We start from the raw sequence: 70,855 nt of genomic DNA, 5'->3' as shown, positions 1-70,855 counted from the left end.
AGAGTTGGGCTTAGTTCATGTGAATGGAGATGTTGGATCAGAAGCAACGTTAATGCTATAATAAATCCAAAGGAAAGATGTGTCAAAAGTAAGTTACATAAAGTTTATAATGGTGCGCTTACCTATCATCATCTTGGTATGAACATAAATCATGAAGCGTCGGGCTTCCTGAGCTCTAATATAATCTGAATCTGGTTCTGGTCTCTCCGAGGGTTCATATTCTCCAGGCTTCTTCACCTCCCGGTTCCCAAGGCAGAAAAATGTCAAATAATTCCGAGGATCCTCCTCGATGCCTCTCTCTTTAAAACTGTTAAAAATATCAGAATACATCATATCCATAGTCCTCCTCTGCCAGTCTAATATTGCCTGAACAGATGCTGACTCTGGGATCCCCTCTGGCCACATTGGGACAACGACATAGACAGTAAACCTCTCTCCTTTTTGAATCTTGTCACAAATCTTAAGCGAAAGCTCCCTTGGAATTACATGCAAAGCGCCAATGTCCTCAGGCTTTATACCATCAGCTTCCCAGGCAAAAGAGCTACCAAGAAAGTACTGATTTTCAATATAAATGAAATTCTTTGCGCGTCGAATAGCATGGATATAAGCATCCTGAATGCTTCGGTCAATGATGTTATCCTTCCCACTAACAAGCCCAGCTCTGGCCGCATCTTCAGGTGTATCCGGGAAGCCAAAAGCAGCTCCTCCATCAATTGATCTGAATAACTGAACATTCCAAGTCTCATGGTCATCCGGATACATAACAGGAGAAGGGGGAATAATGACATTGTCTAGCTCTCTTAGCTGAACAAGTAGATCTTTACCACCTTGCTTTCTCCATCTCTGCTCGAAGTTAAACAAAACATCCCAAGCAATAGGCCCTTCTAGTCGAGAGTGAATATCATGCCAAGGTTCTCTCGGACCACCTTTTGTAATGGATGCACCAGTAAAATTTGGCTGATGGAAATCATCATGGTGTGCAGTATCCAATGTCCTGAAAATTGAATGGAAGGGGGTATCATATCTTCCATCACACAGATCAAGACCACCAACGAAACTCACAATTCTTCTCCTCTCTGATCCTCCATTTGGCATGTCATTGTCCACAACCACAATCTTCTGGTGATGAGTGAACATGGTAGAGATTTGTGCACCCTGAACAATGCTTCCACCACCATCAGGATTACGAGGGCATAAGACACAGTGCACGTCAGTATTCTGGAAGAATTGTGCAGTTTCTTCATCGTGGGTTGCCATGAGTCCATCTTTTTTTAATAAACCAACAGAGGTTCTGTCATCCCAAACAAGCACAAGAACCCTAACACCTTCACTTGCTTTCTTTTTAAGCAATTCACCGATGGTGATGTCACCACCAGGCTTTGGCCTCCTTGAGTCCCTTACCAAGGAAATTTCAGTATACACTGACCAGCCAGTAATGTAGATCAGGTGTTTTGCATTAGAAATTGCATCAAAGATATCTTCCCAGCATCTGTGGGGCTCATAAAACTTGCCTCCAGCAAGAGGAATTTTAGGAATAAATTTATCGGGGATATGAGCGTCTTGGTAAAGGTTAACCTTACATCCTTGTCTCTGTGAGAAAAAAGTAAATGGAACTCCAGGAAATTTAGGGCTCCTAATACCCAGACCCCAACTGCGGTCCTTTGTAACATGGAAAAATTGTAGCTTCACATGTATCTTAGGATTTCCATGAACGGGTCTTTTCTTTTCATCCAAAATCTCAGCCCACCTATCCACTTCTTCCCCCTCAACAAGATCGTCAACAGGTACATATGCTCTTCCAATTAATGACGCCCCAATAGGATTAGACTCTTTGACAGTAAATATAACATTTGCAGCAACGTGAGCACAGTAAATGTGGAAAGACTCATACCACCTAGGATTAGAGGGTTCTTTCTCTATAACTCTGGTTCTACCAACCCTAGCCCTTTCCAGATCAACGGTTGCATAAAGTCTACTAACTCCTTTGCCAATACCAACAGTCTCCTCAATTTTTCCAGTAATCTGCACGGTAAAATTTCATGAAAGAGATGTATGAAGGTTAGAACAAAAGATAAGCTATGTTTCTAATTTATCATGATCTTGTGACAAAGAACATCCTACAAGTAACTTCAAAAACTTCTACTGGAAAATGGACATCCTTCAAGTAACTTCAAAAGCATCAAGTGGTTAGAAAGTTTACCAAAAACAAAAGCAAAAAAAAGCAGAAAGACTGATAATAGTTTTGAGTTACTTATATAGGAGTATCTGCAACTCCCATGAAAAAAAATGATATCCAAACTGACCAGATTTGTTAAGCAACACGTGTAAAATCCATGGAACGAAACAGAAAAAATTGTCAACAACTATCATATGTGCCGCAAAGAATGTGGAAGGGGGTGAGCAAAAACATCTAGCCTTTGCCCCAGCCAGCTGCCCATCCCAATAGAATTCTAATTCACACTTTGCTGAAATGTATCATTCAAGTTACATCCAGAACCAAGCTTCTCAGGCAATTATTGTTTACACTCAGGTTCTTTGGTGTTTTATCTAATAATAAAAATAAAAACCTCTTCATTGACCTCAAAACTTCAATTATTTTTCCTTATTTTTATTTATTTATAAATTTTATCTCCATCTGTGTGATTACATGAACAATGCTACCATACAGTCAACAGAAATGCCTACTTAAACAATATCACAAATGTCCTGGACTTCTATTTTATATCTAAATCCAAATGGACTCGGTTTTCTCATTTTTTTTCAGGAACACCATAGACAAAAAACAAACTCTTTTTATATACTGAAATAAATTTAGTGAACCATTCCTGCAACTTGCATGCTCACTATACATTCCAATGACCAGAACATACACGCGAACACGCGCGCATACACAATTATATGGTCATAAAATTATACGATCACAGATTCACAAAAGATCTCAAATCACCAGTATCAGCTCGGATCTAAACGATAAACAACAAATAAAAAAATTAAAATCATATAGCATATACCTTACGGAGGAGATTTCCACTACTACTATGCAGCTTATCAACCTCATAGATCGTAGCGTGAAGCGTTCCATGAAGCCATTGCTCCTGGGGCTCCGCCATTTCTCACCTACAGTCAATGTTCAAACAAAAGAAACAAAACCCAATTCGTAATAAATCCCCAAACCACCAAATAACCATAAAAATGGAAACTTCACTCAAAACTAACCAGAAACCGATCAGATCACACAGAAAGAAATGTACCCAACAAATTCTTTTTGACTATATTGCAATCAGAACTAACGTTGATCCAAATGAATAGTGATTGAGAATTCAATTATTAATCAGAGTTGGATGAGTTGGGAAGAACTCACTTTTGGTTTCACAGAGAGAGAGAGAGATCTGAGAGAGTGAAAGCAGAGCAAAGAAGAACAGAGGTGTGATCCGGTATTGGCTCAACGTGTAGATATAAAAAAAAAAATTAGAAATTGATGCGCATTCTTCTTACACCCTCAGAATGTGAAAAAGGGAAGAAATGGAGATCCGCTAAATTTGCTTTTAAAGCAACCCGTGTAGAAAGATGAATGGTTCTTCTCTTTCCTTTCCATGTCTCCATGATTAGCTTTGTATGCAAGTCCCTTGTCATTTTTTATATTGCAGTCATGCCCATTCACTTTTTGGTTCTTTTTCTTTTTTCACTCCAATTTCAGACTGAAGTAAATGATTTTATGAAAATACTGAGTCTTATGATAAAGTTTGATAACCTCGATAGAATAGACCACTTTTTTTTATTTAAAATACAAGCGATAATTCAACCAAAAAAAATACAAGCGATAATCTATGAAATTCAAACTTTGGTGTAATGAGGCGAGCTCACAATTCTAGCCAACTCGCCTAACCCATGTATATCAATAAACTAATTTTTTTTCAAAGAAAAGAGAAAAACCAACGAAGCATATCAAAACAAATTTTTACAACTACAATAAAAGAAAAATTAGAAAACCAAACACCAATTTGTAAATAAATATATCTTATATTTGTTAAGAACTCTACAAAAATAAATTCTCTTAATCACTTTAGTTACAAGTTATTCTATGAGTGAGAAAAGTTAAAAGTTAAACTTTTTTAATTATTTGGAGAGTATTTCAAAATAATTTTAGTAATAAATTGCCGGCTTGGCCAATATTAGTTTATAATAAATTATTCCTGTTGATATTTTATAACGGGGTATTAAATTGCATCTATGACTTCATCACCGCCCCATTCTTGGCCACGTGCATTCAGACTAGAGCAATCTATATTAATATATAAAATATACAGGTGTCAGAGAATATGACACATTTGGGAATTGGGATCCCACCCCATAATTCCCAACTATTACAATCTAACCACAAAGTATTGGGAAAGTGTTGAGTTATTGGATAATATTAATATAGAGGCACAAGGAGGTGGAAATCCTTGAAGATGCAAGAAAGTTGCAACTCTGCTTAGTTTCTGGTGCACTCCATCTGTTCGACAAAAGGACTCAGCGAATTGACTCTGCCTTTGTTGTTGTGCGATGTGCGCTTCTCTTTTTGTTTTTCTTTTTTTAAAAAACCCTGGCCAAAACAACGTGGTTTTAGGCCAGGGGAAAAAATGATAGTGTCTTTATTATACACGGAGCAGAATAAACTACCTGCTACCATAGAGGTTAGTTTATGTCCACCAGAAAGGATGAAGTTGATGTCCTTATTGTACACCGAAGAGAGGAAAGTTAGGAAACTAAACCTCTCCTGCTGCTGTAAAAAGATCTTTTGAGAGAGTTTTTCGATCCCCACCACACACTAAGTCTTTTTTCTTTTTTAATTTTTTTTAATCTATATATATAAAGTAAAAGGCAGAGAATGTTGAAATATTCAAAATATCAGAAAATGCCCTTGGTTAATGCAAACATTAAGAATTGAAATTATTAATTAAATGAGGATAATATGGTAAATTCACAATTTTTCGTATTAAAAAAATTAAAATTAAAAGAAAATTCAGATAATGGGTTCTATTTTTATGGAACACAAATATCCATTATCTTTTTTAATTCTAAAATAAATTTAAATTTTTTATAAAAAAAAACCTCTCGCATGCGCGGAAGCGCGTGCAGAGAGGCTAGTACATTTTAAGAGAAAACTCCATCTAAATCTTTACAAAACATTTTAGCTAAATATAAAAAAAGTCTTTATAAAACATCATATTCATATCTTTTTTTATTATAGAGAATTCCAAGTCTTTATAAAAATTTGTTCATCAATCAAGTTTTGTGCCTTTAAAAATTGCATCTCCGTTGAAAAATTCATGGGTCTGCCAGCGTACGCACACTATCACGGTAACATAAAGATTCAAACATGAGATTATTTATCTACATATCAAAGTCATTTTCCACTAGGCTAGACCTCCTTAGTACCAACTTTTTCTTAGTCAAATGATATTGGGAGAAAATGTTGGAATTGGTTGAAAAAACATGTTGGGTGACATACTTTTATCTTTTTGTTTTGGGCCAGAGTATTAACCCTGGACTTCCTCTAAGATCATCTCCAGTGAGGGGTTGTATAATATGGTGTATGTTAAATATACACCTTTTGTGTTCGAAATCACCTACAATGGGGAGGTGTAAACCATTGTAAATTTGCATTACAAAAGTGAGATGCAAATTTAGATATACATGTACATCTTTTTTTACATCCCTTAGAACATCTACAGTGGGAGGGTGTATTTTCGGGGAGTATAAAGCCACTTTTACATCTCATTTACACATCTAGGGGTTGTAAATGTGATTTTTGCTCCAGTGAGGAAGATGTAAATCTAAATATGTATAATTGATTTCTTTCACTTTTTATGCTGTAAGTCCCACTTTTGTCCACTTTTTCTAATATTTTCTCATGTAGGTCCCACCTGCAAGAGATGTAAAAAAAGATGTATATGTGCATCTAAATTTGCATTTCATGGTGGTGATGCAAATTTACACTCGTTTATACCTCTCCATTGCAGGTGATTTCGATCACAAATAGTGTATATTTAACATACACCTCATTATACACCATCCCACATTGGATGCTCTTACAGGTGGGGCCTACATGGAAAAATATGAACAAAAGTGAGCAAAAAAGTTGCTGAATGAAACTCACTTGCCCAAGACGCCCCGCTACAATAGTTGCAAGACCAAAACTTCATATGTGGCCCCATGCCTATAGGATGTCATCTCCCCAACGACTACATTGCAAAATTAAATGACGTAATTCTTGTTTTTTTTTTTTCAAAAACAGCCAACAACCAACAACTTTAGCCAACAGCTTTAATTTTTTTCAAAATGAAATCAGGTCCAACAGTTCAGATTAAATGTACTTTACAATCCAACGGTTCTTTTTGGATGAAATCATATCTTCTCCAAATTTAAATATATTTAGGTCTATTTGTTTGAAAAAATAAAATGAACCTAACACACACAATATTCATTATATAAAGTTAACACAAAAACGAATTAAGACAAAAAAAAAAATCTATTATACATATTTAGATTTAAAACTTCCCCACTGGAGCAAAAACCACATTTACAACCCTCAGAAATGTAAAAGGGATGTAAAAGTGGCTTTACATCCCCGAAATTACATCCTTCATAATGCAAACTTACACAAAATTACACCACCACGATGCTGATAAAACCGTTTATTGCAAACATTATTTAGTTTGTTCTCACTTATTTATGGTGTTTGTGCTAAAATAGTCATTTTTCACAACTTTTATTCTATAATAGTCCATGTGTCATATAGTGTCTTTTTGTTGTTCCTATAGTGCCTCTTTAACGTAAAGGGACTATTTTAGAATAGAAGTTGTGAAACAGGGTGATTTTAGCCAATTTCACTTTATATTTTGTCTATAATTCATGAGAAAAAAATGTTGGCAATATCTCTTCATGGTCGCTCATTTGGTACATAATTTTATCATTTGGCCCAAATCTTAGCACATATTACACACCAGTTTTTTCCTCTTTTATTTATTCTTGCCAGAAATAGAGCTTGCAGACAGAGGAAAAAATGCTCGTCATAATGTAATTAGTGGGGAAGGTCTGATTGTGGGCCCTCTACATCATGCTATGTGTGGATAAGCATGGCCCACCTCGGAGTCCTATCTAAAGTGCCCTTGCCACGTTTCTGTCGCTCTCACTTTCACATCCGGTTTGAGTTTGACTACAGACTACGCGGCTATTACGCGCTCTGCAGTCCGCACATAATTTTTTGTAAATTTTTTAAATAGTAATATTTCTATTCCAATTTGAATATTTTTAAAAAAAAGTATTTCTAATCCTAAATCCTAACCATCTTTTTAAACATAATTAAAATTTCATCAAGTTTTTTTTGGGGTTAGTCTATGTAATGAGAAGGAAAATGGAAATGAGTTAAGATTAGAATAACATCATTGGTTGGATCTAAATAAAATTTAAAAAATGTTCATATTAAATGAAATATGTGAGTATAATTTTTCAGTTTTGTGAAGGGTCTAAATTTGAATTCCCGTCACAAAAACCGCACCAACAATTATTAAAGCATTGAAAAAGAAGATAATACAGTATATTAGAGAGTTGAATGAAAACTTGAAAAAATAAAAGTATTTAATTGTTGTTTGAATGACGTAATGATGTCATTGGAACAACATAACATTTTAATATAAACACGACCAAACTTCAGAATTATATATATTATTATTTTATTACTAGACTATGAATCTTGTCACAATTTAACCCTTTGATGCAATTAGATGTAAAACGTTAATGTTGATGTCATTTTCTTATTAAATGACATGACAATTACATGAAAATAAAAATAAAACCAAGAACTTGAGAAACAAGAGGAATCCGCTGTGGGTTCCTCCACCCTCCCAGTGTACATATATTACCACCGACCCATCCAACTACTCAATCATTGTTGCAGACAATGCGCTTAAATAATTTTCCTTGTATTTCAATGTTTAGCTTCTTATTTAGAGAATCAATGTTGACATTCATCTCTTTTAGCCATTTTTACATCAAATAAAATGTTTTACAATTTTGCTTAAACTCACAAATAGAGTGTACGAGGTTAAAAGACGTGTGTTAAAATCACTTGTAATATTTTATGATCGGAAATATAATCGTAAATTAAAGAGGGATGTGACACCATAATTGTATTCGTGAACCACTTTCTTACAATCAATTACACATTCTATGTGTCGTTTTTCATAAATAAAAGAAGAAACTGAAAGAACTTTTGATGACATTATTTTATATCTCATACATTTCAAATTTTGTGTGTGACAAATATGGACTTCAACTTGGCCCAAATTGAGCAGCTTTCAAAGGTTGAACTGCAAATTGGAGTATAATGAATTTATAACATGTTTATTTATCAAGAATGAATATTGAAATGATTCTAATTCCTGCTTTTTGTGTGCTTATAATATGAGTATTGGAATCATTACAATTCATGACTTCCACTGTGTTTACTAACACATAAGGAATAAAAGATTATGTGGATTCTACTTTAAATCTGTAATAGAATGTCCTCAAAATCGGTAACAGAATTAACTAGGGGAAGTAGTTGATATGATTCGAATACCTTGATTCCTTTATCTAAATTCCCCAATTCATCGCCACTTCCATTCTTGATATGTAAACATATGCTTAATAGAATCATTGTGCTTCATTTAAAAATTTTCATCACTGCGAAACGAAGAAGACTGTAATGTTGGTAACCCAAAAGAAAAAGTTTGGGTTACCATGGGGATAGGCAGTAAGATGTTATAGTAAACCCAACCAATCTTTTGCAAAGGGAAGCCCAAAACGATGGGTTGTCCGTGGCCCATATCAATCTTTTCCTTCTTGTACGAAGCTTGAGCAATCAAAATCTAGCACAAGCTTTGCTTGGGCCAACATGTTTCTTCTCATTCTCAATTATAAGCAAACAAGCCCTCAAAATTAGGCATTCTATAATTGACTTCATATGATGCGTCTAGTCGTAATTTTCCTAATAAGTAGATATGTTATAGATAGTGTGTATTGAAAACTAATTAAATCTCTAATTTGGTGTTTTCTTTTATGTTTAGCTTAAAAGATCAAGAAAATGGCAATTGGATAGCCTCACTCAACGTCATTTGTGTTGGCCGGTTGACATGGAAAAGGGTGTGAAGATATCCAAGTCATAAAATAACAAAGGGAGATAAAGGATGTGCATGGAATCCAAGAAACATAAAGGCGATGGGTACTAAACTAAGTCATAAACTCCCTCACGAACTTGTCATGATATTTTACATGAATATCTCTCTCCTATATAAGCTGGTACCACCCCTTCAACTCTTCTCTCTCTCTCTCTCTCTCTCTCTCTCTCTTTTCTACCGAAGCTGGTTTTCGGGTTCTCTTCCACATCACCACCACTCTCTGTAGGCTGAGTTATTGTTCATGGAGTGAGACCTGTGTAATAAGAAGTGGCGTAGGCAACTGAACCATGAGCTAATAGAATTGTGAGAGCGAGGATTCAAAGTATGAGAGTGAGGGATGTTGACACTTGACACTTCCTCAGTCTCATACTCTGAATTCAAACTCACAATTCTATTACCTCATGGTTCAGTTGTAGTTGATACAACGAATTTCTCTCCTATATAAGCTGGTACCACCCCTTCAACTCTTCTCTCTCTCTCTCTCTCTCTCTCTCTCTCTCTTCTACCGAAGCTGGTTTTCGGGTTCTCCTTAAGGCACGGCAGTGGCCAATATGACCCCCGGTTGCCAGGACATGCCCGTGCTCTTCCACATCACCACCACTCTCTGTAGGCTGAGAGTTATTGTTCTTGGAGTGAGACCAGCTGTAATAAGAAGTGGCGTAGGCATCCACCGTCAAAGTGCCAACGGCAGCAACCAAGCCCGGTGAAGGGAAAAAAAGAAGGTAAAAACACATTTCTCTGGTATGGAGTTGCAAAGAAACTACACCCAATTGAAGGTATTTCTTTTACACAAGATTCTTAGAATTAAGCTACATCATTTTATGCAAATTATAGAGAACGAAAACAAAAAAAATTCAGAAAAAGAACCAAACAAATGGCCCAAAAAAGGAAATAAAAATTATAAGCATTAGCCTGCCTTGCCTACGCCCATATGGCTAATAAAGACATGCGTCCAGCCCCAAGAAGAAGAGAGAATAAATTAGCCCCAAAGTGTTGTTGAAAATGATGAATGAAATCTTTTTTTTTCTTTTTCTTTTTCTTTTTTACAAAGAAAGTCTTCTGGTTCAAGTCCCATGCATTCAAAAATTGATGGCAGGCCAAGGCAGCTACTAAAGGTCTTATGGTGGCCAGACTTCCAGAAACACCTAAGGAAATTCCTGATAATGGAGTGGACAACAATCCCCAACTCCAAAACCTGCAACAAAATAAAAACAAAACAATAGTACTTCACCACTAATTAACTAGTACTTGTAAGTAAATAAAACATAATGGATTAATTAATATTACCTGAGAAATTACTTTATGCGTAAGAAGTTCAGTTGTAGTTGAAAAGTGTCAACTGCAACTGAACTATGAACATGAGCAAGAGTTGTGTGAGTATGGACAAGCTCTTGAAGTAGTGGTGATGTGGACGAGCATCAACTTCAAATGCTTCTCCATACTTAAGCAACTCATGTTCATGCTCATGGTTCAGTTGCAGTTTACACTTTCAACTACAATTGAACTTCTTAGACATAGAGTAATTTCCTAGGTAATATTAATTAAGCCATTATCTTTTGTTTACTAAGTACTAGTTAATTGGTGGTTAGGTACTGATCGTGTTGTTTTTATTTTGTTGCAAGTTTTGGGGTTGGAGATTGTTGTCCATTCTATTATTATAGGAATTTCTTCAGGTGTTTCTGAAAGTCCGGACATCATAAAGCCTTGTCCTTCAATCAGTTTTTTGAAGGCATAGAACTTGAACCAGAAGAGTTTATTTTTTAAAAAAAGAAAAAGAAAAAGGATTTTCATCATCATTTTCAACCAACACTTTGGGGCTGATTCTCTTCTTCTTGTGGCTAGCTGCATGTCTTTGTTACTGATATGGGCTTAGGCAAGGCACCCTAATGTTCATAATTTTTCTTTTCTTTTTAGGGGCCATTTGTTTGGTGTTCTTTTTTTGAAGTTTTATGGTTTCTTTCTCCATAATTTGCTCCCAGAATCTTGTGTTAAAGAAATACATTCGATTGATGGTGTGGTTTCTTTGCAACTCCATACCGGAGAAATGTGTGTTTTTTTCCTTCCTTTTTTTCCTTATATACAGTCCAACTTTTTCATCTGAACCATTAATCGAGTTGATTCCTCTCCCATGCATATGCATCAATGTCATGGTCCGCCAATTCTTTTCTATACAGAAATTATTCTAGTTGAGAAATGCTGACGAAGTTTCCCTTTGAGAAAGGATTTTTGGATCTTTCAGTTATGTCTTTTGATTTCCCTTGTTTCTCATATTTGATTATCACGTTAGGACAATCTCAAAATCATTAATAAGCTTGAAGGAGCACAACTCTTGATGAATAGTTGTGACTTACATGAAAGGCTACCTCTTAATGAAGAGATGCAACCAAAGGAAAGCGGTGATTTAAAGACTTTACATGCCAACTCCACTGCAACTAGAATAGATACTTTATAAATAGAGGTTGTACATATGCATGAAAACATAACCTATATATATAACAAGAAAATACTCTCTCTACCATACCTCCATTGTTTTCTAGAGAAACTCTTTTTTTTTGGGTCGAGTTTTCTAGAGAAACTAAACCACTAGAAACTAATTTTTGCAGTTTCAATTTCTAATTCATCATTAGTGTGTTTGGGTTTGCCTTTGCCTTTGAGTGTGCAAGTATTAGTCAAGGGTTTTTTTTTTTTGGGTCGAAAGTGTTAGTCAGGGCGTATATTTGCATATCTCCTAAAGGTTGTGGGGTATAAATAAAGTTTGAAAGACAGATACCTACGTGCCTTGTGCCTTGAAACAATATTTTATCCTACCATAACCCACAAGAACTATACAACAAAAGTCAGACCCATAACCCACATTAACATTGTAAGTTGTAACCAAAAGGGTTAATTGGTGATTTGGCCTGAATTTCTACTTAACTTTTGATTTACATCTTTTTTTTATTATAGAAAATTAAGGATATGAACTTCTTTTTTTCGCCAATTTCCCTATTACCGTCTAAATTTTCAACATTTCATCCAATTTGTCGTTAAATATGAGAGCAAATTGGTCATTTATATGTTAAAGTAAAATAAAATAATTTGAAATTTGAAATAACAATGATAACAATAAAGTTAAAAAAAAAAAAAAAAAAAAACCCACCCCCACCACTGTCACACCTCTCTCTCTCTCTCTCTCTCTCTCTACAAGCCCTTCTTCCCCAAATCTCAGCCTTCCATGTCCTCCTCACAAATCACACCACCTCCCATTCTCTCTCCCTTGACTTCTCTCTCTGCCCTCACTGCACCCAAAGCTCTAACACATCCCATACAACAACACCAAAACAACCACCATATATTTGAACAAAAAAAATCTAGATGCACATATTTGAACCAAAAAAAAAAAAATCTATTTTAGCAAAAACCGCACCAAGGGCGGGGGGTTGTGGTGAGGTATGTGACTAATGAGGAAAAAAGAGGGAGAGAGAATCGGGATTTGTGTTGTGAATCCTTTTTCAAATTTATTTATTTATTCTCACATAAAAGTTAACTAAAGTTAACAATATAACAGACGTCACTCTTTAAGAGTAGAGGTGAGAAAAATGCTCCCTTTTCTAAAGTAGTTTATCCTTTATTGCTACTGTATGGGTAAAATTGAAAAAGTGGAAATTCATTAAAATGATAGATATAGGCAGTAAGAAATTGAGTGCAAAATATCCCCACGCAATCGTATGATTTTAAAAAGGAAAAAAAAAGGTTTTGATTTGTCCCTAGGAATGCTAGTTTATAGTAGTAAAATCTAGTCGTTCTCTTTCTAGGTCGAAAGTAGTAAAATCTTACTTGAAAGGCCTGTTTTTGGTTTGAGTCTAGGTAAATTGCCCAAGGGTAAAAACCCCATTATGATCTGTGTACTGCGAATGCGATGCGATCAACTTAATTACACTTTTTGACTTGAAAGAAATTGGGTATGGCAAATTCTTTAACATTGGTTATGGGTTAAGCTACTTACCCAACGTTGCAGATCCTCCACCTTTCAACCTCAACCAACCCAAAAAGCATATTCTGGGCCATCGTCAACCTCTCATAACTGAAAATTTCTTCTTCTAGTTGTCAGGACCAGTAAAATCAGTGGTTGGCAAATTGGTGCATAGCCTAACTTAGTAGACATGTGCTTTCCCAATGACTAATTAAGCTTATGCATATTTTAGTGGTGCCTATGAACTTGCTTCAAAACGTCACTTTAATGCATATCACGAACTAGTGCCTCCGTTTGGGTTAGGGGAGGAGGTGGGGGGGTGGTGTTCCTCATTGATCTATAGCTGAGCTTTTATTTTTGCTTAATGTAATGTAATTATATATGTGTGCAATCAAATTCTTAATTACTACAACCACTACCTATATGTTTGGATTGGGAGTAATGTTAGGTTACAAGATAGTTTGTTATATATTGTATTGTCGGATTGCGACGCGATTCATTATTGTTTGTATGTATAAGACAATGTTTGACCTAGTATATTACTCCTAATACTGTATAGGTAGTGGTTGAATGTACTTGATTGCAATTACATTGTAGTTAGCATTCGAGGATGGGTAGCTTGGACCGGACTATTGGGATAGACATTATTTTATGTTGGGTTGAGTCGGATTTGGGTTTCAATAGTCCAAGCTCATCCACATGAGCCGAGCTTTTTCAAGCTATTAGGTTGGGTTGGGGCCGCTCATGAAAATATCTTTTTTTTTAATATATATATATATAGAAAATGAAAATATAGTCAACTATATTCAGGCTTAATTTATTAATATTCAATTATATTGGATATCACGGGTTTGGGTTGGTTCTTTTTGGCATACAGATTACGAGAAAATTTCAAAATACATAAGACATGTGAAATTATTCTTCAACTTACTGCATTACTTTTTATAACATGTGGCTAGCTACAGTGAAAATATTCTACATGTTCTACGTCTACTGGATTGTATATCAACCACATGGTATACCCGGAACAACCAATAATTACTCGCAAATCACGAGTTAAATAATGATCCCTAATTGAGTAGGATTTGAAAAGAATAACAATTTAGAGAGCATTGTGCATAATGAGTTAAAGAAAACATGTATTTTTCTCCCTAAATATCCCTCCAACCATGATGAAACCATAAAATCACCAATGTTGCTATGCAAAGGACGAAACTAAATTATTATTTTTCCATTCAATGCAACTAGCAATAGGTAGGTAATCTCAAATGACAAATAATTTAGCTTTCTTACCTATACTATATACTTCAACAAGTTTCAGAAGATAGATCCAAAAGTTGCCCGACTTTTTCCCTCAAGTGTAGAGTTGTTATAAGTTATGAACATAAAATTGATGGTTTACAATTAACTCATGACAATTATTAACTGCCCACTTTGGTGTAAAGTACAAAGCCTCTTTCAAAGGTATGTGGAGCTAACAGCTGCTTCTGTAGTCTTCATGTAATAAAAACTACAATATATGCTTGCAAAATCTCCTATAACCTAATAAAGTTGCAACTTATAATAGACTGATTCTTAGTTTTATTGCACGTTAGCAACAAAATCTGCGATCAACAATCAATTTCTTTCTTATTTTTGGTAAAAGTCGAGCTGTCCAAATGGGTCCCTCAAAAGCAAAAACTATGTCATATTTTTATAGAATTCACTCCTTTGGATAGGAGGACCATCCTTGTAAATTAAGAGCATGTTCAGAGCTGTCTGTGTAATAAGTACTTCTGTTTATAAGCGTTTTAATTAGAAACGTTACAACTTTTATTAAAAATTCTGTACTCTTTGAAAAACTACTTTAAAGTGTTTTGTGAAAAAGAGAAGGTGCTTTTATAACCTATAAACACTTTAATTAATTTTTTAGAAAATTTGACATAAATTCAAATTCTCATTTAAGAATTGAGTTTAATCTTCAGATTTTATGTTGTTGATCCAAATACTCTGACTTGAATGCCACATAAGATTACATTACTTTTTTTTAATTTTCTGCTGTAATCATATATATTTTTTCTTTTAAAATTTATGTTTCTATTCCAATTATGCCCCTATTATTTAAATCAGGAAAGACATATTTATATCATAATAATTAGCTAATTAATACATCTATTGACTCTTATTGCAATTCATAAAGGGGTAAGAAATTAATTTTTGGCCAATAATTTATATTTGACCCTTTAAATAATTATTATTTGAATTTATAAACTATTTGTATTTATTCTTACCTATTCATTTGAATTTTGAAAAGCCTATAAAAATAACAAACAAAAAAATTCCTATAAAGCTGCTCTTTGGTGTAATGTTGATGTCATTCTATGGGTTTTCTTTGTCTTTCTTATTCATCTTGTTAATCTTCTTCTTTCTTCTTACAATCCTGAGTGTTATTTCTTTGATGGGTGAAATTGAATAAGCCTCATACATGCTTTCATGACCTACAAATGAGGTAACTAAATCCAACCAAAGGCATACGATGTTTAATTACCTATGTTGTAGATACCTAAGTTTACCCTATTGTGTAGGTAAAGTAACGTATGTATGTTTTTATGCTCTCGACTTGGTGGATCGTAGGTGTTTTAGTTTATGTACATGAGTAGATAACAATTTTTACTTTTGTTTACTCTATGGTAGCGGTATATTATATGAGTAATACTACACTTATCACATTTTTATCCTACATTTCTATACCACATGATGTGACATGTCCATATCATATGCCACATCAATTAAATCAATTAAGTGTGTTTTAATAAAGATAGTTTAATTGACAATTTTTTTTGTGAAAAAGAGAAAGCGCTTTTATAACCTATAAACACTTTAATTAATTTTTTAGAAAATTTGACATAAATTCAAATTCTCATTTAAGAATTGGGTTTAATCTTCGGATTTTATGTTGTTGATACAAGTACTCTGACTTGAATGCCACATAAGATTACATTACATTTTTAATTTTCTGATGTAATCATATATATATTTTCTTTTAAATTTTATGTTTCTATTCCAATTATGCCCCTATGATTTAAATCTAGAAAGACTGATTTATATCATAATAATTAGCTAATTAATACATCTATTGACTCTTATTGCAATTCATAAAGGGGTAAGAAATTAATTTTTGGCCAATAATTATTATATTTGACCTTTTAAATAATTATGATTTGAATTTATAAAATATTTGTATTTATTCTTACCAATTCATTTGAACTTTGAAAAGCCTATAAAAATAACCACAAAAATTTTTTCCTATAAACGTGCCCTTTGGTGTAATGTTGATGTCATTCTATGGGTTTTCTTTGTCTTTCTTATTCATCTTGTTAATCTTCTTCTTTCTTATTACAATCCTGAGAGTTATTTCTTTGATGGGTGAAAGTGAATAAGCCTCATACATACTTTCATGACCCACAAATGAGGTAAATAAATCCAACCAAAGGCATATGCTCTCGACTTGGTGGATCGTAGGTGTTTTAGTTTATGTACATGAGTAGGTAACAATTTTTACTTTTGTTTATTCTATGGTAGAGGTATATTATATACTATTATAGATATATTATCCTATAGTGTGTGTATATTGTCTTATTGCCTATTGCATAGGTATATATGTGTTTTTTTTTCCTTCATATTTTCGACAATGTATAATAGTATTTTATGTACCTTTTTTTACAGGTAACATGCAATTTTATTTGTCTATTTTGTATCTGACTTATAGGTAATCTTTTATTTTATGTTCATAACTTATAGGTAGTCTTCTAATTTATGTTCCTGACTTATAGGTAACACGATTTATCACTAAGTTTTTTTCATTGCTAATAATAACATTATTTACCTGTATGTTAGGTACATAATTTCATGTGAGTGCTTGCCTTATTTTCATTGATTAAATTATATTTTATTCATATATTAGGTAAATATTATAAAGGAAAGAATTCAAAATTTAAATTCAGAAATTCAATTATAAGGAAAATAATGCATTAAATTTAGATTTCAATGTGTTTTCCTTATTTACCTCAAAAGGTAAAATCGACACAACAAAAAAAAGTAATAAAAATCAAAGGGCCTACGTCTAAAACAAAAAACGCGGGAGCTAAATCCAATGACAACTAATCATTTTGGACCTAAATCTAAGAATCTCTTTTACCAATCAATGTTAAAAAATGCTCTTGGTTGTTAAAGAAAGGTTTTTGACCCTTTAAAAAACAATGCTAAATAATCCCCAAATCTCATTCTTATAGTATAGTGTCAATATTAGTACTGAAACAAAGCCAGTGGAAGAAGCCAAATTTGGTTTGACTTTGTTTCGGTTGGGATTGTACTTACTCTTTTCAATTCGGCCTCACAAAACAAAAGCTAGAATCAACTAGCTTGTTTAGAGAAAAAGAAAAAGAAACAGAAAAAGAAGAATTAAAAGCAGATGTTACTGTCTAACTGTCCCGATGACGAGCTTATTATTTCATATTGAAAGCACAACTCCCACATTTTTTATGACACTGCTTCCATAAACTGCTCTCTCTCCCTCCCTCCCTCACTCCCTCCTCCCTCTGTTTCTCTCTATCTCTCTCTCTCTCTGACAAAAATGGTACAATCAAGGAAGTTTAGAGGGGTCAGGCAACGCCACTGGGGCTCCTGGGTTTCTGAGATTCGTCATCCATTACTGTATTCTCTGCTTCTCTTCTTCTCTTTTCCTACCAACCCCCCTCCATTAATTCCATTGCTGTTTTCTCAACAAACTATTCACCGTATACTTCCATTCTTTAAGAGCACAATTACATATATATATATATATATATATATATACTTTACATATATTTTTCTAGTTCTTGATTCTATGTGTTCTTCAATTGTAAAAAAAGAGTCCCATTATAGCATGGTGGTGGTGCCTTAATTACTTGTTTAGTGTATGGTCTTAATTTTGGGTTTTGGTTATAGGAAAAGACATAAGTACCAATTTAGTTTATAGATTTAGTATGCGTGACAAAGTTTGTTAGTTAATTATTATGGGGCAAACTATATCTCCACACAAACACACACGAGTAGGTGTTCTAATTAAGGGCCTAATTAGGAAATGTGAAAGAAGTGTCAATTCATTGATTTGATCCTTAGTTAGTATCATTAATTAAATTTTCTTTTATTTTCTTTTTAAAATTTTAAATTTATGCTAATGCAGGAAAAGAAGGGTATGGCTTGGGACATTTGAGACAGCTGAAGAGGCAGCAAGAGCTTATGATGAGGCAGCTATTTTGATGAGTGGTCGAAATGCCAAAACAAACTTTCCAGTCCTCACAAATGAAGTGTCCAATGATCATAACAACAACTCTTCATCATCTTCTTCCTCAGCACTTTCAGCAATCCTCAGTGCCAAACTTCGCAAGTGCTGCAAGTCCCCATCTCCTTCCCTCACTTGCCTGAGGCTTGATACTGAGAATTCTCACATTGGAGTCTGGCAAAAGGGTGCGGGGCCGCACTCTGATTCGAACTGGCTGATGATGGTTGAGCTGGGCCAGAAGAGTTTGCAACCACCCCAGCCAGAAACTAGCACCTCTGCTTTGGACACAGAGGAAATGGCAGCAGGGCAGGATGGTGGGGATGATAGTATGAATGACGAGGAAAGGGTTGCATTGCAGATGATAGAGGAACTTCTGAACAGAAATTGATAAAATTGGTACTTTGGTGTAATATGGTATAGTCCAATCAACATCACATGGAGGTTGATCACCAAAGTGTATTAGGAATTTCCATGTGCTTAGTCTTGTCAATTGATGCGTTGGTATTTATTTGGTTTGAAGTTAGGATTTGTTTCTTTCGTCAATAACGCCATGACACATGTGATAATACTTTTACGTGACATAATATTATTGATCGAAGATGATAAAACAGTGATATCCCCGTTGCAACTAAGTTTTTCTTTTGCAAGACCCTCCATATATATATATATATAGAGTATCACTTTAGAAACTATTTGGTTGGTGTTAGAAATAAGAAGAAGAAAAAATGAGAGATATAAAATTAGTGTTTTATGCAGTCGCAATATTTATTAAAATTAGGGTTTGCAAAGAGGATGTAATGATGTATGATAAATAAAAATTGATATTGATTGACTTGGTTTTGAGTTCTCCATCTCTGTGATCACTGATCAGCAAATATGTATTTGTTCTGTTGTGCGTATAGATCTTTGTGAGGTCACAAATGAATTGCAATCCACAAATTAACATGTGATTTTATTTATTTATTTATTAAAAAGCTCCAACATACATGGAAAGGTGATAAATGCTTGAAGCATATGCTAAAACTTCTTGTGGTTAATGTGGAAATAATATTATTAATGCTTGGCACGTGTTTAATTTAGAGCAACATCAACTACATAGTGATAGTTTGAGCTATAATTTTCCTTCTTAACAGTCTTATCTTTTGATGAAACGAAAGATAACATTTTTCTTTTCTTTTTTTATACAATGGAAAGGAATCGAATCTTAACTTTATTAGCATAAATTTGATGATAATTAAAATGAGTTATATGATGCATGTGGTAGGTTTTTTATATAAATTCATATCGGTGGCAGGTTGCAGGTGGCAAGTGGCAGTTGGCAGTTAGGTGCCACGCATAAGTCCTTCCGGTTCAAGATTGTGAGTCTGCCTTGGCGTTAGTGGTAAGAATAGCCAATTCCTCTCTAAACTTTTGTTCACCAAACCAAAAAAAAAAAAGGAGTTATATGATGCATGTGATTTACAACAGTCTAGCTTACTTACCATAAAGTCTTGTATCAGATGAGCACTAGTGTGTAGACTTTTCATGCTACAAAAAAAGAAAGAAACAAATTGCATCAAAAATAAATTTACCTATTTCGTAGGGCACGAATTAGAGGTGGGTTTTTTGGGATAATAAGAGGATGGATTTTCTTTTCGGCTGTCATGTGTATTTTCCACAAGATGTGAAAGGAGTACGGCTAATTCTATTAAAACTCAAAATAACATTTCTCTATAATAATGAATATTCTCATTAATCAACTAATAATGCTTTGGGTTGATAGCCATGGCCCACATGGTGTGCCATTGCAAATTGCAATACAATGGTCGCCAGGCAGAGAGGGGTAGAAGGAAGGGGAGGGAAGAAGAAGATCTTTATTTTTTCGAAGTTTTATGAATCGATCTTTCTTTTGTTTTTTTGTTTTTGTTTTTTATGAATCGATCTTGTCAAGCACGTTTATAAATTAAATGAAGTGCATGAGGAAGAATGGCCCTTATTTAGATATGCTGCAGTTAAAATTAGAGCAATATATGAAATGTATCCTCAATGTCATGTGTCCAGGTAAAGCTTAGAAAGAATTGTAAATGGCTATTCTAGTATTAGAAATGGGACCCATTATGTTCTTTTTTTTTTTAAATACTGACGATATTTGAATAATAGAGAATTGAACATAAAACATCCAGTGTAGAGGTACATTTGAACTATTAAAACTACAAGTTCCTTTATTATATAGTGTATGAGCAAGTTGATTTTTTATGTGAACATCGAAGAACAAACGTGTTACATTGACAAAGTATATCATATTGTTGGGAAAATAGGATCTAATGAATATATTTATCACATAAAATTTAGATATAATCATCATAATAATCAAATTGGTATATAATTTCGAATGTTGTATATTTTTAACAGGAATAATCATTGAAGGGTGATGTTGAAAATGGAGGGTTATAAAATTATGAGACCAAATTGCACTAAATATAATATCTCTTGTCAAGTTCTTTAAATCGTTTATTTTAATATATAAAATGTTTCATACTCTTATATCTTGCACTCTAAAATTAGACGTGTAAATATATTTAAAAGGATTAATAAAAAAAAGTGCGAGATCACAAATTAGGTGTGAAAATTTATTATTTTTTAGATATATAAATAATTATTTTTAACCATTTGAGCTATAATTCTATTGTGCATTGTCACATTCCTAAGGGATAATGATGTGAGTGTTGCACGTATATTTTCTCATATCAAATTAAAGTAATTAATGAAGCTCCAATCTTGTTGGCACTCTTCAAGGATACGTGTCTTTGAAGCTTTCAGCATTTCAATGGAATTTGCTGGTTTTTGGAGTATCAAAACCCATGTGGTGGAGGTCCATTAGGTTTTAGGACCATGAAAGGGCTTAACCCATTTGCATCTTTAAGAGGACCACGAAATTTAAAAACCAATTCATTAAGCCAGGAACAGCCAAACCAATCGCCAGCTGGTTGTTCATCGACCTTTCATCTACAGTTTGTAAGTACTGCCACTTGAATGTTGCTTAGCATCAGAGAGTGGAAGGCATTAGATTTTGAGTAAGAAGTGGGCTTTGTTAGGGTTTAGTTTGCCCTTTTTTTTTATACAAAAGATATTCTATTTTAATCTAATTTAAATTATGAGAAAGGGAATTTAAACTCGAGTGTAGAATGAAGAGCACACCCACTCTAGTCAACTTAGCTAAGCCCATGTATGCTTAATTTGTATTTAAGAGCATTTCCACCCATTTGCCATGGTAAAAGGCAAAGGGAGGCAAGAGCTGTTATTATTCACATGAATATTGTCTACCCTAGCAATTGTTTTGTTGGTTTTCCACCCATTGCCATGGCAACCTAAGGGCAACCACTATTCACATGAGACATGAGGAGATGAGAGGAATTTGTATAGAGTTTTGGTGTGGGTAGTGAAGAATATGACTAGGTATTTATAAATAAAAAATTCTGAAAATTTTTTCCTTTTTTTTTCTTCAATTTTTTGGTTATTTAAATTGGTTGCTGACGTCACAATGACGTCAGCATTAAGTCATCTTGCCTCGGCAGTAGCCCAGGCTGGTGGAGCCCAGCACTTTCCCTTGCAAGAATTGGGCGTTGGAAACGGGATTGGGAGCCTAGTAGGCCTCTTGCCCGGACTAGCCTCTCCCGTTGAAAATGCTCTAACAAGGGGAATTATATATAAAAAGCGGGAAAAAGCCAGAGTTCATAGTGGATCAATTAATTCCGTTTTTGAAAGGGCTAACTTCCAACTTTTTATTTAATTTTTTAGATGAACAACTAGCTAGAAATGGCAAAAGACCTAAAGCATAGTAGCTCAGTGGATCCAAATCCACAGAGAGAGTTCTTGCTTAGAGAAGAATAGAAGAAGTCAGTACATGAATATACTCTCAATACAAAATCTCAAGGACCTATGAAACCATTGTAGCAAATAGCAACCTAAACAAAGAGTAGGCGTTAAATTATAAGCATGAAGAAAGCAAGCATAGCATGAGGCAATTTTGGTGGGCACTTGGAGCATGCAATTTTTTCACTTATTTGCAAGATCCTTCATTGTTGCACTTGCAGTTATAATCATAGTCCCACATTATTCTGAAGCCTATCATGACGGTTGTGTGGGCTTTCTATACAATAATTTCTCGTTTATTATGACATTGGCTAGTGTTCACTCAAATCATTCTACAGGAACAATGATGTTGGACAAGAGGCTTAACGTACAAGGTTTTTAGGGTGCATTTTAGATGCTACATTATCTAAAGTCATTGATGGAGTTCTAGGGTGGCTACATACGAATAATTATTGATTAAAAAAAAAACCTTTGGGTTTTCAATAAGAAAGCTATTATTGGCACTCCAAAAAAAAAAAATCATCCAATCCTCCTAGATAACAAAATAAGGAGAAAATGCACCTAGAGGAGTACGTGATGACTTTTATGAAATGTCATTAACCTAGAGGTGTTGGTTAATAGGAAAAGGGGTTTGAGAATGCAAAATCAATTATTATTGTTATTGTTTTTCATGTTTGGTAAGTTCATATTTGGAAAAATTTATCTTGACTTACGAGACTGACTACTTAGGGAGAAAATGAAACCTCCATCGAGCTCGGGTTCCATTTTCAATTCCTATTGGAAATCGATGCAAACATTAGTTATATTTTAAGTTTTTATAATTACATATTGCTAATTTAGGGCTGTAATGTAAAGAGAATAAAGTGACATTCTATGGTTATTTTCTCAGCATGATCAAATACGGGAAAAAGAGTCTTGCAGCATGGTCCTATCTGAGAAAGATAGGAGAATGATTTTCCATAAATTTCTTTCTGGAACCAAATGCCTTGAAAATTCCATAATTGTTCTTTATGATATATAGAACTTTCTGGTTATTTTGTCTCTAAAATTTAATTATATAATATATTTAGGCCATACTTATAATCTACACAATTGTCGTTCAAGAAATCAGGCCATACTTAGCTTTCTATTATTATAAACTTATTCCTACTCAGTTTAGGCAAAAATAATGTGCTCAGGGCGTGGTCCAGTTGTAATTATATTTAAGATACTGACAAAGCCCATTCCAGGAAGGCAAGCTATCAGTAGGTTAGGCCCATAATGCCATCATTTGTGTTCATATTTTTACACTAGAATTCAACGTCCTTTTGTTTTTGTTGGATTATTTGTTTTTGTAATTGGAATGCTGCTCTTAATATCACATCCTATAATGCAAGTAATTTAGAGGGGAATTCACTATTATACCCAATATGGGGGCCCAAATTATAAAAATACCCTATATGAAATAGACTTTAGAACACACCTAAAGCCCATTTACAACATAACAAAAAAGCTTTTAACTTCTTATAAATTACAAAACTACCATCAATTTCTTAAAACAAGCCCAACCCCAAAATCTCATAAAAATACCCAAAACACTCAATAGGGCATCAAAGTAATTTAATAATCAATATTAAATTCAATAAGGCCAGCTATCATCTTTTGAATTTTTTTTGGGTTTGTTTATAGAAATTCAATTGTGTAGGGTTTATTTATAATATTAGTGCTAGAAATGGGTATATCACTAAATATCTCTAATTTAGATAGTTGATATCTTAAGGAGCTCGATATTTTTTGGGGAATTTTTGACATACTAAACCTTATGAATTGATATGTGTGTTTTTTTCTTTTCCGTTTTGTTATTATGAATCTATCATACCTCTACGGCAATTGATCTAAAACATGAACTGTTTATTCATCACGTAACGTAAGGTGGACCTCATTCTTCTTTTTAATAAGTAATATACTGAAATTTGTACTCCCATATCATTTAGTGAATACGTTATAGGGCACTTTTTATTTGGTATACAAAATCTTGTTCGGTTAAGTTTTAAAGGGTTGTTTTCATTTTCATAGAACAAAAACACGGCAAGAACCCGTTCGGCAGGCCAAAAACACTGAGAATGTTTTCATAAAATGAAAACAAGTTCACATGTACTTGTAGAGAATAGAAAAAATATGTTTTCATTCTCACGGGAAATGCTCAAAACAAGGGAGGTTGAAAAAGAACAGCTCCCGCTGCTCACTGTTGTCAATCTCTCTCTCAATCTTCTCTCCTTATCAGAACAAAAAATAAAAATCTTCTCTCCCCCTCGCTCGCCCTTTTCTTCTCTCTCCCTTTCTTGACCTAACAACCACTATCAGCCAATCGAACCACAATCACCATAACAGACCACCCACCTGCTAATCGCACCACCACCCAGTCGATCGACCCTACCATAAGAGGAAGGAAGAAAAAAAAAATCAAGGAACAGGCCTGGGAAGGAAGAAAAGAGAAAAGAGAGAAGAGGTAGAAAGAAAGGAGGAGGAGAAAAAATAAAAAGAACGGGACGGTGTCGGCTGAAAAAAATAAAAATAAAAGAGATAAAGTATTGTGAAACGTGTGTGTAGATGTAGCAAGACTTTTTGTATGTGCAATGGTAGATTGATGTAAGTGAAATAGTGTTTTGGTGGGTGAAATGTTTTCGCCTCCAATTCTTCCGTAAAGTATTAACTGCTTTGCTCTTGTAACTTTCTCTATAAAAGGGATCCTTACCTGAAGAAAAAGATACACTGATCCAAAGAGAAAATAGAAAAAGAGAGAAAAGAGAGTGAAAGATCTAAGAGTTAGAAGAATTTTATCTGAGGGAGAAAGTTCTATCAGTGTATACCACAAGAGTAAATACCATTCCACCCCAATACTCAGTGGCACTTTCATACTCTGTTTATTTTATAACACATTATCAGCAAGATAGTCTCTCTCCTTTACCTCTAAATTTTTCCAGCTAAACACTATGTGGTTATTTCTCTGTCATATGTCTACTCTCACTTTACTATTACGACAACATGCAAACTTTCTTTTTTGTATGCTCACAATTTTTATTGTTTCATTCGTGTTTGTTTTGGAATGACACGGTTTTATCTCTCATCCTATTATTTTATGGTGGTGTAGTTTCATTGCCCATCACGTTGTAACATATATTATTTTAATAAAAATGGTGGTATGATTTTAAAACCCATCTTATTATATCTTGAATAGTGGCGTAGTTATATTGCTCACAATGTGATAACTTATATAATGGGAAAGTGTCGGTTCTACCGCCCTCCCAATAGTAATATATATTTATTTATCAATAATTTTTTCATTATATATTTATTATATAATGGAAAAATTACTTATGGATATCCTTACCACATATCTGTATGGAGAACTGGATACAAATATATACATGAAAGTCCTAGAAGGACTTAAGTTGCCTGAAGTAGCGACCAATAAATCACGAGGCATGTTCTCAATTAAGTTGAGACGATCATTGTATGGGCTAAAGCAATACAGACGAATGTGGTACAATCGCCTTAGTAAGTATTTACTTGAGGAATGATACACAAATGATTCTATTTGCCCATGTGTGTTTATTAAGAAATCAAAGTATGGGTTTACGATAATGGTAGTATATGTCAATGACATGAATATAGTCGGAACTCCTGAAGAGCTCTAAAAGACTGTCGATTATGTCAAACCAGAGGCAAATGCACATAGGGACTAGTACAGTCACTGGCCCCCATTGAAATTTTATTTAAAAAAATAGTACTAGTATGTAGGAGTCTGGCTACATATTTAGAAGCCATATGGGCCAAAGAAGATTTCAGCCGAAGAAGTTAAGCCATAGTGGCATGGTCCAGCAGCCAAAGTAGATTTCAACGAGGGCCCTATTGACCAGCCAAATATCCTAAAATCATACACTACTCATTCCTAAAAGGATTAGAATTATTATTATTACTATTATCATTATATTGTCTTCTTGTATAAATCAATAAATTTAAGCCTTTTTCTCTTTTCTTGGGTCAGAAACACGAACAGACCAGCCAGTTGCTTGTGAGTTTTTTTTCTTCATAAATTCTAATTATATTATCAAGTTTTTTATTTATTTAATTTCTATTGATTTTAATGTTTCTTTCAATTTATGTGTAGATTACCAAAGGGAAAAGGCTTAGGAGATATTTGGTAAATTGCTATTCAACTCCAAGTATGCAATTGTCTATCCCTTATAATTTTTCTTGTGTAATATGTAATTGTTAATCCCTTTAATGCAATTGTGAACTTGTGTTGGTGAAATTTTAATTTTATTTTATAAATTTATATATATGTGATTCTCTATTGGTTTGATGTCTTGTGAGTTCGAAGTTTTTATTATTTATATTTTGTGAGAGGCCCCCAGACACATGAAATTCTAACTTCGCCAATGCCTCAAACACAAACTCAAGATGAAAGACCTTGGACAAAGTATTGTTTCGGTTTGCAGATTGAGCATAGTTCTAGTGGGATTTTGATTCATCAATCAAATTATACTGAAAAAGTATTGAAGCGATTTGGCATGGATAAAGCTCATCCACTTAGCGCCCAAATGGTCGTTCGGTCCCTTGACACTAAGAAAGATTCGTATTTTGACGCTTCGTAGTTGAAGATGATATGGTAAGGAATGTTCCATTTTCGTTGTATTTTTATGATTTTTTAAAATCAATTATTTGTGAATTTTTGAAGATAAACAACAACAACAACAAAAAGGAAAAAGAAGATGTAAAAAACATGTGGAGCTACCGGAGAGTGACACTTGTTGGAAGCACTGACGGTGCACCACTAAACCATTGCCACGTATCATTTTCTTCAATTTATTCTTATTTTCAATGTTTAAACATTCATAATAACTTCATAAAAACTCAAAAAAAGTTAACCGAAAAATCCTACGAACTCCTGGTGACATTTTCATCATCTTTTAAGCTTTGAAATATAATTTTGAATTATAAAATAAATCAAAAAAATTTCAAACTCAATTATGTGAGAGTAAGTTGAAGAACATTCACTTTCCTCCAAATGTTAATTTTCAATTTACCTAAGTCATTTTGATTTTAGCACTTCGTAGTCAAAGATGTTGTCCTAAGGAATTTTTATCAATTTTTAGTGTATTTTTCTGATTTTTTAAAATTAATTTTTGTGAATGTTTTAAGATATACAACAACAAAAAATTGGTCACATGGCGCCGTCGTAGGACATCACGTGTCAGTGATACAGTGTGCACATTTGTCAGCAGCTGACACATGTTAATCTTTTAATTTAATATGAATTTTTCTGTCAATTAATTTTAAACATTCATAGTAATTCCTTGTGACATTCTCTTCACTTTAAAGCTTCAAAAATCTTATTTTTATTTATAAAAATTAAAAGTGACAACAAAATACGCAAATTAGATTTTAAACAAACAAAAAAAAACTAGTTATTTTTTCAATAACATAACATTCTTGCTTCTTTGATCCAATTATTATTCTGAACTCAAATATGTGGAATCATAATTTTAGACCCGTAAAATTAAAGGGTTTGTAAGGAGTGTGTAGTGTTTTTCGGTATATTTTTCTGATTTTTGTATAATTTTTTATTAAATTTTTTAGATAAACAACAAAAAAAGGCTAGAAAAAGAACACATGGCGTTGTAGATGGACAACACGCGTCCCTAACACAGTGTAAACTATGTGGGCTCGTTTGGTACACTGTATTAGACTCTGAATAGGATTAAATAGTCTATGTTAGGTGTTTGGTTTCAACTTGTATTATTTAATTACCCGACTAATTTATACAGATTGGGCTTTTAATACTCTCCTTATCTGACTAACTAATACAACCCACACACCCCGGTTTAGATAATACACGCTTAATTATATTGCTAGGAAAAAAGAACACACGTTTTACGAAAAAAAATCAGACGCTCTTTTCATCTTCTTCTCCTTAGGGTTCTTCTCTGCTATCTTCTCCACAGGTTATTTCCTTCACTCTTCTTCAGGTATCCATATCTCACTCTCTCTCTTTTTCATATTCTCTCCAATATGCTTTATATATTTCAAATTTTTTGTGGAAATTAGGTTATGAATTTTTCTTTTTTGACATTTTTTTTAATCGAATATTTTCTTCGTATATGATATAGTGATTCGACGTTGTGGGAATATTTAGATTGTTGGTATTAAATAGAGTATTGCCAGTTTTCGTCCAAAAACAAATAAATGTGCTAGTGTTGGTAGTTTAGTTGAATACATACATACCTGACGACTAGGAGAGCAAAATTACAAAATTAAAATTGTATGAACCTGAATTCTAGGAACCATTTTTTTTTCTTTGTCAATTGCTATTAGAAAAGGCAAAGGTGGACTTGTCTATTAATGACCAAATTAAGGCACTACGGCTAATTTTGGAGAAAGCAAGTGATGAAAAAACATTCCTGACATTGGATGGTGCTATGAGAAAAGCATTTGTTCTTCTCTTACTTGGGGTGAGGGAGCTATGATTCACTCTTTGATGTAGTTTGGTTTATGAACAACTTTCTCTTTTGCTCTTATCACCTTAATATGTGATCACTTTGAATTATACATTATTTGGTATTGTTTTTATTAACGTATGCGAGTATGTTGGAATTTTTATGAGATACTACAATTATGATAATGGGTTATATGAAAAAAAATCTTGGCAAAAATAATTGAAAAACAAATCTTGTCATATGAATCTTACCAAAAAAAAATTTTGTGTTGAATCTCAATTTCCATTAAAATTATCAAAGATTTTTTTTTATTTTTTTATTTATAAATAGTTTGATCTGATGTTATCCGAAACATCACCAAACACAGTATAACTTAGTCAGATTATTTATCCGGAACAGCACCAAACGCCTTATAATATTATGGATAAATAGTCAGTACTCTCCGGAACAGATTAATACTATCCGACGGAAATTAGTTAGTACAGTCCGACGTACCAAACGAGCCCATGTGTTATGTATGTGTTGGGCAAAGCCCCTCTATAGAGGGACTACAGAGGCACTATAGAGGGTTCATGGATTCAATAGGAAGACATTATTATAATTAGTCAGATCTTTTAATAGAGAATGCCAAATATTGATACGCAGGATGACTGGAAGTCTTTGATTTTCATGTTATACACATGAAAAAAAAAAAATTCATTAAATTATGTCACCTACAAATGATACTAGCACAGAAGTTTCCAAGTTTGACAAAGATTGATTCATTGCACGTCATCTTTGAAATGAAATTGGAATACCAGATAGTTCAAAGATGCCTAAAAGGTTAAATACAAACCTTAAGAGAATCAAATATTTACAATATCCCATATGTATTCCACACTATGCTAAGGTTGTTTTAAACGTCAATTAAGCAGTGTTAAGGGCTATTTTCTTGTAGTATTTCAGTAATCAAAATGAAATAAAGAAAATTCAGGAGAATGTCAAAAACTGAAATTACTTTCTCACCAGTGTAATGACAACGACATCGATTCTCATTCTCATCACACAAATCTAAGGGACCAATGATACCATACCACCAACCTAATATACATTAAGTTTCAAACTATTGATGTATTTGCATACTAAGTAATGGAAATTTAGAAAGAAAAAGACAAATATCGGCACATAATTATATTAAAAGAGAGAATTGAACCAGATCTGAAACCTAATTGTGGAATTTATGCTTTTCTTGTACCACATTATCATATGTTTACTTCAATGACAACACTTCGCCTTCAAACTCTTCATGAATGTGTGTAATCTTAAAGGTACAATAAAACTAAAAGTTAATAATAATTACCATTAACAGAAGAATAAGTTTTGATTCGACTTCACAGATGAGATGCACTAAACTTAAAATTTCCTCTCCATCTAGTTTGTGCTGCTCCTAATTAATCTATAATATTTTCCCACAACCAACTTTCAATGGGAGAAGACTGCAACATACATATTTATTCTTTTTATTTTATTTTTTTATTACATACATATTTTTTCTTGTATTAGGTAGACAAGGGAATAGTCATGGGATAACCAAGGGAGCTTATAGTACAATCAATTGCAGGATCATCATGCTACGACAACTTTAGCATATTCTTGTATCTCTATCAAATTAGATACCAGAAAAAAAAAATAATAATTAACACATCAACGCTTGGTAGATTAAAGAGTCAACAAGACTTTGACTCACTTTGTTAATCTGCTCAACCATTCAGGACCGTATCTCATTTTCATCACTCAATTTGTGGATCTCTAGTGCTGTTATGATGTATTTCCAAAATGGTTGGTATGGATTTGATTTGATTTGTGGGAATTTGGTCGAGGTAAGCAACGATTCAGATTTGATTGTAGTTGCATCAAGTAGGATGCTAGATTGTGTATGTATCCTTAACAGAATCAAACCGACGTAGTTAAAAAAAGATTAATTTAATTTGAATGGTTTTGTACCACTTAGACTTTAATTTAATAATTTGGGAATTAATGGGTATTTTAGATTTGAGCCCATTAATCTATAATTTGCGGACTTGATTTTGCACCAATTGTTTGCCGATTGGATTCTTAATGGACAAGCTTGTTAGACTTGAGACTTGCAATGGAATTGGCCCATTGTACAATTTCATGGTAGCTTCAGGTTAGATGAGCAATACAGAGCTAATATAGCACAAGAAGAGGCAATACAGAGACTTAGATATTCCCACTATAATGCGAAATGCCCCACACGTATTATAACACTGCTAGAATTCAGATAAAAATTCGCAGCATTACTTCTGCGTTTGATCCCCACGACTCTGTCGTAGACAATAGTATATTAGTATCCAGTTAGGAAGGAAGGAATTTCTTTGATGTGCAAGCGTGCCTTATTTTGGGTTGAAACAGAATCCCTCACGAACTTGTCATGATATTTTTCATGAATATCATCTCCCTATATAAGGTGTTACTACTACCACCCCTTCAACTCTTCCCTCACTCCTACTTTGAAAGTTGAATTTCAAACTAATACTTCTTTCAGATCATCTCTTCCCTCGCTCTCATAATTCTATTAGATCTTCACCGACTTTTTGACAATGAACAAACCAATTATCTTCGCGTCCTTATGCCTTTTAATAATTCCCGTGGTGGTTTTCGCCGACTGCTCCGGTGAGGCTGAGGCTACTGAAGCTGGGCAGGGGCACAAACCCCAGGCCCTAAAATTAAAAGTCGCAGCCATTGCATTCGTACTGTTTGCTGGCGCAATGGGTGTTGGCATTCCCATTCTTGGGAAGGCCATACCTTGTCTAAATCCGGGCAGCAGCCTGTTTTCAATAATCAAGGTGTTTGCAGCCGGTGTCATATTGGCCACCGGCTTCATTCATGTCCTTCCCGATGCCTTCGAAAGCTTGACGTCTCCATGCCTGAAGGAGAACCCGTGGAGGATGTTTCCCTTCACTGGGTTTGTGGCGACGGTTGCTGCCATTGGAACTTTGATTAGTAACAGGGTGATTAATGTTAATTAATGTTTAATAATTACTAATATGGCCCACTCCGTTCGCTTTATTTTGTTTTAATTAATGTTTTGAATACTAATTCTTTTGTTTGTACTTTGTTGCAGGTTTTGGAGTTGGGTACTGTCGTCCACTCCATCATCATAGGAATCTCCTTGGGTGTTTCTGGAAGTCCAGACACCATAAGGCCCTTAGTTGCTGCGTTAGCCTTTTATCAATTTTTTGAAGGCATAGGCCTTGGTGGATGTATAGCTCAGGTAACTGCTTTACCAGCCATTAATTATGCATCTTAATTGATTCCTATAGTTCAATTAAACTCTGGATGACGTTAATTGACGGGATTTTTTTCATGTTCTTATTTTTTGTAGGCGAATTTCAAGTCTCGAGCAACTGCAGTCATGGCACTGTTCTTCTCCCTCACAACTCCTATTGGAGTTGCGATCGGGATTGGAATATCGAACATCTATACAGAAAACAGCCCGACAGCCCTTGTGGTTGAAGGCGTTTTAAACGCGGCTTCAGCGGGTATTTTAATTTACATGTCGCTGGTCGATATGCTTGTGGCCGAGCTTATGAACTCAAAGCTGCAGAGCAATATAAGGCTTCTGGCTGGGGCCAATTTATCAGTTCTTCTTGGGGCAGGGTGCATATCATTATTAGCCATATGGTCTTAGGCATAGTCTCCATATGGCCGAGAAATATGTATTTTCTTTTTTTGCCTTATATAATGGATATTTCTCGAAAAGCTAATAGTAGGTTCTTCTTTCTATTGGAAAAAGAGATATTTAGTCATATACTTATTTTTAGCACTAAAATTATAAATAAATCATATACTATTTAATTCTATAAACAAACCCAAAAAATGACAACTGACTCTATTGAATTTAATTTTAATTATTAAATTACTTTAATGCCCTATTAAATGTTTTGGACTTTTTTATGAGGTTCTGGGGTTGAATTTGTTTTAAGAAATCAATGGTAATTTTGTAATTTAAAAGAACTTAAAAGTCTTTTTGTTATGTTGTAAATGAGTTTTGGGTGTGTTTCTAAAGTCCATTTCATACAATTTTTTTTTAAATAATTTAAACTCCTATATTGAGTATAATAGTGAATCTCCTATGGAACAATAGGGCCGTTATTCTCATTACTAAACTTGTTGAAGAGATGAGTCCAACAACTGTGAATAACCATTAATCCAGTGGATTCCTCCATCATGGTCCGCGAATTCTTTTATATATATAAATTATGCTAGTTGGAAAATGTTGTGCTGAAGGTAGTTTCCAATATTTTCTTATTGGGCCAACCAGGTTTGGTGTGAGAAATAATTTTGACCGATGGATCAAAACGGATGGTTGATATTAAAAAAGAAAAATAAGTTACAATGGGGTCTCTTTTATCAGTATGAAAAATAACAACCGATAGTGAGATTCAATTTCTCAATTGTCTACCTTCTCTCACTTTATCTCTCCTCTCCTCCCTCTCACTTTGACAACAACGTCTCCACCATCCTCCCTCTGCTCTTTTCCAACCACCCACCTATCTGGAGTTTTTTTATTTTTTTTATAAACAAACTGATTTTACACAAAATTGGATTTGAGATGGCTGTGGGATTATGGGGTTTGAAAGAAAGGGAACAACAACACATAAAGATCAATGTAGGGAGTGTTCACTCGTTTTATATTTGTTCATGTGATGGTAAGGTAAAGTTTCCTATTGTCCTAAAAACCATTGACTGGTCAACATGTCAACTTTCTTTTGTGTGCAAGCGTGTCACTGCTAGCAATAAAAACTCTAGCAGACTTCTTAAAAATAGATAACTTGCGCCCCAAGTTACTGATTTCTAAACAAGCGATTGTGAATTTGGGTGAGTGTGAATTTGGGTGAGGAATATCTTCCAAGTAAGTTCTTTTCTTGCCTCAGACTGGTGAGGACCTCATAATTTTTCACAATACAAACTGATAGTTTTTGTCAGAATAAATGATAAGAAAGTGAACTGTTTTAGGCAGAACTGCCTTTTACAAAGCTCAAAAGGGGAAGACCAACTCTAAAAAGACGAAAAGAGCTTTTGGACTTCAATTTCTGCCTGGATAAATGCTCCTGATCCGGACTGGATTGCGTATGTCTGTACTGGACTGAACTATCAACACCTTCAACTATCAAGTTTCAGCTGTGAATCAATACCAATGTTCGAGTTTGGCAGAACTTTAATCTATTTCAAGCCCTGGAAGGCTTTTTGAACGGGCAAAATTGGAACCTCTTCAGTCTAGAAGTGCCAGAAATGGCTGGACTTAGTTGCTTCAGTGTTTTGAAGGCTTTTGAGATCAAGTGATCATTTTGAGTTTTTATTTTTTGATTGATTTTTTGGCTGTCTTTTGATCTGTTCACCTCCTCTAATATTTATAGAAAATGCTGGAGTGGGGCTTTCTAATATTTTAATAATGGGCGGCAAATTTTCCAAAAGCAAGATCTTTTATTTAAAATGCAAAGAAAAAGGGAAGTTATCTGTTCCGGCAGAGAAAGGCTATCAACAATCTGCTTTCATGGAGGTCTTTTCCTTGCTTTTTCTAAAAGAAAAACTAACTCTTCTTTGTTCCCTGTTTGTTTCTTGTAAAGAGAAAGAACACAATCTGCCATGATGGTCAGTTTGCTTTTTTAGATGAGCAACTTCCTACTCCCTACTTATCTCTTTAGAAAATATAGTCTGCTTATTCCTTGGAAATTATGCCTGTTCTGGTGCAGAATTTTCTTCGTATATAGAAAAGGGTTTTGATCTTCTTCTTTGACTGTAAAAACTGGAGAAGTCTTCCTGTAAGACTTGCCTTCATTTAATTTCCTATCACCTCTCTTGTGATAGTTGAAATTGTTGACTTTTCAAAGTCAAGTGGTCACGTGGTCACGTGGGTTTCTTTGAGAATAGATTTTCCAAAAAAGATATGTTGGCTTTTTGTAAGAAGGTTGGGCTAGTCTTTTTTAGTGGATAAAAACTCATATGTTTTGCCTCATGGCCTTTTTCTTAAAAAGAAATGGGCTGGGTGTGTTTGAGAATTGGCCCAATCTAAAAAAGATTCTAATGGTTGCCCAGAAATTGACATGGGCTTTTTGATTTTGGACTGGTGCTTTCTTGAATTTGGGCTCTCGATTCCATTTGAACGAAAAAGTCCAAACTGCTTGGATCCTGGGATTGCTCTGTCTTTCTGAGCCTCCAGCGTTGGGCCTCTCACATTTTCTTTGCACTTTATAACCAGGGAGTACTGTATTGGAGATGTTTTTCGATCCAAAGGTACAACTTTAGGTTACAGCTAGAAGGATGTGACTCGTATATAATTGTAGGAGGTATAGGTTTACAATCTTTCTTCGGTACGCAAGCGTAGGCCAAATAGTTGCAATTACTGTTCATTAAAATAACATATAATTTTATCGTTGTGAAAATAGAGGAAATGCAATGGTGGAAAATAAGGGCAGGTAGCTGGTGCTCCCTCTCTCTCTCATACCTATTTCTTCTCTCTGTTGGGTTAGGGTTCATAACTATTACTTATTCTTCTGAGTTTAATCACCACACGCATTGCATTAAATTAATAGATATATTCATTTTCCTTTTGAGATTTGTTTGTATTAATTATTTACTATGTTTGTGTAATAAAATTATTAGATATGGCTTTTTTGTTTTGTTTTATGGAATGAAGGGAATTGTTTTTTATGCTCTGCGAACATAACTTGCAGAGTGTAAGAGTGTCTCGTGTCATACGAAATTTATGAGTCCCACTTCTATAGGTGTGACTTGTAAGACACAATATGTGGGACTATTGTCCATTTTAATAAGTTCAGTCTCATCACATCAAACAACGGCCAAGACTTTTGACCAATTCTATGAGACACCATCTATCTAACAAAAAAAAAATCACATTTATTGTGTGTGTGTGTGAAATCCCCTCCCATGTAGTTTCGACTATTGCTTATACTAAAAAAAAAAAAAAAACCAATCACATTTATTCCACAACCTCAAAAAATGGATATTGAATGCCATTCATCTATTTTTCTCATCAAATGCCTACAGAGAGCGTGTGAGATAGAAAAAGTTCTTTTAAGTCTAATTTTTCTTTCATTAAAGAGTCTCCCCATCCAAAAAAAAAAAAAAGATTTTTTATTTAAACCCCACACTTCTCTTACTTCACCTCATGTTCTAAGTTCACCCCAACTTTTAATTTAAATTTTCACAATTTCTAAGAACCCCCATTATCTTCCCAAACTACCCTTAAATACACCCCAAATAGAAGAAAAAAAAAATTCTAATGAAACCCCATAATTTTCTTTGTTCCCAGCAAAAAAAAAACACAAACAAATGAAACCCCAAATCCGAAATTTAATACTTTCTAGAGAAAGAGAACAACTTTACCTCTCTCCAAGAACTGTAATTGGAATTCTAACACTTGGGTATTGTTGAGAGTTGAGAACTTGAGAGAGAGAGAGAGAGAGAGAGAGAGAGAGAGAGAGAGAGAGAGAGAGAGAGAGAGAGAGTTTGTAAACAAGAAGTTGGAAGGAAGTTTTTAAAACATAATATGAAGAGTGGTGGGGTGTGTGTATAGATGTACTAGAATTAATTATTAAGTTGGATGACATTTTTTGTCTTTTTACACAATAATAAAACTTACAGCTTAATGATTTAAGTATTGGGGTAAACAAAGAAAAGTGAGGGGGTTTAAATAGAAAATCTCAAAAAAAAATTACCAAGAGTTTCTTAAAGTTAGATAATTAGATTTTTTATTATCTGTTTTAATGTATGTGTGGCATAGAAATGCAATATTTTCTGCTGGATCAAGAGATATTAGAGGAAATTAAAACTATCACTTATATATTTTAAAAATCTAGAAGGAAAAAAAATAAAAAATAAAAAAAATAAAAAAATCAGCCTATTGGCCCAAGGGAAAAGGCTAAACAGAGAAGCCGAAATTACAAAACCAAAAGGCCACAGCCCAGAAATACCAAAAAAAAAAGGCACCGAGGCAACAAGGGAACAACCAAATAATAATAAGAAATAATAATAAATTAAAAATATATAACAAGAACCCAGCTCCAAGATCTGCATAGAAGGAGCAGAAGACCCCGAAAGCCAACCAAAGAAAACGATTCCAACTCCCACTAAAACCAGCAACAGTAACGTTACAATTCTGCAATATAGTCAGATTCAGATTGGTTTTGGAAAGCTTTGAATCGTATAGAAAATTTGACCTTTTTCAAACAAGTTTATCGCATAATTGATAATTGGTGGTTTACATTGATCCTACCTATTTACTACTCAATTCTGCAAGCGAGCTATGATACTTGCAGTCTTGTTCGCCAACTCGGAAGGCAACATCCTAGTTGAACGGTAAGTGCGGATCTACATCTTCCGTTCTTTATTCAAAATGTTTTGAAATTTCTCCAACGTCATGAACTTGTAACTTTGGATTCTGTTTGTGGTGTTTTTGACTGAAAGTTATTAATTTTGGTATACCCTTTTGTGGGTTTAGTTAATCTAGCTTCGAAATCTTACGACTTGGATCTGAATTGTGTTTTGGGTATTTCATTTCTGTATAGTTTGTCTTTTACTTTGTGTTTATGGTTTGAATCGGGTGGACTTTGTTTTTCTTCGATGGTTTTTTATTTTTCTTGAAATGGTGTAATGGGGAATCGCTGACGTTTAAATGGATGGCTTTCTGTTGTACAATATCCTATCAGATTAAGAAGTGAAAAGGATAGTTAACAATATACAACGATTCATGTATAGCATGGTGTGAAAATTATACAGCATTTGCTATAAAAGACCTCATCTTTCTGCTTCGTTGTATAATGTATATGCAATTGCTGTATGGAATATATCGAGTACGAAAGAGCACTCTTGAATTAATTGTTTTGACATTTTTGTGCATTTATGTTTCCTATATTTGAAGCATTGACTCCAGGGTTCTATGCTCATTGCAGTTTCAATGGAGTTCCTGCTGAGGAACGGCTGCATTGGCGATCTTTCCTAGTCAAACTAGGGGCAGAAAATCTTAGGGGTGTGAAAAATGAAGAGCTCCTTGTTGCTTGCCACAAGTATGTATACTTTTCTCTTTTTTCGTCCTGCACATTTAATGCTTAATGTCTATGTTGGGATTGCCTTAGTTGTTCTAGTGTCATCACATACCTTGGGGATTGGATCCAAGAATTGAGCTGGAGCCTAAAATTTCCTCCAATGAGAATATAATGCTGGGGTATAATAAAACATATAAAGGTTTTGAAATTTTCTTTTGTCAAGGAAAGCTTTTTGGAATTAAGTCTTCAGCAAAGAACTCCCTTTTGCATTAAAGTTGTGACCTTCACAGAAATAATGCTATTCCTATTTTTAAATGAATTAAAAAAAAAATGTGACTCAGAATCTGGTATCAGTTTACATTATTTGACTTGCATTGATGTATTATCAGGTCAGTTTACATTGTTTACACTGTGCTTGGGGATGTCAGCATCTATGTTGTGGGCAAGGATGAGTATGATGAACTAGCCTGTAAGTATTCATTACTCAGTTCAAGAATATGATGCTAGTTTATAGAAAGGGCAGGATGAAACTGTCAATCGAAAGCTAAAATTGCACTTCACTCTTGTTTGAGATTAGAGTTCTGAACGAGCAGTTTTCACATCCTTTTGATACCTTTTCAATCAGTAGTTTAGTTAGTTGCAACTAAGGTGAAAAGCTTTTCCCTTTTGCATGTGTAATTTTTGCATGCTTTCCAAAATAGATTCATGTTGTCAAATATCTTTATGATAGCAAGGTTCTCACCTATTACGGCCGGCCAGTGCTATAGTAGGAAAATTTATGCCATTGCTCTAAAGAAACAAGTGAAAAACAACTGCTATCTCTTTCCACACATTACTGAGTCACTGACTCTGCTTTAGTGCTTGGTGCAATTGGCCAAAGGTAGCACTTTTTTGAATGGAAAATTGACACTATCACTTACAGTAAACAAATTCAAAATGATACTCTCTTTGTGGTGCTTACCATTGGCCAAATTGGAACAATTTCTTTTGAATGGGAGAGGTGTGCCGTGCTTTATTTTTCTGGTTTTGCTTCTCTAACCTGGATGGATTCTTGCTAGTGTCAGAGGTGATCTTTGTGATAACATCAGCTGTGAAGGATGTATGTGGGAAACCTCCAACTGAGCGCCTTTTCCTGGATAAGTATGGAAGAATTTGCTTGTGTCTGGATGAAATTGTTTGGAAGGTGAGGTGATGAATAAGTTTTAAATAATTAAAGCATTGTATTAAAAACAAAAAACAAAAATTGTTGTTGTTTGTTCATCCTTCACCAAAACATCCAACAAGTTAAATCATTTAGTATGGAATTCCTTTGATGGCTGCATCTTACGGCAACCATCCCAACAGCACAATGAAAATCATGTGGTAGAAGTTGTCCATAGTAGTCAGACCAACACCACTTTGGTATTATTTTAGTGGCAGGGTGGTGGAGGCTCACAATCATCCGAGACTAAATGTTAAATCACAGCTCCCGATTAGAATGGGAAATATGGAAATTTCCAACTTTCCTTTATAATTACATTACAAGCAAGCCTTACCTTTCTTTTAGTTTCGTTTTATTATTTGGGTTGATAGGTTGATAGAAAGCTTTGCTTCTTATCCATTGTTTCATCTTCACATACTGACTTCATGTTACATGGCAATTCTATATTGCTGCCTAACATTTTGCTTTATAATGTTGAATTTTATCTTCTTTGACATCTGTTTTCCTATACTTTGCAGGGGTTGCTGGAGAATACGGAAAAAGACAGAATCAAGAGACTAATAAGGTTAAAGCCTCCTACTGAGTTTTAAATCAAGCTTCCAAGTGAGCGTTGAACCAAAAGCTTCTTGATGTAACAGCGGCACTGCTGAATTCATGCCCAGTATGTTGTCCAGGCTTTGTGACAGCCATTATGTTTTCAAACTTCTAGTGGAGATATTTTCTTGCATTTTCGGTGGGGAGAAGATAATAGGAAAATAGTAAATACCCGCATTTTTCGATATTCTGAACATAATGTTAAGTCAGTTCCTTGTTGTAGCTATAGTAGGGTTTTGCAGCAGAAGCCAAGATGGTTCTTGTGGCAGTTTGCTGACCATATGTTTATGTGTCGCAGCTTTAAGCAATTGCTTGTTATTTAACTTTATATACACTGTTTCCAAAATTCTTAATTCCATATCATTGTAGATTTAATGAGCGATCATCAATTTATGTTTTGCTGCTAACTTTTTCCCAATAACTTGGGCTGGGTTCGAACTTTAGAACTTTTTCATTATTTTGAAGAGAAATACCATTAAATTAAGTGCTAGTTGGTAATAAAACTTAGAGATTATATATTTTATACCGAAAGATTAATAATCAGATTTTTACTCCATAAAATATTCATAGTCTATAAAATAACCATGGTTCCTGGCAAGCCATACATAGCGCACTACATTGAGGCAGATTGTATAAAACAAAGGTCCTTAGCAGCTGAGCAACACATTGAGGCACCATTAAGGTTTCTAATTGAAAAGTAGCTACAAAAATAAGAGAATATTTTGTAAAAGACACTAATCATATAGATAGAAACAAATAGTAAAAGAAAACAAACCTTACGCGATGGGTCACTCTCTTCCTAGTGAGGAGAACCGAGCTAAAATATTATGCTTAGGTTTATCTTCCGCATTGAGCGGTTGTTGTCACTCAACGCTTTGATTTCGGGGTGCTGGCCTTATTGTCTCTCTCAATGGTGGATTTAGGAATTTTTATAGGGGTAGGCTATATATTTATTTCTATTTTTATAAAGAAGATATATTATAAGTCTTTTTTCTCTTGAAACAAAAATGTAAATGAAATTTTATAAATCAAATAAAGCTACAATACGAGCAAATATAATACAAAGAAGTACAAAATATAAATAAATACCAAACAATCTCAAAAAAACGTTCTCGTACAAAACTATCATTATCAACAAATCTTAAAACAATGGCCATTTGCTTTCTATTAGATGCATATTTTTCTTTATCAACAAGATACAATAAGTTGATTCCCCAAAAATACTAGACATTAAAAATCATATATGCTAATTAATAATTCAAGTTGCAAAAATAAAACATATATCAACAATCTCCAAAAGTTTTCACTCAAACCCTAAATCATAAAAACTCAATAACAACAATTAAAATTGAAAATTGAATATATATATATATATTTAAAATAATAATAAATAAAAAAACCTTACCAAGATTGAAGAACCCACTCAAGATAGGTTGGTACAATTTTTTAGAAGAGAGCTATTTCCTCTAGGTTTTCAAGGTACAAATATGGCGTTTTGGGTGGCTAGAAGAAATTTTTTGATGTTTGCTTTATGTGGGCGTAGCCCAATATCAGTACGATTAGAATAGCTTAAGTTGATAGAGCCTTAGCGTGAGTTCTGCTTCTAATCAAATTTATATAGGTTTGGATTGGATTGACGTTTATTATTTCCTATATGTTTCAAGAGTGTGCTTATTTTAAATAGAGGACTGAGCTATTATTTACTTTACTTAGATTGGGCTATTATTAATTTATTAAAAAAAGAAAAACAATGCATGTGTGGGCTATATTTATTTGGTACAATGAGCTAATATTTATTTGAGTAGGAATAAACCTATAATAATAATTAAGACCATGTTTAATATTTCATAAATGTTCCCCTAGGCTGGAGCCCATTCCAGCCTAGCCTTAGGTCTGCCTTTGGTCTCTCCTAGATCCTGGGCATTAGTTTCCTTCGTGTATTGTCTTGTTTCTTTTGGCTTCTTGGTGGTACTAGTTCGCTCCAATGATTTGCGATGCTCCCTCTCCGCCCTTTCAGTTTGGGTTTTCGCTGTCATTCTCTTTCTTCGAAGTGCGTCGGTGTTTCTGGTGGTTGCCTTGGTATGGTGGTTTCGGTGGATTTGTTTCTGCTATTGTGCCGCCAGTTTCCTAGTCAACGACAGTCACAGTGCAACCTGTTTTGTTGGGCTCGGCGGTCACAGTGGATGTGGTTCCCCTTACAGCGCCTCTACCGTAAGTTCCAAGATGTTCTCGATGTTGGGCAAGGTTTTTGGCTACTAAGGTTATTGGGTACCATCTTTTTCCTCATCTATACGAGTTTGTTTGTTTATTTTGCGATGAAGATTGCGAATCCGAGTAGTGTTGGAGTATTTCATGACCTTGAGCAATTTTTTGGGACGTACCTTATGCTCTCGGATGCTTCAGGTGCTTGTATTGATCACAAGGCAATGGAGACCAACCTAGTGGGTCTCCCAGGTCTCCTTGAGGTGTCTGATGGAACGTTTGTTTGATATCTGATAAACGTTCTTATTTTGATGACCTTCTATTTGAAGTTTGCCATGCTAAGAGGCCGATCTTGGTCCCTTTTGCTTTGTCAGTTAGGGGTTTGGAATAAGAAACAAGAAGATGACATTTGGTGCTTATGTTGGCTTTTCTTTGACACTCATGACCAGCTTTCTGCACTGTACAAAGAACTATGCACATGTATGAATTTTTATTTGACAGTCTTATGTTGTGGTGGGTTGTTATTTGCTGGGTTTATAGTGGTGCTTTGTTTTGTTTAGGGTTCACTAGTCGCGTCTATGTTTTTTTTTTATGTTTTGTTTAGTGTAGTGTTTCTTTCTGTCTTCTGACTCTCAGCATGCTTCTCAATGTTTGTGTTGCCTAACGGACTACGTTTCCTTTGCCATTGTTAGTCTGCGGTGGTGTGCTCTCTGAGGGGTTTTCTTCGTTTGGGTTCTTGTTTTTTGTTTTGTTTATCCCGATGTCTTGCCCTTTGCAAATTTTCTCTTCTGAGTTACTGCGCTTCCATGGGGTTTCTCTCTACGGTAGTCTCCGTGATTTTCTTGGTGTGCTCTGTTATGTCTCTGACCTTTGGTGTGCTCTACAGTTCATATATTGTACAATGGACTATGAGTTCTCATAAAAGGCTTCTTTTGACAGTTGGGATGGGTTTGTGGTTCTCTCATGTGGGTCTACTCTGTTGGTGTCCAGTAGGCTTTTTTTTCTTACTATTATGGTTCGAAGTAGTGGTCCAATGTGGCCTGGGTCGGACTCTCTTGTTAGTCCATGGTGTGTGTGGTACTCTTTCCTCATCTAGGGTTTGTTTCATGTGGTTTTTTCTAGAAATATTTTAACGAGGTCATTGTATTTGTGTCATTGTTTGTATACCTTTTTTTGTTATAAATTGGTATATCGTTTTTGTTATATATTAATTCTTCTTCTAAATTTTTTTTTTTTAAAAAAACCCGCTCTTAAAATGAAGGTTTCACCGAAAAGGATAAGATCAACTCTTCAATGCCTATAAGGCTATAAACCAATGTGCATAACTAGAGACAAGATTGAACAGAAAGAAGAAGGGATGTGTTTAAATTAATTGATATATTCATTTTCCTTTTCAGATTTGTTTGTATTAATTATTTACTATGTTTGTGTAATAAAATTATTCGATATGGCTTTTTTTGTTTTATAGAATGAAGATAATTGTTATTTATGCTCTAGCAACATGAATTTATGAGTCCCATTCCTATATGTGTGACTTGTAAGACACAATATGTGGGACTATTGTCTATTTTAATAAGTTTACCCTCATCGCATCAAGCAATGACCAAGATTTTTGACCATTTCTATGAGACACCATCTACCTAACAAAACAATCACATTTATTTTGTGTGTGTGAGAGAAATCCCCTCCCATGTAATTTAAACTTATACTAAAAAAAAAAAACCAATCACATTTATTCCACAACCTCAAAAAATGGATATTGAATGCCATTCATCTATTTTTCTCATCAAATGCCTACAAAGGGCGTGTGAGATAGAAAAGTTCTTTTAAGTCTGATTTTTCATTCATTAAAGAGTCTCCCCATTAAAAAAAATAAAAAATTACCAAGAGTTTCTTAAAGTTAGATAATGAGATTTTCCATTATCTGTTTTAATGTATGTGTGGCGTAGAAATGCAATATTTTCTGTTGGATCAAGAGATATTAGAGGAAACTAAAACGATTAAACTATCAACTTTAACTGGCATGTTTGAGATCAAGCAAGATAATAAGAATAGCATGTGAGTTCAATGCAATATTCTCTTTTTGTTTTAATGAGCTTGCTGTTTCTCTTTTCAGTTTCAATGAGTTTAATTGTAATATCAGGACTAATTTTATCATTAGAAATCTGGAAGTGATAATTCGTACTTTGGTGCATAGTTATTGTGATCTCATAAGACAAATTGGAAATTGCGAGTTTATCCACATTTACAGGGAAAAAAATTATGTTGTGGATTGTTTGGCAAATTGAAGCTAAAATCTGGATTGGGAATTTGGTTCTTTAATGAGGCTCTTGATGGGTTAGCTCTTTGTTGGTGGATGTTTTTCTCCAAATTTTGACAATATATTATTTTTATTTTACTTTATATAGAAGCAATAATTCAAATGTTTCTAAAAGAATGAACTCACTGTCCTGACCAACTCACCTCACCCATCTGCCATTTATTTTTTCAATGGGAAGTGCTCAGCAAATTGGAGGAATCAGTTTTTGAATGTGGTTGGGCTGGAACTAGCTTTTCCATGTAAGGTGTGTAAATTGGAAACTATATGACTAATTCTATAACAAGTGTCGCAAAAAAACAAGAAGAAAACCCTTTAAAATGAAGGGTTAAAATTCAGCCAAAGAAAAACAAGTGGCTGCTTATAAGTTTTGCCTGGTACTTAATTGAGGTCCTGCCAGCCAAGCTACATTGGCAGACAACAAAAGGAAAAATTAAAGGACCAAAAGGTGTACATGTGTGCAGGTGTACACGTGGTGGCCTGCGCTGGATGGAACATTAAATGTTGTTTTTTCTTTTGGAAGTGACCTCATTAATATACATTACTTCACTCTGGTCTGGTGTGTAAAATTGTCCTGCTCCACCTGTGGCTGAAATTTCATATTATTTACTTACCAAAGACAAAAGAAGGAAATTTCATATTATTATGTAAATCCAACAGTGAATTAATTCTTGAGTGCACTGAATCTACTGTGGTTTCAACTAATACAACTAATGCCGTGTAAACAACATGACAAAGAAGCAAGGGATATAACCCAATAAAAAAGGACTTTAACTTGTAGATGGTCTCATATTTAAACTTTTTATTTATTTTATAGTTTAATTTATCGCTTGTAAATAAAAATGACCAAAAAAAAGGAAAAAAAAAGGAAAATTCATGTTATTATGTAAATCCAACAGTGACTTAAGTTTTGAGTGCACTGAATCTACGGTGGTTTTCACCTAATACAAGTTACAACTAATGATTTGTTAGCAACATGACAGAGATTAATGCTTGAGAGAGAGAGAGAGAGCTCTAGTATATAAAGATGGCACCACATTCTGTTCAGACTATATTGAAAAGGGTTAAGGGAAGACTAAAAATGATGAAGGCTGTGAGTTTTCTGCTTCATTTTGCCTTCCTCTTCACCTTCACACAAGGCAGATCAATCATTCCACAGCCCCAACCTCTCAGATCCTTCAAGCTCAGCAATAACCAGGTATGATCAATTCATTTGGAAGCAATTCTTGATAAATAGATTTATATACACAGAGTTGAATTGTAGTATTGTACTGCATGTAGAAAAAAAGAAAAAAGAACCAGAAATTTCTGTCCTGGGATTTTGCTGAAAAGGCAAGATCCTTTGAAAGATCAAGTACCTAGGTGAAAAAAATTGATTCAAATCATTGATTTGTTTGCAAGTGGTGAATGTTATTGAACCAGAGAAAGAGGGCAATATATTGATTCTATATGAGAATTTAACTGTTATGGCCTCTCACAGTATGCAGGGAGCTGTTCTTACACAGTATCAATAAAGACTAGCTGTTCTTCACCCAGATACACACGAGATCAGATCAGTATTGCATTTGGTGATGCTTATGGCAATCAGGTACTTCAATTAGACATTGAAAAATTCATGTTTGGATATGTATTGTTTGGATTAACAGTCTAACAACATAACATGATCAGTGTATACTTCTACGTGTCAGAGTGATCACACTAGTGCGGCAATTACAGCTAATATAACCCACAAAAGAAGATTATATATATTTCTGCATAATGGGTAATTAGTCATTTATCAATGTTCTTTATTTCTCGGATGATGATCAGGTGTATGCACCCAGAATAGACGATCCATCTTCGAGGGCATTCGAGAGTTGCTCCACAGATACATTTCAGATTTCTGGGCCATGTGCGTACCAGATCTGTTATGTATATCTCTATAGGAATGGATACGATGGGTGGAAAACACAGACAGTGACAATCTATGGTCATTACACCAAATCTGTCACATTTTATTACAACTCTTTTATTCCCAATGGTATTTGGTATGGGTTTAATCATTGTAATGGTGGTGCTTCAGCAGCATTATCCACTTCAAGCATGTAGCCAGATGAGATAGGAGTGCAGCAGGGTTTTCAGGTCATTATTTTGGCTCTGGTTTGTAATGGTTTTGGTGCTTTGGCATTATCTGTTTGCCATCAGATTTGCTTGTTATGGTTATTGGGGGTTATGTAGAAAACAACCCAATTAATAAACTCTTTATTTAGTTATTTTTATTTTTTTGATACAAGTGGTATTGGACGAGGGAAGATTCGAAGACATGACCTCGTTTGCGGTGCTTCTGAATTAAAGCGATTTACTTTCTTTTTCAGTTCAATTATAATTGGGCCTAACATTAGCCAAATCGACCATGGGCTCAAAATATAGCCTAAGCCTGCCACAGTATTGAAAAGCTTGGAGTGGGGAAGAATATGGAACCCACAAAATTGACATCGCCGCCTATGGTGGAAACATGTTGACGGTAATATGTTTGACATTCAAAGAATGAGGCCTCCTATGCGTGTAATGTGACATATCATGTGGTCTATGGAGGAGGTGACCCCAGAGGAGAACATTTCCTTTGTAGACATGTGGCTATGCAAATTAATCTTCTGTGTGTCTTCTATCAAACTCACAATTATTCTCAAAGTCCTAGCTTTTGGGATAAAAATAGCCGAGAACTGAATCTAGGGCTGGGCAACTTAACCCGAAAACTGGCCAAATCGGTGGAATTTTTTCGGTTCGGTTTGGTCCGAGTTTTTTCTTCTACTTATTTGAAATTTCGGTTGCACTGCACCCCTCTTATCCTCGCGCTGCCCTTCTGACATGATTTTGAGTTTGAAATATCCATTCCTCGCAGTGACCATTACGTCCTTCAAAAATATCTCTAAATTCGCAACTAGGAGGGTACTTTCGTCCATTCATTAACGTCACGCTCCCTATATCTTCTCCCCTACCTTGGAATCCCAAGTCCACGCTTCCCCTCCTCCCGAACCCTAGATCCAGGGTTTATATCCATTCACTCCGTTCTTCTCTCCCAAACATTTTCAATTTTTGTCATTATTGTTTTTGAATTTTCTCAGAGGCCTCGACACTCGTAGATCATTACGCTGAATCTCTCTTGCTCAGTGGAAGCTTAAAGGTATGCAATTTAAACCGTATCAAAGCAGTTCAACTAGTTCTTAAAGCTTCTGATTTTCTTAGAAACACCCTAACGCTCGAGCTCAAATTTTGTTGTGGTTCTATAGCATGGGTGAAATCAGAGACAACGATGGTTACGAAGAGGAGCTGGTCGATTATGAAGAGGAAGACCAAAATGCCCCCAACTCCGTCTCCGCCAAGCCCTCTGGTGATACCGTTAAAAAGTTAGTATCTTGAACTTTTTCTTAATTTCGCATCTTCCATTTTACTATCACGAGTCAGTTGGGCTGTTTGCTTATGTACGTATAGATAAAAAAGTACTTTTTAATGTTGATTTTGGTTTCTCTTGTTTTTGGTTGGTTTGTGGTTCTGCTATTTGTACTGTTTTGTACTTTGCTTGGTCACTGTGAAAACTGAGGAAAAAAGTGGAGAAAGTAATTGTGGATTTGATTTGTTCGCTTCTTCAGATTGTTTTCATTTTTGGAATAAAAGTTTACCAAAAAAACAAGAGATTTTGTCAAATTTGACTTAGATGTCTTTATGGACAGAGACAGACCCAAATTTCTTTTAATAAAATAGAACCTAACAAATTCAGTTTCGTGCTTCTACAATGCTTAAGTTTCTAAAAGATTTACTCGACAAATAAGGTTGAACATTGTGATAAAACCTCACTGTAGTTTTTATTAAGTCCATGTTCTCACAAAAGAAAGGTGTTCCCGGTTAAGCTCCTCTTGGCATCGCTGTGGTTATTGTGCCTAAAACTCTGGGGTTTAGTATTGTGATTTGATAGAATTGTATTTTTCATATTTTCTTATTGGAGGGTAATGCTTTAATGTGTATATTGCCTCTGCCTCTGTATGCTGTGATTCAACTACATCAAATTTTTTATGAGGTTTTGCTGATACATCTTGCTAATCTTCTATGCATTTCATACTTTCAGATTCCATGAGGTTTTATTTGTTATGGATCCCTCAAATTTATTTATTTTTTCTAAACTCCTATGTCATATGGTGCAGGGGCTATGTTGGCATCCACAGTTCAGGATTCAGAGACTTCCTGTTGAAACCAGAGCTTCTTCGAGCGATTGTGGATTCTGGGTTCGAACATCCTTCAGAAGGCAAAGTTTCTCTCACTGTTATAATTATATGTCTGTGTCAAGAGTCTGCTAGACTTCTGATTCTGTGGTCGGAATAATTATGTTGCATAATTATGTGGCGTTGCATCTCATTTCTGCATTCCTGGTTACAAGTAGATGAATGAGTTCTTTTCATATATTTTTAGCCGTTGGTAGTATTTCTATGCCATGCCACTTGGGTATACTCAGTAAACTCTGCATCACTAGTAACATCTTGTGAACTTAGGTCTTTGGTCAAAATAGCTTTGATATATCAATTCTTTGGATTGGTCTCTGAATTCTGAATTGCAATGCAGTACGTGTCTAGTATCTATACGTTGTCCATCATTAAAGTTCTCGAGTGCATGATTTCATTAGTCCGTTGTTTCATATCTGTTGGATGTACCACATGAATTACTAACATTAGTGTGTAATTTATATCTATAATGAATTATAGGTGGTAAACATTCTTTCATCAATTGATTTCTTTTACATGGAATGTGAGAATGGCAAGATTGTCCTTAATTGTTTAATCATCTTTTGTGGTTGACTGTTTCTGAGTTTTCTATTTTTTCTATGTCCAGGTAATCACTAATTCCATATTCATGATTTCGGCAAGAAAACTGGTTTGGTAAACCTTTCCATTAAAAGGATCTGGAAGGTCATTTATACTTACTGAGGTTTCGTCCGGTACAATTTTGTTTGCTTCATCAGTTCAACATGAGTGCATCCCTCAAGCTATCTTAGGAATGGATGTTATCTGTCAAGCAAAATCTGGGATGGGAAAGACCGCCGTCTTTGTTCTATCTACCCTTCAGCAAATAGATCCAATTGCTGGTCAGGTTGCTGCTCTTATTCTTTGCCACACAAGAGAACTGGCTTACCAGGTATGCCCAATGAATTCATTATCAGTGTAGAGAACTCCAATTTCGATGCGCATATGCATATATTGGATATGAAGCTGTTGCTGTTTTGGCCATACGATTCTATGCTGAGGTTCTGTTTAATGAAGCTACTATTATTTTTTTTTGCTACAGATTTGTCATGAATTTGAGAGATTCAGTACCTATTTGCCGGACCTGAAGGTTGCAGTCTTCTATGGAGGTGTCAGTATCAAGGTTCACAAAGACTTACTGAAAAATGAATGTCCTCACATTGTTGTTGGAACACCTGGGAGAATATTAGCTTTGGCAAGAGATAAAGAGCTTGGACTAAAGAATGTCAGACATTTTATTCTTGATGAATGTGATAAGATGCTTGAGTCACTTGGTAATTTTTTAAAGATTAATCTTGTTAAAGGGGACTTCACCAGTATTTTTCTGTAATGAAAATTATGTTTGTTAAGTTTTATTTAATTTTCCGGTTCTTCCAACTTTTTCAGATATGAGGAGAGATGTGCAGGAGATCTTTAAGTTGACTCCTCATGACAAGCAAGTGATGATGTTTTCAGCAACACTAAGCAAAGAAATCCGCCCTGTTTGCAAGAAATTTATGCAAGATGTAATATTTGCTTAAACCTTAACATGAACTTACAAATAATCAGCTTCTTATGATTGTAGATTGCTTAAACCCTAATTTTATTTTATTTTGAAATTTGTATCGATATTCATAAAATTTGGTCTATGGTGATTTTTGGTCTGGTTTGTTCAACTTTTTTGTGTGCTTATTATGGAGTATTGGAGGTGCAAGATTTTTGTTTTAATTCAATTTGTGATCATATTTGTTTGTTGCAGCCCATGGAAATTTATGTAGATGATGAGGCCAAATTGACACTTCATGGTCTCGTTCAGGTATTTCTGTAATGTGATTGATGAGCTTTGTGTTGTTGGTTAACTGTGTCTTGCTTGCTCACCCTCATGCTCTCTCTCTCTCTCTCTCTCTCTCTCTCTCTCTCTCTCTGTGCAGCACTACATCAAATTGAGCGAACCTGAGAAAAACCGCAAGTTGACTGACCTTCTTGATGCATTGGATTTCAACCAAGTTGTTATTTTTGTAAAAAGTGTAAGCAGAGCAGCTGAGCTGAACAAATTACTTGCTGATTGTAACTTCCCATCTATCTGCATTCACTCTGGAATGCCTCAGGAAGAAAGGTGTGCATTTCATCCCTTTGAAATACAATAAATGGGAGAAAGTACCAGTCTATTCTTTGCATATAGTATTGATAATGTATTCTGACAGTTGTTACCCTTCATTGTGCTTGCTTGTGTCCTGTGAGAATTTCATCAACTTTTGTTTTCAATATTTTTTTTATATTGTTTTAGTGGAGTATTATGAGAGTGTTGCATTGATTTGGGTTGGTATCTTATGTTACATTTCGGGTGGGAGTAAGGTGTTTGTGTTTGCTTCCTGATTTCCCATTGTCTGATAAGCTAAATGTACTACAATGTGAACTGTCAGATTTTGGCCTCCTAATAGATGCAGATTTGATTTGTTAGTCTGAAGCAGGTTTATTTGTGCAGTTTATAATTTATTGCACCTGGGCTATTTTTTTCTCTGTTTTTGAAAATACTAGGGTTGCTGCGAATGCAATATGATTTATAAATATAGATATGTTGATTATTTTTGAATCTATTTTTTCTTTAGTGATCTGATGTTTCTGTAGTATTTACAATAACTGGTGGGAAATGGAGTTTTAGATATGGTTGAAGTTATTATAAGAGCGTGAGTTCTTGTAAGAGAGTTTAGTTCATGTTAACATGCGTATAACAAATTTGATATCATATTCTAGTTCTTTAGAACTCCAACTGTAGTTTATAGTTAAAAAAACACTCATTAATGTCCTGCATTTACTTTCTGTCACCTACAACTACCAAGAATGGATCAGTCAGGAACATTCTTTTCAAAGATGTTGCAATGATCAACTCTCTTCAAATAACAGCCTTGTCCGGCTGACATCAATACTTAATCAATCTCCATCCAATTCTGAACTCACCTGCCTATTAGGATCCATCTTTGTTTACAGTGATTATCTGCGAAATTTCTGCAAGATGCATTTGGCTCCCAAGGATGTTATCTGTCAATGAAAAGCACATGAATGAAAAAAATGGAACGGTTCAGAAAATACACTTGGAGCACCTCATCTTTTTGGCATTTCTCCAGTATGAGGTTGTTGCATATGGGCAGTTTAGCACTCAGCAATGCCAATGTGCAGATGATCCTTGTTTGGAACAAGAGTGGGTAGCTGGTTTTAGAAATTCAAAATAGAAAGAAAATGGCCTTTGTTTTCTGCCTTTTTGCTGACAATTATCTCACCAAAGGTAGGTTGTCTGGTTTCGTTAGTTTGCCTGTACTACTAAACTCGGGGAAGAATGGACTAACTATAGCATAGCAGCTGAAGTCCCTCAATCTAGATGATTCCTTTTTTGTCTTCTGTGAGAAGTCTTATTTGTATTGCCTAGGTTATCTAGCCCTAAGTGACTCTTTGTTTCTTCTTCTTCTCCTCTTGACTTGCGAGTTATTTAGCCTCTTATTTTACACTGTATGATCTTGCTTTTCCGCATTTTAATGTCAGGAATGCATAGTATCAACTGATTTGGCATGGTTTTCCATTTGCAGGTTGAAACGTTACAAGAATTTCAAGGAGGGGCTTTCAAGGATTCTTGTGGCAACAGATTTAGTCGGAAGGGGAATTGATATCGAGCGTGTTAACATTGTTATTAATTATGACATGCCAGATTCTGCCGATACCTACTTACACAGGGTATTTGTTTTTCTTTTAACAATTTTGTTACTTGTCTTTGTGCATGGGTGGAAGGTCGTCTCCCTAATCTCTAGCTGATTCCAGTGTTTCTTGTTTCTGTGCTTCGTTTCCTTCCTTCATAGGTTGGCAGAGCTGGTAGGTTTGGTACCAAGGGACTGGCAATTACATTTGTCTCTTCGGCATCAGACTCTGATGTTCTTAATCAGGTAATATATATATAATATCTATTTCAATACAAGCGTTTCTTCTGCTTTTGTGATACCCTTTTCTTAATCCAAATTTCTTGTTTCAGGTCCAGTCAAGGTTTGAGGTGGACATAAAGGAGCTTCCGGAGCAAATTGATACTTCTACATACAGTAAGATAGCTTTTCTCACAAAATGTTAATATTTGCAGTAATGGAAGTTTTAGAAACTAAATTGGAGAAGCTGGTTAGATAAACACTAGTCAACATGAAGAAGAAGTACCATCTAAGGATACCTGTTCATTCAATCAGTGGAGATGTATTTCTCTCATAATTAATTCTTCAATCATGAAGAAGTCTTCTGGTTATCTTGCCTACTGCTAGAAGATGCATTTTATGTTTTTCGGAACCGCGTTTCTTTTTCTGGTTTGGTGGGTGTGCGCGCTTTGGTGGTTAAGATTGCATAGGGGATTCTTTGCAACTCAGGATACAATACAAATACTTACAGATGTTTCTGATTTATGCAGTGCAAGTATGATAGTTTTTTGAAGCAACGACGAGCCTTGCGATTCGAAGGATGGTGGACTCTGGACCTGATCAGCCTCTAGTTTTTTAGTTAATAGCATTTCTTTTGAATGTAGAATACTATCATGACAGGAGGATTAGGGTGCTTTTGATGATGTTTTTTATATCCCCATTTGAGTCCAACTTTAGATTGATAGCGAGCAGAGAATTTGTAAGACTTAAAGCCTTCAGCTGAATTTTGCTTATGATGGCAGTTTTAACGTCAGATTTCTATTCTCCAAAATTTCCCTTTATTAATCGCCTGTGTTTTTATTTTAGAGATTAAAAAGAATTGGGTATTGGTTCATGTTTCGCTATCTTGGCATCCCTATCGTATGATTTTATTATTATTATGTTTTAATGACTTTTCCTATTGAGAGAGGTGATAATATATGAAATTCACACATATTATATGAATGTTAGGATTCGAATTCATGACCTTTCATGAGGGAACAATTATTCCAAACCACTATATTAGTGGCTCCTTCACTATAGTATGATATTATAGTAAGGCTCTTGTTATGGCATACATATGCATGATTTTTAGGAACAAAACCACACTCGAGACCAATTTTTTAAAATTTGTTTTTATTTTTCATGGTGTGAATTTTGTAACACTGAAATAGAGGAAATTACAACTATACATCTCCACCGACATATTATACAATTCATCAAAGAAAAAAAGTACGTACATAACATAGCCCTCAAAATTCAAATGAGTCTGAGCAGCTAATCAATAATTTATCGCATATCAACAACTGCAAGCTATACTGAAGACGATTGCAGAGTAACGTACGCTTGTGTATAGAGAAGATGAAGGCTTGGCTGGTCTAGGTCTCTCTTGTGATACTGTTGTTAGGGCCATACTTTATAGGACTTCGAGGTTTAGGTATTCTCGGAGTTTGAGGAGGTTTAGGTTTTCCAGGAGTTTTCTTTTTAGGATGCCTTCTTGCAGCCTGGACAAGAAATTCGGGAATTTCTGCAAAATCAGCACCATGTGGAAGGGGAGAGCCAAGCTCACCAGAGGGAATGTGAGATTCAGGGACCAGAGAAGAAGGAGCCTCTTCCGCACAGGCTTGCACTACAGCTAGGGTTACCACAAGTAAAATTATCAATGCCATTTTGATAAGCCTTAAACTAATATATATATATATATATATATATATATATAGGGTTAATGACCTAAATGGTCCCCTAACTATTGCTCCATTATCATTTTGGTCCATCAACTAAAATTTTCAATTCAAACGTCCTTAAACTTTTTATTCTGTACCAAGATGGTTCATTCGTGACAGATTCCGTTACTTCTGATCACGCGATGGCCACGTGACTGAGTTTTGAAGGGTATATGCGACTTTTTGAGAAGCTCTATCGAAGGGTATGACTAAAATGGACCCTCAACTATTGCTCCAGTATCATTTTGGTCCACAAACTAAAATTTTTATTTAAACCGTCCTTCCACTTTTTTTTTTTTTTGGGTATCAAGATGGTCCTATCGTCAAAGTCCGTCAATTTTGTTGTTATTTATTTTTGTATTTATCTGATTATAAAATTTTTAATTAATTTAAACAATAGAGAAAAAAATATTACTTTTTAAGTCCATGTCATAAAAAAAAAAGCCATGTTGGTGGTGAGATTCAATTTTTTCAATTTTAAAATTAGGTACAAGTTCCTATAATAGTTTCCTTTAATTTTTAATTATTGTTTGCTCTTTTAAAAAATTTGTTATTATATATATACAGAGAGCTTCCATTGAGGGATCCCTCAAATAAGCTTATTTGAAGGACACCCCTTGTAGGCCCCACTCCGGATTGTATTTCACTAATCCAAACCGTCTATTTTGTAGATACTCATTCAAAGATCATCTCTACAAAAAATCACTTGAATCCGATATCATGTGACCACTCAATTGAGTTATTGAAATTTTAGTACTTTTCTTAAAGCACTGTGTTCATTGATTTTGTAAGACACAATTGGATGTCGAAACGGTTTCCGATTTGTCTAATTTTTTGTAAGGATGATCTATAAATGAATACCTGAAAAATAGATGGTTTGGATTATTGGGAAAAGAATTGTAGGGTACCCTAAAGGGCGTCCCTCAAATAAAATTATTTGAGGGATCCCTCAATAGAAGGGGACTGATATATATATATTTATATATATGTGATTTTAATTAATTTAAACAATAGAGAATTTTTTATTATTAATTGTTAGGCCAGTCTCACAAAAAAAAAAGCCATATGGCTAGTGAGATTCAATTTTTTAAAATTTTCTAAGTTTTATAATAATTTCCTTGATACAAAAAAAAATAAATAAATAAAGTTGAAGGACGGTTCAAATGAAACTTTTAGTTGGTGGACTAAAATGATACTGGAGCAATAATTGCGGGACCATTGAGATCAATAACCCTTTGAGAGGAGGATACTCACCTAAAAATATGGTTTTGTCCCTCGATTTCACGGAATAATACACAGACTTTGACGGATGGATCATCTTGGTACAAAATAAAAAGTTTAAGGACGTTTGAATTGAAAATTTTAATTGATGGACCAAAATGATAATGGAGCAATAGTTAAGGGACCATTTAGGTCATTAACCCTATATGTATATATGTGTGTGTGCGTGTGCGCACGCCCACGCCCACAAGCAATGCCGAATATAATACTTATGAAATAGGTTATTGTTTCCCATGTCCCTTCATGCATCAATTGCAGATGATCAATTGGATGTGTGCTAATATATTTATCAGATAATAGGATATATTATGTTGGGTAGGCGTATAAAATATATATTTGTTATAATTTGGAAAAGGGAGGTTATTTTATTTATTTTCATATCCTTTCCAACTAACTTTGATTTCGAGTGACTTTTCTTCATGCTTTCCGTCACACCTCTTGCCTAAGGTTAAAAAACGATTGCATTGCATATCTCTTAAAAGATTAAAAGTTGTTTATGATTAGAAAATATGTTTACCTTCCGCTCATGATTAAGCTGATTTTTTAAAATTGTTTTGATACAAACGATATTTGAGGAGGAATAAAATGAATCAAACTTAAAACTTCAAATGCATAACAATGTTTTAAACTACTTAAACTACAAGTTCCTTGCACCGAGCTTTCATTTTTATATTTTGAATTATGTCTCACACTCATCATCGCATGCATAACCGGCTAGCCTATGAGCTAGTCAGTCTTTATGGTGATTTTATTATAGCCTAGCCACTTCTCTAGTTCTTTCTGACAAATTTATTTATTAATTTATTTTTAAAAAGCTCATCCTCTAGTTCATAAGATTGTTTTGTTTCTGAATTAAAAAAAAAGAAGTGAAAAATTCCATATCGTGAGGAGAGGAAATATAAGTAATTACTTTTGTAGCAAATTATATATTGTTTGCTACTTCTATACAAATGGTTTTCCGGAGGAAGTGACAATATTTGATTTTCTGGCTTTCTGTCTTGCACTTCAATTTAATCTTAATTTGTGTTTTGTCGTTCAGATTACAAAAGAAAATTTGGCCAAACAAATGGTTTGTCATTAGTAATATATAAACAAGAAAAGAGAGAAGAAATAAAAAGAAAAGAGAAAAGGAGAAAGAAGAAAGAAATGACAAAGATGAAAAATGAGAGAGAAGACAAAAATGACAATGTAGAAACAAAAAAGAGAAGAGAAAGGGGAAGGAAGGAGGAACCCATTTTCGAGAGGAAGGAAGGAAGACAATGTTTTGGGTTTGTATTTTTATTTCTTTAGTCAAAGTTTTGATTGTGCTTAATGGATCAGTGAGCTGACGCGTGGAGAGTCTTGGGCTGATTTCTAACTTATTTATATTAAATTGCACCTATAGGTCCATTTTGAAAAAATAGGGCTGTGCTGGAGCCCACCCTAGCCACCACCCTTGGTTCCGCCCTTAAGTACCACCCATACTTTCGACTAATAAAAGAGTCAACTTTACACAAACAAATCATTCACGCCAACAATAATAAAATTAAAATCATCATCCTAAATTGGGTACCATCGCCAACGCCGTTCACAAAATGACAAAAAAGGCCTCCTATGATGAAACAAATGGGACTATTGAAATTCAGTATCATAGTTCTTTGCAAACTGATTGTTACATGTGCATTAAACTCCAGACCATATATAGATTGAGAACCACAACTCTAAGGCCCCCTGCTGAGAAGGCAAGCACACATTGCAGTTAAAAGTGTGTGCAAAACTATTCTCATAAATAAAATTTTATTTTAGAAAGGAAATCCTTTAGAATACGGTAACAATAAAGAAATGACTCCCAAGTTCTCAGAGAGACCATTCACGGGACGTTTTGGGACAATTATGCAACTAATCGCTTGTGACATAACAACTGTACAACTGGAAGTCTATAGAGAGACCCATCACGGGACGTTTTGCGACAATGATCAAGAATATCTAGTGTGTAGAGGCGGATGTACATTGGAACAAGAGGGGTCGCACGACCCCTTGGAATGCCGAAATTTTTTCTATGGACTCCATGAACGACCCCTTGGATAGCAGCGGAACGACTCCTTATGTGCACACCAGGTGCTCGACGAAAGTCCTAGCCTATTTGCGTTGCTCTGCTGCACATTACAACTTAAAAGTTCAGCTACTATATTATATTTTAATATAAAATTTTTAAATATATATTGCCCAATATAGATCCCTCCATTTTCTATTTCCTAGACATATACCCATCACTCTATAAATCTATGTGTAAAACCCAATTTCAAATTTAAATGACCAGTAAGATATAAGAGGTCATAGTATTCTTATGTTTTTACATCGTTGCCACCAGACTGCATATTTTAGTTATAATTTATTTCAAGTATTTCATTAACTGCCATAATTGTAATTAATACTCCCTATTAATAGCATATCAATCACTCCATTTCTTTCGGTTGTCATTCCCTCTCATATATCGCCCCTAAAATTGCAAACACATTTTTTTTTTTTGTAAATTAAATATCCAATAATGTACCTATGAAAAATACAAATATAAACATATTATTTAAATAAAATATATGTATATTATTTACCAAAATTTAAAATTTTTAAAAAAAAAACTAAGTTACTTTGTAATTGAAATCTCCGTACATTTTTCATAAATTAAAAATAGGTACACAATAATTTATAGAAAATATAGGTACATTATTTACTATAGGTAAATTAATTTAGAATATACCTATAAATGTGTATAGGTACATTATTTGGAGAGGAAAAATAGGTTCATTTAAAAAAAAAAAAAGGTACATTATTAGAGAAAAAATATAGGTACTTTGGAGAGAGAAAATAGGTTCATTTAAAAATTAAAAAAAAATCATAAAATAAACAATAAAAAGATGATCAAATTGTTTTTCATAAAACAAGTACTTTATTCAGAGAAAAAAAGGGTACATTATTTAAAGAAAAAAATAGGTACATTATTTAGAGAAAAAATAGGTTCATTTAAAAAAATAGTTTTCATAAAACAAACAATAAATAGATTATCAAGGGATCAAATTGAAAATTGAAGCGCACGCTCTTTTCCTCAGGAAATCATATAAGAGATCCTAATTAGTCTGATCAAATGTACTTCAATCTGCAAGACATGGAGGTCCATGATCATAAACCGAAACTTTATTCACCCCCACCTCAGCCCAACAGTGGACTTTGCTAACCAGAATGACATTGACCTCCTCCTACTCCAAAGAATTTCTGGTAGCTGTAGCCTCGCCTACTACCAAAACAAGGTCATTCACAAGGTAAAAGACGAGGTTCACTCTGTGCATCATGATAACCAGGCGTTTGATGTGTACTCCAAGATCGAATTTCCAATTGCCGCAAAGAAAAACTTCGGAAATTCACATCTTCGTGTGGTTGGCACTTGTGATGGGCTAATTTGCCTTGCGGATGATATCCCCTCTTATGCTAATATGCTTACAACTTCTTTATATGGAACCCAACCATTAGAAAGTTGGTGACCCTTCCGAGGCCTGGTATTACCTTTCGGTCGCATGGTAAGAACAATGCTTCTCTTGGGTTTGGTTTTGATGCTATGACCAATGACTATAAGGTTGTGCAACTTGTGACTTTATTGGAGGAAGATGAGCAGCCAATTCTAGCTGAGGTTTATTCCCTAGCCACGGTCACATGGAGCAATCTTGGTTATGTTTCTCCTGCATCGATCTCTAATAACAAAAACCGAAGCAGACGAAGAAGAAGCTTTAACAGAACCATCAAAGTTCATCTTGAGAAATGGGGGCTTGGGCGGAAGCCATCTGATTGGAGTAGTTTGACCACGAGATCTCCCCGAATTAGTAGTTGATACAGAAGAAGTACTATGCCAGAAGAACTCAACACAAGCGCGAGCAACAACTGTCAAACTTTTTCTGTATGAGTGCATATACGTCGAAGATACAATGATTTATGGACTCCCAAATCTGCCAACAAATAGTAAGATTTTGCTCAAAGCTAGAGAAACTGTGATATGAGCATTTAATTAGTTAAACAATTCATTAAGCAATCCTGAGAAGAACCTCCATAGCTAAGAATTCTCAACATAGCACCAAAAGAAGCTTTCATTATTAGAGAGGGCAATGCATGAAAAAGTACGAATGAAATACATAATGCCCTAAATCCTAAATATGTACGTGTTTTATTCAGCAAAATTTGTAAAAAGTACAAATGAAAAGTTTGGCAAAATATACAAGCTACAGAAAAATGAGGGGTCAAAATAGAAATAAGACTTCATTATGGCGATAAAAAGAAATTTCCGCATAAAATTGTTCCCGGAAAAGCTTTTCCAATTCATAAACCACTAGATCAACCAGAGATAAACCTTGTTCAAGCTTTGAATCAGGGACGGAGATATAAACAGAGAAGAGAGATGCATTAGGGTTTCAGCCGACGCGTTTCTTCTTCCACACTATCATGTACGGAAATGAATGTCCTAGAGGCTAGAAAGGGTTCTACTCCTTTCTTCTTTCAGTCTTCTTCTCTAACGTCAGCTCCATTTCTTCGGCTCTGCTCATCAGGACCAAAAATTGTAAGTTCCTAAAGTCTCTCTTTCCTTTTTCTGTCAATTTCGAAAAATCGGCGCCTAGGCGCTAGGCGGCCGCCTAGGCGGCGCCTGGGAGGGTGAATATTTTTAAAAAATAAAATGATGGGCTTGGCTTTAGTGTTAGTTTTTTTTCTTCGCTGATGGGTTTGGAGTTTTGATTGATAGAGTAGAGATTGGGTTTGATTTGAAAATTATGCTCTCATCTCATGGATTGGCCCCAGAAGTCAACTCAGCTCTCATGGAAACTCAATTTGTAGTGTTGTAACGTCGTTTGCCTGAAGTGCCTGATGCCTGATGTGCAGTCACTCCCGTTTCTTGTTATCTAACATGTTGATTTTGTTGCTGATCTGTAGGGCAGTAGCGTCCTATGCCTGAAGTGCCTGATGTTTCGTTGTATTTACTTGGCATGGAACTTGTTATTTGTAGCGCTGATATGTTTTTTTGTAGTAGTTCTTGCACTATTTAGTCTTCAGCTTTTGAAAAACTTTAATGGAACTATGGAAGTATCTTGTTACAATTTTCATTTGGCTTCGCAGTACGGAACTCTATGCAATTTTCTTTTCATTTACATTGCATAGTTTTCCCTGAGCTCAACAATTGACAGTAGAATCTACTTTTGAATAATGAAGGTGCGGTGAAACATTAACTCATTCAACATTCTTCTCAGTAATGAACACAGATTATCTAAACGCCACGTTGGCTTTGCCACAATTCTCCTTCAGTCGCCACAACCTCCTCCTCGACAACCACCACCACCATCGCCATGAGGAGCATGATAACTAGCTGTTGTGGCCAAAGCAACACCAGCTCCTGCCATAATAACCAACCCACAATCCTCAATCACTCTTCTGCTTCGCTTCTGTCTCCAAGCATATATACTGGTTTCATTTCTCTTCACAATTTTACGAGCGTGATGATATATTATTTATTATATTGTAACAACTCCCTTGATATTTTTTCCCCCAATTATAGCTGAGTTTTGTCTATATTGCTTTTCTTTCTCAGTTGGTTAACTATTTGAATATGCAAGACATGGATAACATGCAAGATATCACACAAAGGATACACGAATTCAAATTTGAAGCTTTTCCTCAGGAAATAATACAAGACATCCTATGTAGGCTACCCGTTAAATCTTTGATCAATTGCACTGCAGTGTGCAAGACATGGATGTCAATGATCATGAACCAAAGCTTTATCCGCCACCACTTCAGCCTAACAGTCGATTTTGCTAACCAAAATGACATTGACCTCCTCCTACTCCACCAAATTTTTGGTGAAGGCAGCACCTACCACCCCAACATGTACATTTGCGAGGTAAACCACGAGGTTCACTCTGTGCATTATGATAACCAGGCTCTTGATGTCTACTCCAAGATAGAATTTCCAATTGTTCCAAACCAAAAACTGCTCAATCCACTTCTCTGTGTGGTCGGGCACTCGTGACGGGCTAATCTGCCTTGCGGATGATATCTCCTGTTATGGTTACAACTTCTTTATATGAACCAAACTACCAAATAGGATACCAAACAGGCCCTAATTTTCCTTGGGCATTCGTATTTACACTTTTTTATTTCTCTCATCATACATCACAACATGCTTAACAAAATAATACCATATTTTTGTCATATATACTCTTCCTTTCCCTAGCACAAGATCCTGTAAATACAAAAATAAAAAATTGATTACTTTAGACGAAACTCAATAGTGGAAGTTAGAACCTGTTAATACAAAAATAAAAAAAATTGCTCAAGAATTTTTACATGTGATGACTTTGATTGCTACTTTAGCATAAAAGTGGAAGTTAGATCAAGGGCTTAACCAAATTCCTAATTAGAGAAGTATGCTGCACATCCATGGTGGATGTGTGGTTTGTAGGGCTTTTTTCTTCCGGCAGCTCCAAATGGGCTGGGCTGCCGTAAGGAGCGAATTGATGAAATTATCCCCTGTGTCTGAGTTCAAAGATCAAGCCCCAAGAATGTTTTGAAAGGACAGTAGGGCCTTAGGAAACACCTTGGTTACCTTCACCAACAAAAATAACAACAGCTTACAGATAAATTCTTGGCTTGGCATGAGAAGCTTGTGGCATGGGAGCTGAGCATTCATGAGTTTAGCATGAGAGAGAGAAATGGCTGTGATTTCCTATGAGAAACAGAGTTTTTAAGGCATGGGGGAAGGGATTCGTTGAGGAGAGAGAGGGGGAGAGACATGAGGGCAATGGGTGGTTTAAGTGTTTTTCCGGCAGCTCGACAAAGGTGTTGTCAAGTGCTAGAACAATCTGCCAAGAGAGAAAAATGGGGCGAGAAGGATGAACAGAGCATAAATTTGCTGGGTTGTGCAGGTGAGAGAGGAAGCTTGCTCTCTGGATGTGGTTTGTGGCTAATAGTGAAGTGTTGGGTGTTTTGCGTAATTTTCCAGCAGCTTGACAAAAGCTATGTCAGACTCTGGAATAGCTTGCCAAAAGAGAAAATGGAGAAGATGGAGGAATAGGGCACGAAATTGCAGAGTTTCAGAGATGAGAGATGAAGCTTGCTCTCTAGATGTGAGTTATTTGTGATGTGTAGGAAATGCCTCTTTTTATAGGCGCTGGAAGCTATCATTTTCCAAGAAACCCTAATGGTTTCTATCCAATTTGGCCAAGCCTTTTCCTTTCTTTCTCCTCTCTTCTTTTGACTTATCTTATTCTGGCAAGATTTCCTCATCATTTTCAGCCATTTTTCTTCCATCTTTTCTCCCATCTTCTATGGCTAGATCTGATGGGAGGGAAAGCAAAGGGTATGTACACTGGTTTGAAGGGTGTTTTGCTCAAGTATCCTTTGGTTTTTTGATGCCTTGTGTTGGTATTTGTTTTTGGCCATGTGTTGGAGATTTCCAGCAGCCTGCAAATGTGAGTGGCTTTTGGCTTTTGGCTTTTGTCATGGTTTTGTCTCCAGCCATGTGCTAGAAATTTTCAGATATTTTGTTGGTCACTTGGGCCATTCTTTAAGGTAATGGGCTAGTTCACTAAATGGATGGGCCAACTTCCCAAAGTGATGGGCTCTCTTTTCTAAGGTAATAGGGTAATTTCTCTCCTTTATGCTTACCCATATATTTGGGCTCAAGAAATGGACTTGAGTTTCGCCCAAAACTTCCATTTCTTGGCTCATCAATAGGCCTCATAAAAACTCATAACCATCCATACCATAACCCGTTCAGCAAGCCCTAGGCATTCGCTTGGCTTGGGCCCACTTAAGCTTGTAGTGTGGCATGTTGCTTATTTGCTTGGCGTGGCACGTGTGCAAGCGCGTGTGACAAACTCTTGCGTACCCAAGTTGGGTTTCTTCCCAAGTTAAGTGTCGTATTGGGCTAGAAATATATTTGGGCCCAGCCTTGAATTTTTTGGGCCTCAACATGGTTCAATCCCTATCATATGGTCAATCACTTTAATATTCTGCTTAGTTATGAGTCCACGTTACAAGGCTCGACAATATTGAAACTTGATTAATTATTCAACACTAAGATTAATTATTAAACACTAAGATTCATTATTATTTTTTACCCACTCTTAGTGGGTGGGTTGTCCAACTTAGCTTAGTCTCTGTGTCACATCGCAATCACTTTAGTGTGTCCTACTTAGTTACAAGCCCACGTCACAGGACTCAATAATTATAAGATCTGATATAAGTATTTATCAGTATTTGCATCATCTAGTCACTTTCCAATGTGGGACTCTACTGTCCTAATTTTCTAGTGACTTAATAAATAATGGTTAATAGAACCACATTAATTAATAATGTTTAAAGTAAAGGGACTTTGCAAATTCAATGGCAAAGCGTATGATCTCTTATGTGGACTCAGCATGAGAAGCTCTTATGGACCCAGAGCTGAGATTCTGAGAAGAGGGAAAACACCCCTGTATATAAGGCTATGCCTTGCTGGAGCTGCATCACTGCATGACCAGTCAAAAGAGTGTTGTTTTCTCAGGCACCAGTTAGCACAGACAAAATTGGCATGCCTGACCGGTACTTAGCCACCAGCTTCGCAATGCTTCCTCCTTCAGTCAGGCCTCAGGACTATAAAATTCCACATAAAAGATGATGGAATCAAATTTCCGAATCTTTCGGCCATTAAATCATCAAATTTGCATAAATCTCTTCTCGAGAGATTATATTTATGCATGCACCAAACTCTCAGAGCTTCACACCAAAGCTCCTGAACATAGCTTTGCCTACACCAAGAAAACTATTGAACCAGCGTTTGGCCGCAAGCTCCTTGAGATTTTTGATAATTTTGAAGAAAAACCAGTAGCATCTGGAAGTATTGCTAGTGCATCGATCGAGAGCTACTTTAAGATTTAGGTACCCTGGTCAACATGTGAAGCCCCATAGTAGTTGCCGTAAAGGTTAGGCATCCTCGTGTTGGTGAATCGATTAGGAGAGAGTTGGTTATAATCAATATGGTAGCAAAACTTTCAAACTTCATTCCTGCTTTAAAGTGGTGGAGATTGGATGAGAGTGTATAGCATTTTGCAGTTTTTATCATGTCTCAAGTTGCCCATTTGAGCAAGGGAAGCTGCCCATTTGCATCCACTTGTGCATCCTGCTATTTTGGTGGAAACTTATGAACAAGGGGAATGTTGAATCACACTATGTCGATGATCTTGAAGGGCATGATTGGATAAACCCACATTGAAAATTCACACTCCTAAATGTGTTTATAAACAAAGAACTATGATGATTTAGTAAGTGTGGTTAATACTGGAGAGTTGGGCTAATGAGCTTGGTTATACGCTCGGCCTTGGATTTGGCTTTCATTAATAATAATTATATTAATCAAAGACTTTGGCCTTGGGGCTCTTTGGCTTTGGAGAAATCTAATTAAGACACCCAAACGAAATAAGGAATTTATTTTTTCGACGTCCATTGAACTTCAAGTACTTACTATTTATTAAGTCATTTGTGAAATCAGTAACATATTTAAATATTCACTAAAAAAATAATAATTAAAACATAATCACTAATTAAAGTAATTCAAAAACGCTAAGATATAACTTAATTACATATATTAAATAAAAGAAGTTGGCCCAAAAAACAATAGTAAAAAAACAAAAAACAAAAATTTCAAAATTTAAAATTAAAAAAAAAAAAACCATTCCCGAAGAAAGTTCGTCGGCAGATCTTTGCCCGCGCAGAGTATAGCCGCACGGCTATACTATTTCTTTTTTAAAAAATCTAAAAACCGGATATAGCGCCCGGCTATACTTTATATATATAAAAGGGCAGCCCAGCGCCTAGTGCCACGTGTCAAACCAGTAGGGCCATTCAGCTATACTATTTTTAAAAAAATTTAAGAAAATTTTAAAAACAGGTATAGCCGCCCGGCTTCACTGTTTATATATCTATATATATAAAGTAAAAGGCAGAGAATGGTGAAACGTTCAAAATACCAGAAAATACCCTTAGTTAATGCAAACATTAAAAATTCAAATTATTAATTAAATGAGGATAATATGGTAAATTCACACTTTTTCATATTTAAAAAAATTAAAAGAAAAAGAAAAAGCAGATAATGGATCCTATTTTTATAGAACACAACTACCCATTATCTTTTTTAATTCTAAAATAAATTTATTTTTTTAAAAAAGCCTCTTGCAAGCGCGGAAGCGCGTGCAGAGAGGCTAGTATATATAAAGCAAAAAGCAGAGAATGGTGAAACATTCAAAATACCAGAAAATGTCCTTTGTTAATTCAAATATTAAGAATTGAAATTATTAATTAAATGAGGATAATATGGTAAATTCACATTTTTTAATATTAAAAAAATTAAAATTAAAAACAAAATAAGATAATATGTCCTACTTTTATGGAACATAACTACCCTGTTATCTTTTATTAATTCTAAAAATAAAATAAAAAAGAAAAAGAAAACCAATTGGCACATGCGTGAGCATGTGTCAAGGGCTAGTATATATAAAAAAAAAGACCCGCACAGCGCCTATGTGCCACATGTCAAAAAAGTAAAACCAAGCGCCTAGACTTTTTTTTTAAAGGAAAAAACCGGGTATAGCCATGCGGCTATACTATTTTTATTTTTTATAAAAAAATTAAAAATCCGAGTATAGCCGCACGGCGGTACTATTTTTGGCCATTACAACTAAAAAGTTCAGTCACTATATTATATTTTAATATAAATTTGTAAATATATGTCATTTTTATTCAATAATGTTTGAGAATTTTGTGTATAATATGTGAATTTTGTGTCTTGTTGAAATTTTTGTAAAAAATACGTGTATTAAACACGAAAAATACATACGTACCCGTATAATACGAGTATTGTATGCTTGCTTTTCAAAGATTTGGGCCTTAGGACTCTTGGGCTCTAGAGAAATCTAATTAAGACACCCAAACAAAATAAGTAATTTATTTTTTTGACACCAAATGATAAATTTAGCTCTTGTAATTTGTTACGAGTTTTCCTTTCGTCATTGTAGATCCAATTTGGGCGATAGTAGCCAAGTACTTTCTAGATGTTGCAAGTTGAAGGACAACTTTAGAATTTTGTGTTTTTTTCGGTTATATGGACCAATTTTCGGTTACTACAAAATAGACGAAACTTTAAAAGAAAAAAGACTAGATGGGAGCCAAAAATTATCTTCGACTTTCATCATAGGAACGGTTATTTTTTATCTTTGTAATTTACCTATTTTATGTCTTTGGTCTTCGTAGTTTCAATTTGTCAATTTAATCCTTATAGTTTTGAATCCGTGCAATTCAATTGTGTCAAATTATGTCAAGGGCTGATCCAACAGTTTCCCTGTGAATTGGTGTTGCAAAATTGGCTAGTCGATTCCTATTAACAGCAATAGAAATTAGAATGGAGCATGTCATACTTTTCCTTTTCCTCACAGCTAGAAATCCAATCACAACAAATTTTCGGTGTTAATTACTATATCTGCAGTTTATGTCTAATGCAAGTACTGACTGCCTTAATTTCAAAATATAAAAATGTTGAATTTGAAAATGGAGAATAGTAATCATTAAGCGTATGCGTTTATTAGTTATTACAAAATTTGGAGATATATTTTTCCTCTCATAAATTCAATTTCCAAGAAATTCTAATACTTACAAGTAATGGTTATGGAATGAAATTGATTATAATAAGAAATGGGATGTCGGGAATTGGAATTATTCTAATACCTATATGTTAGTAAATACAAGACTGTGATCAATTAGGAGGGATAGTTGATCCCATTCTTATTTATTGTTCATTCCCTTACTTGACATAGGAAGAATTTGGGTTTTAAAAAAAAAGTCCTACAGAAGAAACCCTTAATTTCAGTATTAGGCCTAACTTATAGAACGCGAAGTTATGCCAAAAAGAGTCAGATAATGCACGCACAACAAAGTTACGTCATACAATGCGACTAGCCATAATAAGGTATCGAACTCATCACAAATATATTATTCTTGCAATAATGTGAGTTGAACCTTAGACATCCTCCAACTAAATAGAGACAATTACAACTAGACCAAAAGCTAGATTTCCTTCCTTTTTTTCTTTTTTCAAGAAAGGAATTATGGAAGGCCATTAAGTCATGTCCACCGCACATCTATTAGCGGGAAAAACACATACCTTATTTAACTAACAACCCAACAAGACTCGTTCCTTGCCACCCAAAACCTATATCTCTCTCTTCTCGCTCAACCTAACTTGGTGCACATTTGCATCTGCACCTGCAACCCTCGCCAACACTGCCGGTGCAGTGTGTACCTCCTCCTCCCCAGCGCAGCACACATTTACCGAATTTGATATAATATCTTCAAGAAAACCAAAAAAGAAAATGTATCCACCACCACCCGCGCCATACTATGCTCCACCTCCACCAGCGTATTACGCGCCGCCACTAATGCCGCCACCACCAAAGCGGTACTCTCCGTGGCTGGTGCCGCTTATCTTTTTGGTGAATCTCGGGTTGTTCATATGGATCATGTATGAGAATAATTGCCCGTCTAGAATTTCAAAGGATCAATGCATGTTAGGCCAGTATTTGGATAGGTTCTCTTTCCAACCCTGGAAAGATAACCGCATGGTTGGTCCTACCCCTGAAACGTAAGGACTCTCTCTCTCTCTCTCTCTCTCTCTCTCTCTCTCTCTCTCAATGTTTTCATTTGTTTATTTCTGTTCTCTTATTTTTCTATTTATGCTAATGGGATTACAAAACTTGTTATGAGGGTAATTAATGTGACGAAATTGAGATGGGTTTTGCAAATGTTAGAGAGCAATTATTTCCATGTAATTTGTCCTTTTCTTTTGGGAGGGGGAGGTGGAGGTTAAAAACCATAACCTACGAATTTCGATTACAATTAGGGGAAAGTAATTGATCTTAAGGACCTAAAGATTTCAAGTTATAATTGGAATTGGGTGAAAAGTTAGACAAAAGAATGTAGCTAGGCTAATTGATTTGATAACCTATATGATATCCATCACTTAAGTTGTGATTGGAAGTGAAAGGAGATATCCATCATTTAAGTTGTGATTTTATAACCAACTTCAACAAAACTTTCTAGAGTGAGGAAAAATGGAAAAGCAATACAAATTTAGCAACCATCCCTAATTCTCTCTCTCTCTCTCTCTCTCTCTCTCTCTCTCAATTAGGCCATCTTTAATTAAGCTTCTACTAATAGACTGTGCAAAACCTTAATCTATTTGCAGACTTCAAAGACTAGGAGGCCTTGATAGAAAACTAGTGGTGGATGGTGGTGAACCATGGCGCCTTTTGTCCTCCATGTGGCTACATGCCGGGCTGATTCATCTGTTTGCCAACATGCTCAGCCTTGATTTTGTAGGACTTCGGCTTGAGCGGGACTTTGGATTTTGTAAGAAATTAACATTCATGATATAAATATATATACATTTTCTATGTTAAGGATGTTCTAAATTTAAGAAAAGTGCACACATCTTTCCTAGGGCTATCCAACACTGTATTTCAATTATCGAAACTGTCTATGTTTTAGGTTATCTTTAAAGGATTATCCTTTCAAAAAATCGTCCGATCTTGGTTTAGCCCTTGAATAGGAAGGTTACAATTCAAGTAGTCAATTTTACACGATGAATGCTTAGCTAACTGTTGTGTGAACTGTTTGGATTTGGCAGACAGATTCGTATTCGTGTATGTGCTAGCTGGGTTAGGTGGAAATTTAGCGTCTTGCCTTAATATTATCAAACACGACTGGTCAAGCAAGACTATATCAGTTGGCGCATCTGGGGCAATTTTTGGATTGTTGGGAGCTTCCCTTTCTGAGCTCATCACAAACTGGACAGTCTATGACGATAAGGTAACACCTCTTTTCTCTTTAGTTATTCCCCTTCTTTTCTGTAACTCTTAACTGGCAAATAAAAGTTCACATAAACTCTAAGCTCAAAGTGCTGATATTGTGTTTGTATCCAAAACTACGTGGTTTCCTATTCGGATTTTCCTTTAATTTCTTTTCAATATAAACTCTAAGCTCAGAGTGCTTAACTTATATTTGGACAGAAGCACAATGTCACAAGAGCATAAGCATAAGTCCTATTTCTCAACAGTTAAAGTTCGGACTGCTTATATTTTCTCTTCTGATATTGTGTTCATATCCAAAACTACGTCGCTCTACACTTCCATTTAATTAGCTTTTCAATGCAAACTCAAAAGCCAAAATGCTTAACCTTAAATTCCAACATAACCACAATATCATCACAGGAACATAAGCAGAGATCCTATTTCCCACACCTAATCTAACCTCTTAATTTTCCTATTCAGTGCTCAACAATCATGATACTCATCCTCAATGCTGCCCTGAACTTGGCTATTGGGTTTCTACTTAAGATGGACAACTCAGGTCATGTAGGAGGACTCGTCGCCGGATTTTTCCTCGGTTTTGTTCTTTTTGTCAAGCCTCAGTTTGGATATGTAAGCAGCAAGTACATTCCATCATACCATCAAGTCAAACGTACACCAAGGCACAACTTCTGTCAATATTTTCTAGGGCTCGTTGCTTTGGCCGTGTTGGTTATTCTGTAAGTTACTAATTTCATTTTCTCTTTCGACAATCTGTTCAAGGTTAACCATTGAAAGTTAGCTATCCAGTCTCTGATTAAAAAAAAATGTCTTAATTTGCAGATATGGAGTTGGCTTTGGTAAGCTATTCAACATAAAGGAGATTAAAGAGCATCTGCCTGACAGCGTAAAAAACTATTGAGCTTGTATTGGTTTTGAGTAATGAACAAACCATAGTTTCTTGACGGTTCAACTGCATGTTCTTGAAGAATTGCAAGTATAACACAACAAAATATATACTTGCTTATGTACGCAAATCATATGTATGTACCGCATGCATATGTTTCGTTGATGTATATATATACCTGCCAATGTGCATATGTAAGTGTACATGAGAGAGATGATTGTGGGGATTTAAGAGAGGTCAGTATTTTGTGGATTGTGAGAGAGATGCTCAGATGAGTATTTCATAATTTTAGTAATCACAACAATTTTTTAGCGATCTTCTTTTGGTTTCAGAATTTTTTCTGCATTTTTCGGACCATGCAACTCGAGCATTTTTCACAGAAATTTTATTAGATAATGATGAAGTCGATTTCATTCCGTTTTAATGAAAGCAAAACTTAGGCTACAAAACAAAAGTCATGATGTCTGCAGTTGCCAATATGCATACCCTTTAGTATGGCAAGATTAGTATGTGCTAGTGAAAAATGTGCGGCGGTCATCGTGATGTACGAATCTCACGAGGAACCTACACCCATCCTGAAGAAAGAAAGAAAAAAAAAAATTGTAACTAGTGTACGATCTATCGCATCTTTCATCGATTCCAAGATACCCTTGAGTATGGCCTTAATTTCACATGACCAAGACACTCGATTTGACAAACACTTGGGGCATCTTG

At 34.9% G+C, this 70,855-nt stretch overlaps 7 protein-coding genes across 9 annotated transcripts in view; 6 read left to right on the top strand and 1 right to left on the bottom strand.

The window, feature by feature from the left end:
* LOC18783397 (phospholipase D alpha 1) overlaps positions 1 to 3,589 on the bottom strand; it is a 4,636-nt gene extending 1,047 nt beyond the window's left edge. Inside the window, exons 1-3 of one of the 3 annotated variants that reach the window (XM_007216980.2) lie at positions 3,362 to 3,589; positions 3,012 to 3,117; positions 123 to 2,022 (exon numbers count right to left, since the gene is read on the bottom strand). In XM_007216980.2, the coding sequence (XP_007217042.1) occupies positions 123 to 2,022; positions 3,012 to 3,110 (1,999 nt within the window). In that variant the 5' untranslated portion in view covers positions 3,111 to 3,117; positions 3,362 to 3,589. Of the gene's footprint in view, positions 1 to 122; positions 2,023 to 3,011; positions 3,118 to 3,216 lie in introns of all 3 variants that reach the window. The other 2 variants (XM_020561138.1, XM_020561139.1) reach the window with 2 other exon arrangements.
* Positions 17,491 to 19,000, top strand: LOC18783494 (ethylene-responsive transcription factor WIN1). The gene is made up of 2 exons (XM_007216691.2): positions 17,491 to 17,847; positions 18,359 to 19,000. Exons 1-2 carry the CDS (start codon positions 17,768 to 17,770, stop codon positions 18,843 to 18,845), a joined length of 567 nt encoding a protein of 188 aa, XP_007216753.1. The 5' UTR covers positions 17,491 to 17,767; the 3' UTR covers positions 18,846 to 19,000.
* Positions 28,694 to 32,479, top strand: LOC18781835 (zinc transporter 5). Its single transcript, XM_020560724.1, has 4 exons — positions 28,694 to 28,719; positions 31,406 to 31,806; positions 31,851 to 32,062; positions 32,174 to 32,479. The coding sequence occupies exons 1-4, from the start codon at positions 28,694 to 28,696 to the stop codon at positions 32,477 to 32,479; spliced, it is 945 nt and encodes a 314-aa protein (XP_020416313.1).
* On the top strand, positions 36,580 to 40,050 carry LOC18783380. The gene is made up of 5 exons (XM_007215058.2): positions 36,580 to 37,170; positions 37,764 to 37,877; positions 38,246 to 38,325; positions 38,915 to 39,039; positions 39,576 to 40,050. Exons 1-5 carry the CDS (start codon positions 37,118 to 37,120, stop codon positions 39,645 to 39,647), a joined length of 444 nt encoding a protein of 147 aa, XP_007215120.1. The 5' UTR covers positions 36,580 to 37,117; the 3' UTR covers positions 39,648 to 40,050.
* On the top strand, positions 45,100 to 46,439 carry LOC18783435 (embryo-specific protein ATS3A). Its single transcript, XM_007216674.2, has 3 exons — positions 45,100 to 45,368; positions 45,651 to 45,758; positions 45,980 to 46,439. The coding sequence occupies exons 1-3, from the start codon at positions 45,198 to 45,200 to the stop codon at positions 46,256 to 46,258; spliced, it is 558 nt and encodes a 185-aa protein (XP_007216736.2). The 5' UTR covers positions 45,100 to 45,197; the 3' UTR covers positions 46,259 to 46,439.
* On the top strand, positions 46,955 to 53,199 carry LOC18782737 (DEAD-box ATP-dependent RNA helicase 56). Its single transcript, XM_007215360.2, has 12 exons — positions 46,955 to 47,333; positions 47,440 to 47,556; positions 48,349 to 48,449; positions 49,161 to 49,333; positions 49,484 to 49,715; positions 49,828 to 49,946; positions 50,180 to 50,236; positions 50,352 to 50,536; positions 52,002 to 52,146; positions 52,269 to 52,352; positions 52,439 to 52,502; positions 52,856 to 53,199. The coding sequence occupies exons 2-12, from the start codon at positions 47,441 to 47,443 to the stop codon at positions 52,864 to 52,866; spliced, it is 1,287 nt and encodes a 428-aa protein (XP_007215422.1). The 5' UTR covers positions 46,955 to 47,333; position 47,440; the 3' UTR covers positions 52,867 to 53,199.
* The window catches only part of LOC18784315 (RHOMBOID-like protein 5), a 3,950-nt gene continuing 516 nt past the window's right edge, over positions 67,422 to 70,855 (top strand). Inside the window, exons 1-5 of the mRNA XM_007215696.2 lie at positions 67,422 to 68,030; positions 68,634 to 68,797; positions 69,075 to 69,256; positions 69,718 to 69,974; positions 70,078 to 70,855. The exon at positions 70,078 to 70,855 is cut by the window's right edge and continues 516 nt beyond it. Coding sequence (XP_007215758.2) covers positions 67,762 to 68,030; positions 68,634 to 68,797; positions 69,075 to 69,256; positions 69,718 to 69,974; positions 70,078 to 70,156 — 951 coding nt within the window. The 5' untranslated portion in view covers positions 67,422 to 67,761 and the 3' untranslated portion in view covers positions 70,157 to 70,855. The remainder of the gene's footprint in view (positions 68,031 to 68,633; positions 68,798 to 69,074; positions 69,257 to 69,717; positions 69,975 to 70,077) is intronic.

Source organism: Prunus persica, chromosome G3 (assembly GCF_000346465.2).
Source record: "Prunus persica cultivar Lovell chromosome G3, Prunus_persica_NCBIv2, whole genome shotgun sequence".
NCBI classification, from domain to species: domain Eukaryota; kingdom Viridiplantae; phylum Streptophyta; class Magnoliopsida; order Rosales; family Rosaceae; genus Prunus; species Prunus persica.
This window is presented reverse-complemented; position numbering and strand designations above follow the sequence as displayed.

Excerpts from the sequence above, each read along its gene's own strand:
- LOC18783494 (XM_007216691.2), top strand. The coding sequence starts at position 17,768 with ATGGTACAATCAAGGAAGTTTAGAGGGGTCAGGCAACGCCACTGGGGC. Across the intron at positions 17,848-18,358 it reads GAGATTCGTCATCCATTACT|GAAAAGAAGGGTATGGCTTG; the intron begins GTATTCTCTGCT and ends ATGCTAATGCAG.
- LOC18781835 (XM_020560724.1), top strand. The coding sequence starts at position 28,694 with ATGACCAAATTAAGGCACTACGGCTA. Across the intron at positions 31,807-31,850 it reads GATTAGTAACAGGGTGATTA|CGCTTTATTTTGTTTTAATT; the intron begins ATGTTAATTAAT and ends GCCCACTCCGTT. Across the intron at positions 32,063-32,173 it reads TTGGTGGATGTATAGCTCAG|GCGAATTTCAAGTCTCGAGC; the intron begins GTAACTGCTTTA and ends TATTTTTTGTAG.
- LOC18783380 (XM_007215058.2), top strand. The coding sequence starts at position 37,118 with ATGATACTTGCAGTCTTGTTCGCCAACTCGGAAGGCAACATCCTAGTT. Across the intron at positions 37,171-37,763 it reads GGCAACATCCTAGTTGAACG|TTTCAATGGAGTTCCTGCTG; the intron begins GTAAGTGCGGAT and ends TGCTCATTGCAG. Across the intron at positions 39,040-39,575 it reads TGGATGAAATTGTTTGGAAG|GGGTTGCTGGAGAATACGGA; the intron begins GTGAGGTGATGA and ends TATACTTTGCAG.
- LOC18783435 (XM_007216674.2), top strand. The coding sequence starts at position 45,198 with ATGGCACCACATTCTGTTCAGACTATATTGAAAAGGGTTAAGGGAAGA. Across the intron at positions 45,369-45,650 it reads TCAAGCTCAGCAATAACCAG|TATGCAGGGAGCTGTTCTTA; the intron begins GTATGATCAATT and ends GGCCTCTCACAG. Across the intron at positions 45,759-45,979 it reads GTGATGCTTATGGCAATCAG|GTGTATGCACCCAGAATAGA; the intron begins GTACTTCAATTA and ends GATGATGATCAG.
- LOC18782737 (XM_007215360.2), top strand. The coding sequence starts at position 47,441 with ATGGGTGAAATCAGAGACAACGATGGTTACGAAGAGGAGCTGGTCGAT. Across the intron at positions 47,557-48,348 it reads TCTGGTGATACCGTTAAAAA|GGGCTATGTTGGCATCCACA; the intron begins GTTAGTATCTTG and ends CATATGGTGCAG. Across the intron at positions 50,237-50,351 it reads CACTTCATGGTCTCGTTCAG|CACTACATCAAATTGAGCGA; the intron begins GTATTTCTGTAA and ends CTCTCTGTGCAG.